The 72,089-nt window shown below is 45.1% G+C and overlaps 1 protein-coding gene across 1 annotated transcript; it reads left to right on the top strand.

Annotated features, from left to right (window-relative positions):
* The first annotated feature begins 34,097 nt into the window (after positions 1 to 34,097).
* Positions 34,098 to 62,397, top strand: IGF2 (insulin like growth factor 2). The gene is made up of 4 exons (XM_077820028.1): positions 34,098 to 34,196; positions 47,601 to 47,763; positions 59,972 to 60,138; positions 62,091 to 62,397. The coding sequence occupies exons 1-4, from the start codon at positions 34,098 to 34,100 to the stop codon at positions 62,328 to 62,330; spliced, it is 669 nt and encodes a 222-aa protein (XP_077676154.1). The 3' UTR covers positions 62,331 to 62,397.
* Positions 62,398 to 72,089: the final 9,692 nt, after the last annotated feature.

The raw sequence follows: 72,089 nt of genomic DNA, 5'->3' as shown, positions 1-72,089 counted from the left end.
TATTCCAAAATCCTGCTCAGGGTTGTGAAGGGAAAATTCCCAGCACTTTACATTCATTCAGGTCTGAAATGGGTTGCTGACATGGAAATGGTAGGTAAAATCAGAGGAAGAGCAAGATTATCTCATGTCACATACCCAAGCTTTTCCATGCTATCTTGGTCTCAGAAGGCAGGAAGGGGTGGGGGAAAACATGCAAAAGTAAGTTGTGTTCTTTAATATTTTATCATGTAGATAGGAGGAGAAGGAAACTTGAAATAATTGTTCAAGGGGAATGATTGTTTCCCTCCTGTGATAATAAAAAATGGACCCCTTTCCTTCTCTCTCCAGAAATAGTTTTTTCTAAGGTGACAAAGAAAATACAAAATGGTAAGCATAAAAAATCAGTATACAAGGAACCCAAAAGAAATGCAGCGATTACTCTTGGAGCAACCAGGGAGTGATGGTGAGTCTTGATTTTCAGAGCTGAGTGACTTATATTCAAATGAATTATCTGGGTTATTGTTCCTGGGAATACTCCCAATGGTCGGTCCAATATTTACTTTGCACAACTCAAGAATTAAGGTTAGTAGTTGCTGACATGAAAATCGAATTGAACTAGTTAAAACTGTTACAATTTGTAATTCAACTGTAGTAACAGTTGTGGGAATCCGTTTATTTTACAAGGCTTTCCAGTGTCAAGACTGAATGTCACTATGGCTCATGGCTAGTAGTCAACCAACAGTCCTTATTCCATTTTACCAGGAGCTAAATCAAACTGTTGTGTTCGGACATAGTGGATGGGTTTTCTGTTACATCCCAGGGAAATCACCTCCATGTGCTAGAACCCAGGAAGGACTAAAAGCCTCTGAATTTTAGAAACTCTGATTACTTTTGGATACTACAATTCAAAACTCCACAAACTTTCAAAGCAGGGTGTGACAGAGTGCTACACCTGCAGGGATTCTCCATCTTCCCCTGGAGGAGGGAGGACAGGGCCTGACATGCATGCGCACGCAGGTCCATGTCTTCCACCTCCAGGCCCTGCAGAGGCTCCTTTATAGTGCAGGTGGCTCGGCGTGGAGCATATTGGTGCATGCCTTCCTCCGCCGCCTGCGAGGGCTCCAATATGACCAGCAGCTCTTTTTTCTCCATCCGAGAGGTCTTCCGCGAGACCTCTCTGACCTGCCAGTCTTCTACCAGGACCTCCTCCAGACCCGGAGGCTAGTTTCAGCAACCAGGTCCGTGGCGGCCACCGAGGGGGAGATCTCCTCGTGGAGCCCCTGCTACACAATCCTCGGCTCCATGCGCAGGTGGCGGAGTCCCCCTTGGTGTTCTGGAGGTTGGTCCTGGAGGGACTCACCAAGATCGGAGACCTCCTGGATAACGACCTGGGGGGTTGGGTGGATCCCCTGGTGCTCAGTCAGCGCCTGGGGCTCTCCACTCTTAAACCCCCCCGGGGCGTACTTCAGGAGGTGGAGGCAGCCCTTCCCCCCGCGACTTGGGTTTTCCTCTAGTGGGTCCTGCAAGAGGGCGCGCCCCACCTGCCTCTCACTCCAGGCCCTCCGGATCTTTCCATCAGCCCTCTGCCCCGTGAGCCTTCCCGGTCTCCCCCTCCTCATACCCTGAGCAGGCTGTGTGTCTTGCAGCCTGTTCATTTTCAAACCTTGCCAAGAGACCATCTATATGCGCTCGTGCTGCACACGCTCCATTTCCCCACCCTCATGTGCCACCCAGATACCAAATGGCTGGAACTTTTACCAGCAATGGAGGGTGGGGAACCCCGGTGGGCCAGTTTATAGTCCATCTTAGTCCCACGGCCTGCCGGGGATATCAGCTGGCGGCTTCTTCATGGACCCGTGAGCACGGGCATGTACTTGGCGTGGTTCGCCTCTGCCCCCAAAACTTGTCCCTTTTGTGGCGTGAGGGAGACCCTGGCGCCAGGCTGCAGCCCCTCTTCTGGCTCCTCCAGAACCTCTTATTGAAGTTCTGGCTGCACTCTTCCCCACACTTATTTATTTACACACACCCAATTTGAGGCCCCACAACGTTGTGGGACCGCCTCGTCAACCTCCTCCTAGCTATAGCCAAGGTGGCCATCTGTAATATCAGGGAGAGGTGGTTGGCGCGGGGGGGGGGGGCATGTGACTGTGGGGCTGTCTTTTGTTCTTTTATCCACTCACATATCCTGGCAGAGTTCCTCTGGGCAGCGTCCACCGGCTCCCTCGATGCCTTCGAGGAGCAATGAGCACTGTCCGGGGTTCTCTGCTCGGTGTCCCCTTCTGGTTCCCTAGTTCTGGCCCTTTGACCCTCATGCCTGTTCCCCTTATAGCCTTTGTTGTCCCCCGAACTTGGTTGCGTTCTGGGTTCAGTAGCTCCTCCCTAGGCTGGGGGAGGAGCTTTTAGCAGTGGGCGAGCTACTGCTAGCCTGCATCCCAGTGCTCAAAAGGACAGAGTGCTAGGTGTGAAACGCTGAGTCGGCAACTCTGTTCACAGCAGCTCCAGTCAGGCGTAGTAGATGGGAGCTGATGAGGCAGACCTGTGCCTAATTTGTGGGTGGGGCAGGGCAGAAAGGCTAATGAAGCCATTAGCCAGAGCCCACAAATAGGCACAGGATGGAAGTGAAAAAGGGAAAAGTAGGCAATGAGAGGGAGATTGAGATTGCTCTCGCTCTCCCCTGCTTGTCAAGGTGCTAGGTAAGCTGTGAAGGTGGTGGGACTCAATTATAACCAAACTGAAGCAGGACGGAGGAGGTCCTGTTCCCCAGGGCTTTGGACAATGCTTCATTTCTGCTTCCTAAGGGAGGTGACAAAGTGGGACAAAGGTGGGGGTTTCTCTTTCAGTTGGTTTGATGGCTTGCTTGAAAAGGAAGCAACACACTAGAAATGAATCTTTGTAACTAACACATTTTAAGAAAGGGATCTACTTTAGATGCCTGAGACCGTATTATGAAAATGATTTGTCTGACTATAGCACCTAGTAGCCCTCGTCATGGACCAGGACCCCATTGTGCAGGGCGCTGGTTGCGCTGAATAGAAGTGTAAGCAAAGCAGCTAGCCAGCGACACCGTGCTCATTAGAACTTCCGTTCCTGTTTATACTCTGTGCAGCATCCAAATAAAATCGCTGCTGCATCAAACTCAAGGCCCCTTTCTAAAGAGCAGATGCTTTACTTCTGCTCTCCTTGCTGCCTGGATTATCTGCCATAGCTTGCTGTTTCAATGTCAGAGCATTACTGTCAAAGACAAAAACAACATGGAAATAGGCTAAGAATTGTGAGGAGGCGGGAGAAAAAGTTCCTTTTACTGAGCCAATCCTCAGATCTGAGGAATGTGGCTTCCCTTCGGCTAGGACGAATTCCGTTATGGACAGGGTTAACTTGAGAGAGACTATGGTCAAATGAATCAAGCAGAGAACTGGGAGCTAGGAATGCCTGAGTCCTTATCCCAGTCTGCTGTTGATTCCCCATGTGGCCTTGAGCAAATCAGTTCATTTCTACATGCCTCTGTTTCCTTTGTCTGTAATAAGGGGATAACGTTCTTCCTTACTTCACAAGGATTTTAGGAGCCATAATTAGTTACCCTATGTACAGTGCTATGAGTGCACATTGACAAGAGAGAACTGTGTGTCCAGATTCTAGACAAATACAGTTTTTAATAGAATTATTATAATAATTAATTGGATTGTGGGAGTGCTTAAAGGTCCCAGTCCCATTGTGCTAGCTGCTGTACAATTAATTTGCAGAAGTTATTTCAATGCAGTTCCATTTTCAGTGTCAGGCTGTTCATGGGAAAGCAGATAAGAATGTTTTCACCTCTGAGGGGCTCCTTCAGCCATTGTAATGTTGATTCACCCCTGAAGATGTTTTGGGGACACTTTTAGGACCAAATTTTCAAAACTTGGCACCTAAGTTGCACTTCTAAAATTTTTGCTGGCACCCATTTTGTGTGTATACTCCATATTTGTCTGCTCTGATTGGCATTTCCAAGTTCAGGATGAGTAATTGCAGGTGCGTGTGTGTCTATTTGTGCATGCGGTTACCAGTTTTGCTGGTGCGAATGCTTGTTTGCCTACAGTTCTGTGTGCACTAGGGATTCTGTCCATATGCACGTTTTTGTGAATGCTGTTTAGACAGCCACTAATAAGTCCTCAGCTGTTGTATGTTGGGGCAGCAGCACTGAAGTCAATGCCACGTCAGTATATGGTAGCTGAAGAGATGGCTCCTAGTTTGGAATATTTGAGCCTTGATGCTTTTCAAGCCCAGCTACAGTGTAGCATGCAGGACAGCCCTAGATACACATCAGGAAGGTGGACAAGTAGCAGCTCACACATGAACTCACACATGCGTAGGACAGACAGTGCCCAGTTTGTAGCTCAGGCAAGATTTACTTGTGGAATTCCCTTCAAAGTTTGGCAGGCTCACTGCACTCACATAGAAACAGGACAACTCCCCAGCTCTTATCATCCAATGAAGAGCTGCCAACACTTGTTGTGGATTCCTGAAGGGTAAGTGACTCAGGGTGACAAACCGTGATATCCAACTACCCCCATTATTGTGCGTTGCATTATGATAGTTGGGAGGGGAATATATCCAGAGCAATTTATTCTGACTCAGCAATCTCTTTGAAGTGAGTTGGTGGTGGTGGTGGTGAGGCCTCATGACCAACTAAAATATCTTGGCTCTGCTATTCTTGCAACAAACATACAAAGGGCTTATGCCAGCAGAGGAGGGCAATTGGAAGAGAATGCAAATAAAGACTTAAGTTCATTCAGATTGTCTGAATAGAGAACTGAAAACTAAGCTGCAGAGCGGATTGCGAAACAATTCTTTTGGGCCATGGTGTTGTTAACACTGCCTAGAAAGAGAGGGATAAAAGTTATCCTCTGTCTCTGTTTGTGAACGTTTACCAAAAAGGATTTGGTCTAGTTACCAGGAAACAGGGCTGAATCATTCTGAAATAAATGATGCACATATAATTGTGAATCAGAATTACCTCTTTGGAGCCCAAGTGAGTCGAACCAGCTGCCAGGTGGGTGGCTGAAGTTGTCAGTGCAGACAGGGAGTGACAAATGATGTCAACCATGTGACCAGACAGCTCAAGAATGGTATCTGGCTTTATCTAAAAAGGAAGCGAAGCTTCCCAATTTGCTGAAGCTAATCTGACTGTATTATTTCCCTTTCCTGGAAGGCACGGACAGAGGAATATTATCCATGGCCCGAAGGGCCACTGGATTCATTCTTTCATATGAAATAGCTAAATTGACCCAGGGTATTTTTAAAAAGATTAGGCCAGGTTTTAGAATGTAGACATGTGATACATTTTAAATCCACCTACAGTCTTTCTTCTGACCTGGGAATATATTTTGCTAAGGAATCCCAATCTACCATGTAAAGCCTGTCTGCTCTTTAGACTGGCCTCGAGAATGATGCACCAATTTTCAGCAAAAATATTTGCCTGGGTGTCCAGTCCTACCTCCTCCTGCTCCACCTGCTCCTTCCAGATTGGGTCCTTGCTGAAAATCGATCTGCATGAACATTTCTAAAGCATTATCTCTGGGTGATTTAATTTTGTTTTAAGCCCTGAACAAAAAAGTGCAATTGCTTGTTTGGTCAAAGCTGAATGCCACGTTCCAAAGGACCTTCAGCATTCACACTTTGATTCCTGCTGGTTAACACTGGCATTAAGAGGCCCAGGCCGCTAAAGGGAAGTCAACTGAATTGATAGAGCTTATAAGGAAATGGTTCTTAGTCTTAACACTTTCTCCCCCTGCCCCAGTTTTCTGTGAGAATGCCTGGCTCAGAGACCTGGAGCATTTCACCACTAAGTCATAGGTTTGCAGTTACCGTAGACTCGTAATGACCCAACGTTACTTGTTTGGGGGAAGGGGACCCCATTGCTCCTGTAGTAGCCGGCAGCACCAAACTGCCAACTCAGCTGACAACACCCTTGTTGGTGGAGCTGGTGGGAAAATATCTTGTTTGTTTGTTTGTTTTGTTTAAAGGAAACATTGGAAGATTTTTCAGGGGTTATTTTGTTTTCATTGGAATTTCACACGAGAAAGCAATTTTTCAAATGAAAAGCTAAAACTTCAAACAAAAGCAATTGAAGTGTTTGAAACCATTTTCTCTTAAAAATGTTAATTTGGGGGGGGATATCATTTTCAAACCTGAAATTTTCTATTGAAAACATAACATTTTTAAACAAATGCTGTTGTTTCCATTTTTTAAATGGAAAATTCAGTTGAAAATATTTTTTTTCATGGAAATGTTTTTTTTTAATGAAAAGCCATTTTTCATCAGTTACATTTCAGTTCAGCCATTTGTACTTGCTTGCAGTCTCATTAGAAGTGCCAACGATTTCATGGGTACAGAACATTCTTCTTGCCGCCCCCCCCTCCCCCATGTCAGGTTGAGGCACATTGCTGGGATAGGATATGAGAAACCTGTACTTCCAATGTGAGTGCTATACCTGCTTGGTAGACAGAGGACTTCAGCTTCTAGGCCTATCATTCAGGCATGTTTAATGAACACTAAAGGTGAGATTTTCATTGTTGGCCTAAAGTCTCTAAGGTGCCACAAGTATTCCTTTTCTTTTGGCCTAAACTTTGCTCCTAATGAAGTCTCTTTGACTTCAAAGGGAACAGAGTTAGGCCAAGAGTGAGTGCTTTTGAAAATCTCACTCACATCCACTTCAAGTATTCTCTCTAAATTAGACTCCGAAATGGCTGAGCCATTGACTAATCACACCTCACACCAAGAGTTGGTTTATAGTGATTTATTTAAAATTCTTAAGGCTGCAATTCTTTCACATTTCATGGCAGAAGTGCAGGAAAACCAGGATATGGAAAGGGGGAGAATGCGGGGCTCATGGGGGTGGGGTGGACAGCGAGCCCAGGCCAATGAGGAGGGGAGGTCCCAGGAGGTTGAGGTGAAAAGGGGCTGGAAACTGAGCCTATTTCGCTCTCATCCTGCAGTGGCTTCTCCTGTCCTAGGGCCCTGCTCCAGGTGTCGTGACCTGCCCCATATGGTTTCAGTGCCACTCAGCTTAGATGCAGCTGCCCTTCCGTATATGGAGATGAAGGGGATTGTGAGCTAGAGCAGTTGTTTTCAAACTTTTTTTCTGGTGACCCAGTTGAAGAAAATTGTTGATGCCCATGACCCAACAGAGCTGGGGATGAGGGGTTTGGGAGGGGGCTCTGGACTGGGGCAGGGAGTTGGGGTGTGAGACGGGGGTCAAGGCTCTGGGCTGGGGGTGCAAGCTCTGGGGTGGGGCCGGGTATGAGGGGTTTGGGGTGCAGGAAGGGGCTCTGGGTTGGGGGGCTCAGGGCTGGGATAGGGGATCGGGGCACAGGTTTACCTCGGGCGGCTCCTGGTCAGCAGCGCAGCGGGGGTGCTAAGGCAGGCTTCCTGCCTGTCCTGGCACCACGGACCAAGCTGCACCCAGAAAGCAGCCAGCAGAAGGTCCAGCTCCTAGGCGGAGGTACGCAAGTGGCTCTGCAGGCACCGCACCCCCAACTCCCATTGGCCTGGGAGCTGGTCCTTGGGGCAGGGGCAGTGAAGGGAGCCCCATGCCCCCCCTCCCCAACCGCCTAGGAGCTGGACCTGCTACTGGCTGCTTCCAGGGCGCAGCGCGGTGTCAGAACAGGTAGGGACTAGCCTGCCTTAGCTGGGCATCACCACCGATGGGACTTTTAACGGCCTACTTGGTGGTGCTGACCAGAGCTGCCGTGAGCCAGAGCCTCACATTCCGTGACCCAGTACGGGGTCGTGACCCGCAGTTTGAAAACCACTGACCTAGAACACAGGGTTGCAAAGCCACTCAGGTTTGGCATGTCTGCTCCTCCATCTCCATCTATGGAGGGGCGGACACACCAAACCCGAGTGGCATTGTGACCATGTGGGCCAGGTCGCAAGGTCAGGAGGGGAAAAGAGCCACCACTGTGGTGGTCATGGACTTTATTCAAATTCTCAGTTACCACAAACACCAGGACCTCTGTGCCAAAACAGTCGCCTTCATAATTATCAGCTACAGCTGGTCAAATGTTTTCAAATTTTGAAATTTCAGTACATTTTGTCATCAACATTTTGAATTTCAACCAAAAACAAACAAAAAAAGAATGAAGAAAACAAAGCGGATGAAAATTGTCATGACTTCTTTGACCACTTCTATGAAACGCAGTTATCCATACTCAGCATACATTAAAAACACAGAAATAAACGTATCAGCTTCCCCAGTACACGAGAGATGGGACACGGGTTGGGACAGGAACCATTATCTCCTCCTTCCTTAAAGCCTGGGATGAAAGAAGTGGCTTGGAGAAGGGATTGAAGGTCAGCAGACTTGGGCTACTTTAGACCAGGGTGTGGGATTGAATTCCAAAGTCTAAAGCCCCTCACAGAAAATGCCCTCCCAGTACCTACCTCTTTTTTAAATGATCATTGACCTCACATCAGAGACATTGAACATTCAGGTTAATGTCATTCTAATTTTCCCTTTACGGGTTACTTTCTAAACGGCTTTCCAAGGGAGGTCCTGCCACTTGTCATGAGAGACTATCCCCTAATGGATGGACTATCCCCTAATGGATGTCTCTGTTGTGATTTTTTTTCATTGATATTCATCCTAACCTTCCCATCTCACAGGTTTATCCAATTTCTCCTATTTATACTCAGTTACTAAACAATTTTGCTTCCTCTTTTTCATTTGCACCCTTCATCTGCTTAAAGACTATTAGCATCCTACTTCCCCCCCACCCCCCATAGTTCTCATTTAACCTGCCTGCCTCTTCAGTTCCTGGAATCTTTCCACATAAATTAATCATTTTTGTTGTACTTAAAATAGTTGGAATCTGTAAAATGTCATTAGATTTAAAATATCTATTTAAGAACAACAAATAAGCCACTGATCTGTTGCCAAAAAAGAATAGAACATCCCCAAACACCTACAAGCTGTTAACAGGTTTTTTCTTCTGCAGTCCCAGACACAACCAGCAGATGGAGCTCAGGTTAACTCAAGAAATCCTGTTCCCAGAGCTCCCCTGACACCATGGTTGAGATAAGGAATGAAGCTTATGACAAAGAAGCAGAACATGCCCTGGAATTCTGATCCATCACAACTGGCTCATTTGTGTGTCTGAAAGTGTTTTCCAAAGGGAAATAAAATCCAGGTAGGGATTTTCAAGCTTCAGAAAGTTAGGTGTTGCATTGGTTAGAGCGAGAGACTGAAATCTGGGGGTTGGGGCTAACTTCTGGTCTAATTTCTTCTTGTGTAAATCCAGAGTAACTCTGCTGAAACCTATGAAGTTCCACCAGGATAACAGACATCAAAGTCTGACTTGTGCTTTCTGTTCCTGAGTCTGTCCCCATTTTACTATGAGATCTTGGTTACATCAGCTACTGTGTCTCTTTCCACATAGAATCATAGAATATCAGGGTTGGAAGGGACCCCTGAAGGTCATCTAGTCCAACCCCCTGCTCGAAGCAGGACCAATTCCCAGTTAAATCATCCCAGCCAGGACTTTGTCAAGCCTGACCTTAAAAACCTCTAAGGAAGGAGATTCCACCACCTCCCTAGGTAGAATCAGTACATCTGTATAGATAGGAGTAATACTACTTGCCTTTGTAAGTACGGACACTAGGTGTTTATCCAGACTGAACCAGGGCACGTTATGTTAATGTCTGCCCATCGCTGCCTGTTACTATTATCAAATATTTATTAAGCACCAGTGGCGTGCTCACCACAGGGCAAAGAACAAGAGGCATGGTTACTTCCCCTGCCCCCAGGGATGAGGAGCATTAATCAAGGCTGCCACTCAGGCAAGGTGATCAAGCATTTCAAGGCTGTCGGTCACATTTCCATTCTATTCTTTGAAATGTGCATTAGTGTAGAAATGCAAACTGAGAGCACACCCTACAGCTGAAAACCTGGCCCCACTCAAGTCAATGCGTATTGTGCCAGTGTGTTTTCCCCTGGATCTACCATCTGAATTGGCCTTCAGGATTCCCAGTAAGCACTGGCAACAGGGCCAGTGTGGGGAGGGTAAGACTGATCCTGAGTCGGATGCAGGACTTCTCTACGTGCCCCATAGTACTCAAGTGTTCTTAATTCAATACAGGGAAATCATGCCAAAACATTAGGCTGCAGACAGTCTCCAGTTCCTTCCCCCCCCCCCCGCCGCCCCCCCCCCGTGCCTCCTTAAGGGCTTTGTGTTCATCCAATGAGCATGGCAGGGAGAATGCATATCAAAAAGGGAAGAGAGCACAGCATGTTTAACAGCAGGCTGAGCTAGTGGGTAGTTCCCTGGACTGTGAAACAGGACACTTGGCTTCTATTCCCAGCTCTGCCACGGACCTGCTGAGTAATCTTGGGCAAGTCATTTCAACTCTCTGGGCGTCTGCCTTGTCTGTTTAGACTCTTTGGGGCAGGGACCATCTCTCACTAGGACGCGCTGTTCTGATTAGGCTTCCCATATCCCATAATTGTCACGGGTCCTAATATTTTTTGTCCATGTGCTCCCCTTGTCCTGTAGTAGGAGCTTGTCTACATGGGTGGAGAAACAGCCTTGATAAACCAAGCTCTCGGATTTCTATCATACAGACTCATGAATATTTACAGTCACTTATTCATGTCTCTCACTACAGCAGTGTGGCCCTAAGCTCTAGTTCCCACTGTAATACAAACAGTTAATAACAACACTGGCCTCGCACTGCTTTGCTCATGAACCTCAGTCCTGCCCCACCACACACCCTGTTATCTCAGGCTTTGTGCGTCTCTTGAGCTGAGACCATTCAGTGTTCTAAAACTTTTCCCCTAATTCATAGACAGTGGAGAGCCGAGGCTGTTCTGGGTGAAATTCTATGGCTTGTGCTATGCAGAAGGTCAGACTAGATGACACGGGTGCCAACTTTCCAAAGTGCTGGGTGGTGCTCGACCCCCGGCTCTGCCCCAGGCCCTGCCCCCACTCCACCCCTTCCCCCAAGGCCACCCCCCACCCACCAGTCTGCCCCTGCCCCGCCCAGTTCCGCCTCCTCCCCCGAGCGCGCTGCGTCCTCGCTCCCCAGAGCCTCCCGCATACCGCAAAACAGCTGTTTGCGTCGGGCGGGAGGCGGGGCGGGGAATTGCTGGCGGGGGGGGGGGTGCCGGTGAGTGCTCAGCACTCACTATTTTTCCCCTGGGGGTGGTCCAGCCCCAGAGCACCCACGGAGTCGGCACCTATGCTAGATGATCATGACAATCCATTCTGGCCTTAAAATCCATAAATCTATTGTATATAAAATTGTTGGACATGATAGGCCGAATAAAACTCAGTCCACTCTTTTTGAACTGACCAGCACAAATGGTTACGCACATCCAGCCCTCTACAGTAACTGCTAGACCACAAGGCCTCACTTTTATCTATTATGAACAGTAAAACAAAAATGCTCTTTGTTTTCCCGAGAGAAAATAACCTTGTTACTGTACATTGCATATAAGTACCAGAAAAAAAAAGTACAGTCAAGGTGTCTGTAAACCAACAATATCTTAGCACATGACACTGGATCAAGTCCTAGCATCAAGGACACAGGACCAAAGAAAGCAGAACAGTAACTAGAAACAGCCTGAACAATGGAGGGAATGGTGCGTAAATGCATGGAGTGTTTCTGATAAAGATTCCAGCAGATTTGTGGTTTTGGTAAACAGAATGAGGGACAAGACGTGGTATCAGTTTGCAGAAGCACATTCTGTGACCTCGAAGCACCAGAGAGCTGGGGTTTTGAAGGCAGTATTTCTGTCAATAATAAAGATAATACTTTGCACCTAACAATCCACTCCCTGCCAGCCAGGCTTTATACTAATTTTCAGGCAGGTGTAAATTGAGGTATAGGTATGCTACAGGTCTTATTTTGAGAGTTCCTGAGCACCCTCTGCTCTAATTAAAGTCAATGGGAACTACGGATGTTCAGTACCTTTGAAAATCTGGCCTTAAGCTGCTTGCCAAAAGTCACACAGTAAGTCAGTGGCAGAGACATTATGGCAGAGCAGCAGGAGATAATCACATCTCCTGATTATTGCTCAGCTTCCCCAATCACTAGATAACACTCCCACAGCAAGTCTTTGGCTTGGGTCAAGTGGGGATACAGAGAGTGTGTGTCCTCACACTCTGTACTGTTGTCATAAATTCTTGTCGTAAATAGAACTGGGCTGCAAATTTTCCTGGCTTGCAAAAAATTTTGTGATTTTGGATATTTGCCAATTGGATGAATGCGAGACCCCTTTTTAAAAAAAATTGAGAGAGAGTGAGACCCATCCAAGCATAGCCAAGTAGTTGGGGCAGTCACGTGTTTGATTTTATATGTTGTTACCAGTTTGTAGCTGCTTTTACTAGCAATTGGGGTTCCCGTTTTCAGAACTGGGCCACAGATTTGGGGTGCCCGAGTTGAGTCTGATTGTCAAAAACTTGACTTCAATTACTCAGCTCTTCTGAAAATCAGGCTCCTTTAAGGAATCTCATGTTGGCCACCCAAAACCAGTGGCCATTTCTGAAAATGTTGGTTTGAATCTTTCTGCAGCAGTCGCCTCTTCTTCCACCTTCTCCACCTTAAAGGGAGTTGGGAATTCTGAGTTCATGACCTAAATGTAAAGTGGATTAGATGTAACCCCCTTCCAAAGTAAACTGTTTGTGTGTCCAGCCACCGTCTTACCTGAGATCTAAAGTTTGCTGATGACCATGTGACACTGGCTAATTCTAGCTGTGGCCACCTAGGAAAACATAAGGCTTCCAAACTGGCTTTTAAGGAACTGCTGCTACTGCAAGAGTAAAGGACTTGCCCCAGCTCCTGCTACTATGCCAATGTGCTGTTCCCAAAGATCCTTGACCTGGAAACAAAACCTCTTGCTTGCCCGTGCAATAATGAGGAGCTGCCAGAGCCCCCCTCCTTGTGTAGTATATAAACGTTGACACTCAAAACCAAATTGGAACTTATCATCACCTACCATTTATACTATGCCAATGCCCAAAGACCCCAGCCAGGATGGCAGCCCCTCTGGGGAAGTGCCTGAATTCTAGTGTCTTGTTCATGGTCCCGAATGCATGCCAGCACCTCCATCACTCGGGTCCGGAAGCAACACTTAACCATGCGTGTCAATTTAAACACATATGCAGTCTCATCATGGAAGTGGCTAACTGCTTTGGTGGATCGGGACTTTAGAATTTCATTTGTTTTCGTTGCTGCCGGCATTGCTATGTCTGTAAACTGATTAGCACCTACACAGCCTATTCTTTCATACCAGTGACCTTCATTTTGAAGTCCTAGGGGTCAGGTGGAATTGTGCTGCTTCTGTACAAGAGAGCTAGGGAACGTGGGGTGTGGGAAGCATGAGATGGAAATTTTTTTTTTCAATCTCATGATTTTGAGTGAATCTCATGATTTGTGTGAGTGTCTGACTCCTGAGGTCTGAATGTTTGGGATAGGCAACACTATGGGGGCTCTCCTTTTTCCTAACGCAACTGTTCTTATGCTCTTTAAATGAATGGCTGGACTCTCCCCCACCACCCTGCTCAGGTTGGCTTAACAAAATGGCCTTTGATAAAAGATGTTTTTGATTTGCTCTTGGGTAAGTGTTAAGAATTAGCCTATGTGGTTGGGTGAGGGAGGAGGGAAAGGGGCCTGTGGAGAAGGAAGGAGTTGGGGGATGGTGTGACAGAGATTAATAAGGGCTCATTCCACATAGGAAAGGGCAATGAACTGTCTCGTGCGTGTGTGGATATGGGTGTGGGGGAGTATGACCCTTGTCCTTTGCCACTGTGTCTTATATTTTGCTTGTTCAGCTTAAAGATTTTTCTAAATCCTTTGGTTAAATGCAGCAGATTCAGGGATGAGAGAGGATTTGGTGTTTACAAACACAGGTATAACATTTTAAATAAAAGTGAGCCTGAGATTAATTTTTTTTTAAGTTAACAAATCAGCTTCTCATAAGATTTGAACTCAGTACCTTTGAAACATAAGACTGATGCTATCTGGAGAAAACTCAAGTGTATAGATAAGAAGCTAGGAATGTGTTATGTTGGCCAGCAGAGGGCGCTCACATTGTTCCATCAACAGAACGGAACGTACTGGGAACTCAGGAGGAAAATGAATTTTTAAAAAATGATCTTAAGAGTTAGAGACTTGGTACAAAGGCCTCGAGCCTGCAACGACCTCTTTGCGGGTGGAGATTGCACCCGCGTGGCATACCACTGACATCCACGGGGGTCCATCCATGCAGAAGTCATTGCACGATTAGTGCCAAAGCGTATTCCTGGTTCAAACCAGGCTTGATGTGCATGGAATTCACAATTTAAGAATTCAGATTTAAAGTACTGTTAGGTTTTGTTCGGCTAGAAAGCAAAGGCCTTTTTAAAACTCCATGTGGTTATACATTCCTCCTGTAAATGAAGCTCCTCTTACAACGTCCCTCCATATATGAGGTTCAAGTGAATTAGGAGTCCAAGCCCCCTCCCAATAAAGCCAAGGCTCCTAATGATTTCAGTGGAGGAGCACTGGGCCCCTAGACAAAAGAATAAAGGTGCAAAACTTTGTATTGTGGCTGCAATCTAGCATAATTTCTTTGAAATTTGGCCTTGTTATAGGGCCTGATCGAAAATCCATTGAAGTCAATGGAAAGATTCCCATTAACTATAACTTCAGGATTAGGTCCTTATATTTGTTTTCTCAAGTGTCTTCAGGTCACTGTTGCAACTCAGCCATTCAGAGAAAATAACTCCCACATTACTGTTGTTATTTCTATTAAAGCACTTCCTCCTAGTTATGTCCCCCGTAGCACACAACACTACCCAGTGAAATGGCCTTTCAAGCAGTATTTTAGTTCTTTTGCTTCTACTCTCAGCAGCAACCAGGAAGAACGCTAAGATATTTTGGAACCTGCACCAAGTTTAGTTCCAGTTTAAGTCAATTCTTGTCACAAGCCTTACATTTTAACTAGAGCTGTGTTCACGTCTAGACCAAACAGAGAAAAATGAGCAACACAAACTTCTGATAGTTGTTCTTTGCCTGTTAAGGGCACAACATCCAACATTAGTAATTTGCTCTTAACTTGACTCAGTATATTCTCCACAAAGTCTCGCTAGGTGGGTTGGTGTCTGTTCTCAGACACAATGATATAAGTGTAGAGAATCTTAATGACTTAAATTCTCAATTACTTAATTATCTTAATCATTTGCGGAGACTCTTAATTACTTCCGTTCCCCAGGTTTTTAAATGAATGCTTTCCATGAACAAATGGGCAACTTTCAAATGTATTTCTATGCAGATCAGAAACTGGAAAGAGATTTAGGCCATGTCTACACTAGCACTTATGTCAGCAAAACTTTTGTCACTCAGGGGTGTGAAAAAACACACCCCTGCGTGACATAAGTTTTGCCATCATAGGCACTCATGTGCACAGCGCTAGGTTGGTGGGAGATTCTCTTTTGCATTCTCGTTGAGCTGGTTTTATTATGTTGACGGGAGAACTCTCTCCCATTGGCTTAATGTGACTACAGGAGCATTCTTACAGTGCCCCACCTGTATCGATACAGCTGTGCCACTATAAGCTTGGAAATGCAAACATGGCCTAATGTAACATGCATACATCTACATTGCAAATAAACACCTGAAGCAGCAAGTTTCAGAGCAATGAGTCTCAGAGCCCAAGTGGGAACATCTGTACTGCTATTTTCAGACCCATAGCGTGAGCCCAAGTCAGTTGATCCAGAGTCTGAAACTCCATGCCGTGGGGTTTGTTTTGCAGACAAAGGTATAACAAGATCCAGTGGCTGGAAACTGAAGTTAGATAACTTCAGCTTAGAAATAAGGTGCAAATTTTTAACAGTGAGGGTAACTAACCATTAGACTACCCACCCATCCCTAAATAAAATGTTCTATCACTTGCAGTCTTTAAATCAAGATTGGCTCTTTCAGAACATTATGCAGTAGCTCAGCCAGAAATGATGATTTTGAGTCAAGAACCCCTGAGTGAAATTCTCTGACCCCTAAGTTATGCAGGAGGGTCAGACTAGATGTTCATAATGGTCCCTTCTGGCCATAAGATCAATTTAGGTACCAAAATAAGGGGCCAGATTTGCAGAAGAGCTTAACATGCTGGGTCCTGAGATTTTCTGAAAATCTGGTTCCAATTCTGGGTGCTGAGCCCATGAAAATCTGGCCCTGAGCTCTTTGGAAATCTTCTTTTTCCACCCAGTTAGTAAATGTTTAACTCCTAAGATAGACTGTCCATTCAAATCATGCAGCCTGTTCTCATGCCAAAGCTGGGCTACTGGCCTTTTAAAAATGGGCAACAGTTAATTATAATCATTAGAATAGAAGCGGATGGAACAGTAAAAAAACCAAAACAAAAACCAAGGAACTATAAAGTTAAAATATGACAATGAGTCTAATGTTGGGGCTTTTAAAAGTGAGATGCAGATAGCTGTAGTTACAGGTAGCACAATGAAGCTGCCACTGTCTCCTTTCTAGGCCTGGAAGGACCTCCAGGCTCCTGCACAGCTCTGTAAAATTCACTTCACTCTTCACCTGCTGAATCTGAACTCCTTCTGGATGATCAGGCTTAGGAAGAGTTCGGTCTGCCTGGTCACGAGAGTCAGAGAGGGCAAAGGTAAGACTTCATATTCCAATAGAGTTCTATGGTTCTATAACGACATACAAGCAGATAATTGTTGTCACCTTTACAGCATCTGCCAGTCAAATATCTCAAAGCGCTTCACACGCATGAGTGAGTTTATCCTCTGTACAACTTGTGAAGTAGGTATCATTTATTATGCATATGGAGAAACCGAGGCACAGAGCAGTTAGGTGACTTGGCCAAGATCACAGCGGGACTATGCCGCGGCAACAGTATTAGCCAGGCTCCGGCTCTTGTAATGTAACTTTAAGACCATTTTTTTTCTCTCCGTATACAATGCTAACTTGCCTATTTTTGATTTTGCTGCTCTACAAAGTTCGGCAGACTACGGGGATGGGGGCTAGCAGAGCCGAGAAGCCGTCCTTGTGAGGAGGCGCTGTGTGGCGAGTTGGCTTGACTTTAAGGCAAGAAGCAGCACATACTTTTGGATGAGAAAGCTCATTCTGCAGAGCTTCCTCTAGTAATAAACCCAGACAACAGGCAGGTTAGGAAGCTGTTACCAAACCCAGGTACTCTGGGTAAATGTGTGACTATTGCTTGCATTTCAAAGAGAAATCTTGCATTCTAAACTCGGAGTCTAAAACCAGGGCCTATTGGGCTAAGACCTGGTGAAACAGAAAGAAGTGTTTGGACCTTGTGACCCATTGTGTGACATCTGACTATGCTTATAGTAGCAATGTGAGATCTTGAAAAGTAGGGCAGTCCTGAGGGAGGCATCTAAACTCTCCCGGGGCCTCAGTTACCCATCTATAAAATGGGAATAATAATCGTCCTTTTCTCCCACCTGTTGTCCATCTTGTCTATTTATCCTGTAAACTCACACACAGGAAGGGACTGTCTCTTACCATGTGTATGCACAGCACCTAATACAATGACTCAGATGGAGACCTCCAGGCATTACTGTAATACAAAGGATCAGTGTCATCCATGGTAGCAGGGACTACAAGAATAAATGACCCAGGGCCCTTGGCTTTGTGTTTTCCCTGTACCTGTGAGTGAACAATACCTTCTTGTGTAATTTAAACTACACGTGTCATTATCCACACTGATTCTCAGATACGAAGACCATCTTCTGAAAGCACAACTTACCAGTGTGATGCCATGGCAACAAAAATGGGTGGGTACCACTGAAGTTCATAACAGGTATTGTAAGAGGCATCCCTGTTTGGCTGACAGAGCGGGGTGGGTGTTAATGATGACAAGAAGGATGGTCCAATAACTAAGGTGCAAGCCTGGGTCTTGGGAGACCTGCATTCAATTCCACACTCTGCCACTGACTTCCTGTGTGACCTGGAGCAAGTCATATGGGGTGGGAATCATAAAGGTTTTTAGGAACCTAACTCCCATTGAAGTCAGTGTGCTCATCTCACCCTTAGCCTCTCTGTGTGTCAGTACCTTGTCCGTACAAGAGGGATAATACCCCTGTCCCACCTCCCAGAGGTGTTGTGAGGATAACCACATTAAAGTTTGTGAGGTGCTCAGATGCTACAGTGCCGGTGGCCATGTAATTACCTTAGATGAACTCAGGATCATAGAAGATCTAGTCTAACCCCCTGCTCAAAGCAGGACCAACACCAATTAAATCATCCCAGCCAGGGATTTGTCAAACCGGGCCTTAAAAACCTCTAAGGATGGAGATTCCATCACCTCCCTCAGTAACCCATTCCAGTGCTTCACCACCCTCCTCGTGAAATAGTGTTTCCGATTATCCAACCTAGACCTCCCCCACTGCAACTGTAGACCATTGCTCCTTGTTCCGTCATCTGCCACCACTGAGAACAGCCGAGCTCCATCCTCTTTGGAACCCCACTTCAGGTAGTTGAAGGCTGCTATCAAATCCCGCCTCACTCTTCTCTTCTGCAGACTAAACAAGCCCAGTTCCCTCAGGCTCTCCTCGTAAGTCATGTGCCCCAGCCCCCCTGATCATTTTCGTTGCCCTCTGCTGGACTCTCTCCAGTTTGTCCACATCCCTTCTGTACTGGGATGATCCACTCTCTCCCCATGCCTACTGCATTCACTGTGGGTCATTTCTCGCTTTCTCAGTCAGATCACCATGGACTAGCTGCTGCCACTCTTACTCATACTAACTAGCCCACCATACTCGGTTCCGTGTCATGCTGTGTCTGCACTGCAGGGATTAGACTGGCATAGCTACATCGATACAGCTATGTCAGCATAACCCCATAGTGCAGAGGCCACCTACAGCAAAGGCAGGGGTGTTTCTGGTGGCATAGCACCAACCCCTATTCTTCCATTGGGGTTGGGGGGGTTAGGCTGGCATAGCTGTACCACGCTGCGGCGTGGCTTTCTCACACAGCTGCGTCAGCCTTACGTTTTAAGTGTAGCTCAGGCCAAAGGCTGGCAGAATCAGGCCCAGCAATATGCATTAGATTTACCGTCTTCCCAACATCCCAGTCCATTTGTTTTCACTAAACCAAGGTTTTTAAAATCATTCTTCTTCTTATAATAAATTCCACCATCTTCCCCTTGTGTCCCCCCGCCCCAAACCCTCGAGGTCGCCTTGTAAACAGACAAAATCCAGGAAACTCAGAGTTAACCCTGGTGTTCCTCCCCGTCCTGGTGCTGTGACCAGAATAGCGTCCTGGAAGTGCTGCAATGAGTCAGCCTTTACCCTGCATTCCCTGACTGGGCTAGTACAGCTTCACTGCCAGTCCCCGTGGTACCAGAAGGGTGGAGGCGGGTGGGAGAAAGTAGGCTGTAAAACATGTATCATTCACCGAAGGGGCTGTGGGCCTCCTGATTATGTTTCTGTTGACAAGGGGAACCTTCCTGGCAAGCCCCTAGTGAGTAATACCCTGATCCTGCAAGCTGCTCCAAAGTCAGTGGGGCCCCATTTGGGGTCTACCAACTTGCTGAAGTGGAGCCTCAGTAGGAATTTAGGGTCCAATGAAAGAAGCTTGGGGGCTTTTAAAGCACTGGAGTGATTTAGGAGCATATCCAATGGGATTTGTGCTCCTAGATCATTTAGGCCAAAATCCTCAAAGGATCTGGGCCTTCGTGTCCCAGTGCATAGAGCACTGGACGGGGCTCAGGAGACCCAGATTGTATTCCCACTCTGCCACTCTCCTGCTGAGTGACTTTGAGCAAGTCATTTCCTCTGTCTGTCCCTCAGTTTCCCCATCTGTAAAATGGGAGTAATAAGACCGATCTCCTTTGAGCTCCACAGTGGGAAAGCCTTTGAAAATCCCACCATTTACGGCTAGAGCTGGTCAAAGTATGCGGGGAAATTGTGAACATTTTCACAAAAACTCTGGCCCTGTCTTTTGCTGGGAAATGTCAGACTTTAAAATTTTTCAACTCACTTTAGTGATGAGAGTTCTTTGAGAAGTGAGTGCTGAGTATGTCTACCAGGGGATTTGTAAAAATCCAGTCTCTCTGCCCATGTTTTACCATTTTTTTCCCTCTACATATAAACTAATCTAAGTCAGTGTAATAAGGGTTAATTTTTTAGAAATCATACCCCTCTTTTGAGTCAGACTTGCGGGAAAAAAATCTGAACTGGTTTGTCTTCAGTTTATTGCACTTGTATTGTTTCGAATGGGTCAGACCAGAAGGAATATATTTTATTTTATTTTAATTTTTTTTAATCATATCAAAACCAACCCTAAATGATTTACTCTCAGCCTAAGATCTTGTGAACCAAAGTTTCACCTGGTGGGTTTTTATGGCTGAGTAATAAACCAATTCGGAGGAAAAAAAGGAGTGGGGGGGCAGATTTGACAGACTGATACAATTTCCATTGCTATAATTACATGCCTGTTAATCATTAATCACATTCATGTATTTGCATAGCTACAGAGGCTCAGTGTGTTAACCTTTCATAGATGGAACTGTTCTACCCTGAAGACTTCACATCATTTAGGGCCTCATTCGGAGTCTACAGAAGTCAAGAGGATTCTTGCCATCTACTTCAATGGGCCTTGGATCAGGCTCTTAAAAGGGAGGAATCAGGCTCTTAAAGGGGAGGAAAATGGGGCAATTAACATCAGCGTAGATCCATGCAGCTTTGCAAAGCTTACAGGAGAATTTACCAGTCTAAGCACAAAAATTTGCCCTCCCCATGTTGACTGATAAGTAAATAATGATGTTTTATACTCCAAAAAGAAAAATTCCCATCCAAGAAGGCAAGCCGACATTTGCAAGGTGGGTTAATTTTGCAGCTGAGCGAATAATTTGCAGTGAATACTTTACCAGGTGAATTTAGCTTCTGTTTGAGGAATGTCTCTGAGCAGATTTCAGATTCCCTCTCTCAATCACAGGTGTAGGTTTTTGTGGTTTTAGAGTGATGTAGGGTTTACAAAGGCTGGGCTTCTCTGCTGCCCCTCCTGGGCCGTCTAAGGCCAGGAGAAGGAGAGTGCAAAGACATCGGTAAGCCACTGTTGCATGCTCAAGATTCTGGGCTACTCTGCCTATGGGCTGCTCTACAATTGGAAACAGCTCAGGATCCCTTCACTATTTTGCATTATGGCCCTGCACATTCCTGCCACTGGCTCCACCCGAGCGCTGCAAACCATGTAGCCGTGACTATGACATCCCAGGTCCTGCCTGCAGGCTGTTTACAACCCCTGCATACCAAAGTGGGGAGCACAAGCCCTCCCCTTGAGTGTTTGATATTCAAATTTCAATCGGCATTGGTTAGCTGTGATTGGTCACTTAAGCCACAAGGTATTGTTTCCTTTCCCTGATTGGATGAGTGCGGCTCTTGTAACAAGGAGCAGGGCATGGCAAAGACAGGGGCTTTGATTCTGTAAGGGAGTGAGAGCCGATAAGGGTATGTCTACATTGCAAGTAGATACTGTGGCCTGTCTGACTTGGGCTCAGGTTGTTGAGCTGTTCAGCTGCGGTGTAGGCATTCCGGCTTGGGCTGAAGCCCGAGTTCTGGGACCCTCCCACTTCACAGAGTCCTAGATTCCGGGCTCCGTCCTGAGCCGGAATGTCTACACCACAATTAAACAGCTGCTTAGCCCGCGTCTGAGTCAGCTGGCATGGGTTTTTAATTGCAGTGTAGACATACCCTCAGTGGGGTTACGGAATTAAAATCAATCAATCAATCAATCAAATCCATCTTTTCCTATGTGGGCCAGGCAGGCCTCACCTACGGCATCGTTCCTAGGGGGAACAAATAGGCTGCTATCAGATTGAAGGTTTCAAAGCACAGTCCAAGTTATGAAGGGGGTAGTCAGAGCCTTGCCTGGCTAATGAAGTGGCCTTTCCACCGGGGTTCTGGCAAACCTTGTCCCTTTGTGGTGTCATGCAGCATCTCATCCCTGACCTGCAGTCTGCCAGTTTTGTTCACTGGACCTTCATTTCCAGCACGTACCCTCTGACCTCGTCTTGGCCTTATGCTAAGATTTTGTTTCTGCATAAATTACATTTTAGAAGGAAATCAGTTCTTCTGATGGGATTGTATTAATTTACACAGGTAAATGAACAAATTTACTACTACTATGACATTGTTACATTAAGTTCACAGGACAACTCAGACCATAGTCTTGTGAGAGGAAGAATGGTCCTGTTCAAATCACTGTTCTGGCACAGGCTTCCTGTGTGAACCTGAACAAGTCAGTTAGTTTCCTTGTCTCAGATCCCCATCTGTAAAATGGGGCTAGCACTTCCTTACCTCACCAGGGTATTGTGAGAACAAATACAATAAGGATTGTGAGGTGCTCAGGTAGTAGGTCAATGGGTACCACAGATAGATTCCAAATCTAGAGGAAACTCACTTTCTGATGATATGTGGCATGACCTTCAGCTCTGAATTGTTTCAGTTGGAGATGTTAGACTGTGCATTTTTTTAAATTGCTTGAATTGTAATTCTCCATCCATGATTAGCAATGGCCCAACTCATTCAACCAAGGATGGTTACCTCGGTTATTATTTTCCTACATAGAGCACAACAATGCTGTCCAGATTGTTCCCCAAACTATCACCCTCTTGCAATACACTATACTTCCACCAGAGGTGGCATGTTAAAAAGAGGACATAGTGTCTTGGGAAATGTTGATTAGTTGACAGTGTGAGGTCAGCTTCAGAGTAATGTCTGAGAAGTACATTAAAGTTATGCAGAGGGGATGGCTTAATTACCTAAGCCTAAGGTATGAAATACTCAGACACTCTGGAGCCAGTTCCAGAGTCAACTCATTTCTTCATCCTTCTCAGTTAGATAAATTGAGTTCCTTGCACTTTACGGTGTGTATTTTTCTGATGAGACAATAAAACCTAGGTCCTGGCTTCTCTACATGGACAGCTAAGATTCCATGGAACATTTTGTAAAAAAAAGAGTAGGGCAAGGGGCACTGGCCCAGTTTCCTTGGACAAACTTTCCCTTCATCCACATGTGTGCTCTGGGGTTGCTGCTCTCCACTTCAGAGGTGACTGCATTTCAGTGGTGTACATGATGCATTCAGTTCTTTGGGATCCTTCTGGATGGAAGGTACTGTCATCATTACGGCAACTGAAATGGTATTTTGAGGATGCCTGGTAGCACCCACCTTCATATCCAAAGCGTCCTCATCTTGTGCATTGGATATCTAAAATTGCACTGTGGATGCATTTGTTTCTTTTAAAGCAGTGGTTTTCAACCTATGGTCCGTGGCCCCTGGGGATCCGCAGACAATGTCTAAGATTTCCAAAGGGGTTGGCACCTCCATTTGAAATTTTTTTAGGGGTCCTCAAGTGAAAAAAAGTTGAAAACCACTGTTTTAAAAAGCCCCCTTGCATAACGCCAGCCACTCAGTGCAGGGTCTGCCTGTTTTCTTCCATTGTTGTTCTTGTACGGCTCTCAATACACTGAGCCACCTTCTCTGTTGAGAGGCTACGCACTTGAATGCCCTAGTAATGGCAACACCTTGCACACCTTTTCCACGAACTCCTCAAGCCATCTGGAAATCTTTCATAGGTTGGAGTGTGTGTGTGGGGGGGGGAGGGGAAGGGGGTGACTCTTCTATGAACTGGATGAATGCCCCGGCCCCAGGAAGATAAATTCCTCAGTAATTCACAGCATTTTGAGACAAGTGTGGCCCAGACTGGGCGGAACAATATCTCTCCTGCTGGTCTGTTTCAACGAGTCTTTATTTCTATTATTATTTGTATTGTGGCAGTGCTTTGGACCCATTCACAGGTCAGGATCTCACTGTACCAGGCAGGCCCTGCCCCAAAGAGATTACAATAAGTAGTTGTTGTTAGCGCCTCTCCATTGTTCCTTCTTTTGTTTTGATTTAACGTTGGGGCTAAACCTCAGCCTTGAGATCCTTGCAGTTTATTTTTCTAGAACCCCTCTTCCCCCTCCATGATGCATTGATGCTGTGTCCAATGGAACTCCCCATTCTCTCCTGACTCCTAGGATTCTCCAGTATCACAACAATGCAACTTTTGTTTGCTTGTACCACGCTGTTACTACTGGGAGTGTTAGTGGATTGCTTCCTAGGACCTGGTCTAAAGCCCATTGGAGTCCACAGGCTTTGGATCACAACCCCAGTGATCGACTGTTCACATCAACAACCACCACTTCCCCTCTGCATGCAACACTACATTGGGCATGTTTGCAGCCTCACTGTAAGATCGAAGGAGTGAGTGGCCAACCCAGACCCACAGAGGCAGCCACCCAGTCCATGTCAGGGTTGAGGCACAGGGATGGGTAAAGCTGATCAAGGAAAGTAACGAAATGTTGTAAAACATTTCCACCGACTGAAGTGGTTTCCATTTCATGGGTTTCTAAACACTTCCCAGGGTTCTTTTTAAAAATAATTTTCCCCATTATTTTTTTTTATCAAAAACATGATTGAAATCTTTTGTTTGCCAAAACCTAGCTTTGCTCTAAACACAACTTTTTGATATCCATTGCAATGTTGATAGAAAATGTTGTGGGAAACAAAACATTTCTTTAAGAGTTGACAACTGTTACCAGTATTTTGAGGGGGTTCTTTTAGAGGGCAGCTTTTCAATCCAAAAACGGTTTTCATGCCCCTCTCAAAAATTTTCTGGACTGGATCTTCGATGGTGTAAAGGGGAAAGGTGAAGCAGCTGCCACCTGTGCTGTACCTGTCCTGTGGCTAGTGAGGATTCCCCATTCCCCACAGGTGTTGATGCAGCAAATTTTACCAACAGAAAAGACACGAAAAATTAGAAAATGAGCATTATGGGAGGCAGATCGTAGTGCATGCAGGTTACATATGGAGAGGTTTGTGGGATTTCTTAATTCAGTCTTCTTCGTACTTTGATTTAGTGGTATATTTTATATTGCATTTCACTTTTATTTAAACTGTTGGGATATTGGATTAGGTGAGGAATCCCAAAATTCTTAGCTTTTCAAATAACATGTTGATGATGTTACCTCGTCGGCCCCACCACTGCCCCACCTGCCTTGGGAATCCATTTAACCCTCTTACTATCAATGCAACCAATCACTGAGCTTGGAGAGAACTTTATAAAAGCACACGTGGGCGTCGCCTGGAATGTTTTAGCCACATATGTGCTTTGTTTGCCATGGCACTTAAAAATGTCTCACCAGTGGCATGTGGGATGGAAGCAACACTTTAAATCCAGGCACAGAAATCTCCCTGTCACTAACATTTAGAGTCGGTGCCTATAAATCAAGGGGCAGGAACTGGGTCTGTGGAAACAGGCCATCTGTTTGTAATCCTGGGTCAATGCAGTTATGTTATAAAGGATAAAAACATATAAGGGATAGAAATTCTCAGCCTTTGGGGCATAAGCTTCTCACTAACTGTTGATTTAGGAAGGAACTTCTATGGACAGGTTATTCCATAACAAAATTTTGCTGCTGATGTAGGAGCACGTGATGGGCATTTGGCCAGACCTCCATGTTGCTTGGAAATAGTGCCTTCTCCAGGAGCTTTATGGGATACATCGCCAGTGAATCAGGAGATTTTCCCACGGAGTTATGGGTGCTTGATCCCGCCTCTCAAACATTCCTCTGGGAACACACAAAATATTCCACAAAGCCTTGCAGTATCTCCCAGAATACACAGCTGGTTGGAGCTGATGGGAACTCTGGGATATTTACCCAGAAGGCACTGCAGCTGAACTGAGTGGAGCCCTAGTGTGGATGGTGGGCAGAACTTCAAGCAGATTAAGCACCATTAGTCACATCTGGAATCTTCACCCTGATCTACTTGTGCAATAAGCAGGGCAAAACGATGTATAGAATTACAAAGAAGGTGGCACTCTAGCCTAGGCCAGGCCTTTAGGGTCAGCTGGTATGACACAGCATGGCAATTCCTAAATGCAAAAGATCAGGTCTTCACCTGATGTATAAGAATGACTTTAATGAAGCCACGATGATATACATCAGTGGCTTCTAATCTGTTAAACTGCTGAGGCAGAAATTAATGAAAAGAAAGTCAAGGCGGTGGAGATATGTGGGGCGGGGAGGGGACAGAAGAGAAGAGATGGGAGGTTGAGCTGCTAAATGAAGTTGAGGGATTAACCACATTAGCAGCCTCTTAAAGGGTGGGCCCCAGTCCTCCCTGCTCCCTCCCCTCTTCCTCCCTTGCTGTGCTCCCTCGTCACCATAGGGGAGGGAGTTGGTCCTCTAACAGGCTTGTTAATGATATTGTTGTACGTTTTCAAAAGGCTGTTAAATGATGTCATTAAAAAGTGGTTCCTCCCTCCACAGCTCTCCAGTATTTTCCTCTGACTGGCAGTCGGAGGCTGGGTGGGGGAAGCTATTCTTCATAAGTCTATCAATAGGATGTTTGCTGTCCACTGAAATATAGGTAACAGCTTTCTTCACAAGTCTTTCAACCAAGTGGCACCAGCTCCACCCACCCAACCACCAGCCATTGGCCGGTCCTAGCATGACCTGACATTGGTTATTTTTTGACGATGCTCCTTAGGGTCAAAGTGTAACGGTTAAACTTTTACCCCCAATCGGGGAGATTGCAGATTATGTATTCCTTACGCCACCCGTTCCTAAACCGAATTTCGCACCCCTTGATAATCTGTACCTTATTCCCTGATAACCAGAACCTTCTGTGCTTAAACTCTGTACCATTTTCTTTTTACTTCAACATTATCTTAATAAAATTATTAAATCTGTTCTGTAGTTCCTAGATTGGGCAGATTCTGCCCTGGCTGGCAGGGGAAAGGACTAGATGACATAACCCGTCTCCTGTGTGTAGCACGGAGATTGCTCATCTGCCATACCCCAAGCATCATGATAGCATTAGTACTCACCACCTCTATATTATCTTTCCTCTTCAGATCACCAGTGCATTAGCATTATAACATACAACAACCACCCAGTGTAGGTCTGACTGATATGGAAACTGAGGAGGCAGAGAGATTACTTGAGAGGCCTAAAGTTTCAGAGCTAATTGATGGAAGAATCGGACATAGCATCTAGATCACCTGTCCCCTTGCTCTGACCACTAAACAATGCTCGCCCCCACCCAAGCACAAAAACACAAGCTCGCGTGACAATATTCCAAATGTGCGCTCATGGTTTTAAAGGGCTACTTGCATTTTTTGAGGATCCAGAAAAGTGATTTTGGTTTGTTTTCTAGCATGTTAGCAGTTCAGAGGGTCCCAGCCCTCCTGGCATCTCTGCCAGGTGGCCTTCAATTGCAGAGATGCCAGGGAACGTAAGAGATCCATTGCCTCAGCTTCCCCATTTCATTCCTCAGTGTAGGGGCAGTACGAGGACCTTAACATAAAAGTTGTCAGTATCACAATTAAAGAAACCTGATTATTTGCATTATGAGAGTGCTTTGAGATCCCTGCTGAGATTCGGGGCCACATTGTGCCAGGGGCTGAACATACTCCTAGTAAAAGACAGTCCCTGCCCTTAAGAGTTTATAGTCTATGCAGACAAGACAGACAAAGAGAGTGTTATTATTTCCATTGTACAGATGGGAAACTGAGGCACAGAGCTACTAAAGGCCAGGCTTTCAGGTATGCACAGTCTCCAGCGCCTCCCCATGAAAGCTGCTAGATAGTGGTTCTCAAAATTTTTGTATTGGCAACTCCTTTCACACAGCAAGCCTCTGAGTGCAACCATCCAGCCCCCACTCCCAGGTGGCTGGGGCTGGGGCTGTCAGCCATATGCGGGATTGACAGCCCCAGCCCTGCTGCCCGGGGGCTGACAGCTTGTGACTCTCACAAAACCACCTTGCAACCCTCCGAGGGGGCGCAACCTCCAGTTTGAGAACCCCTGTGCTAGATGCTAAGCTCTTCTGGAAACCTGGCCAAGGTCGCACAGGAAGTCTGTGGCAGAACTGGGAACTGAGCCCAGATCTCCTGAATCCCAGGCTAGCGCATTAATCACACAGTCGTCCTTTCTCTTTCTTATGTACACAGCAGTCCTGCAAGTAATAACCCCTGGCGGTGGTGTGCTGTCAGGGGCTCCCCTCGGCAGAGTCGTCTCACACCCAACTAAAGAGAGGCATGTTCACCCCCTCCTCCTTGATGCTGCCAAGCCATCCCTGCTGCTGCTGCCTCACATAAAGGCTGCTGCAGAGCGCATTTTGGGCCTTGGGAATGGACCAGAGTGCAGCAAGTGGCAGGTATTATAGAAATCGTGCTCCTGTGGGGGAGGAGAATGTCCTCAGGGCCCCCTGCAAGGTCCTCACCTCACCCCATTACAAATTACACAAGCGGAGCACCATGCTGTCCTGTCAATGTGCTCAGCGGATTTCTCAGCAGCAGAGTATAAACATTTCCAGAGAAGTGCACTTAGTGTACATTCGTTTGCCAAGTGCTGGTGCCTCCCTTCCTTGGTTATGCTTATGAGAATGTGTTTTGTTTAAATGATAAAACAAATCATTCATCTCTCCCCCTCCGTTCTGTGAGCGCACACCTCCCTGGTACAGCGGGCCTATCCCAGGCAGAAGGGGAACGTTTTTGTAAGGACCTCCTCATTTATAACATTGGCAGTTCACCACCAATTTCGTAGCAGAGCTTCCTGATCGAACCCATCCCAGTGTGCACTGACTCCAAGAGCAACATCATCGTTGATAGTACAGTAGCACCTAGAGACCTCAGTGCAGTTCGGTGCTGTATGTACAGACCACAAGGGGCAGTCTCTGACCTGAAGAGCTTACCATTTAAACGGACAAGATGGAGAGAGAGAGAGAAGGTAGGAGAGGTAATATCCTTTATTGGTGGAAGGTACAAGCTTTCCATGAACAGTAGTTGGTCCAGTAAAAGGTATTACTTTACCTACCTTGTCTCTCTCCTATCCTGGGACCAGCCCAATTACAATAATCCAGCAGCCAAAGATGGAGAAAGGAAGCATTATCACCTCCATTTTATGGATGGGGTACTGAGGCACAGAGAGATTAGATAACTTGACCCAGGTTGCACAGGAAAACCAGAAGCTGACCCCAGCTCTTTTGAGTTCTAGCCCAGTACCTTCACCCAGCACCATTGTCTTTCTCTTGAAAGAGCCTAACCAAAGAACTACTCTGTTGTGGAAAGCCAAAGGACTAGCAGTCCAAAAATTGAGTCAGAAGAGGAGGTAGAAACAGACAATAAAATGCCCTGTTTCTTCTCTCCTCAGGTTTTTGTTGCGCTGAGGCTGCAAAATTCAGGTCAGAATTCCCAACGCCGTTTGTTGGATCTAAGAGTCCAGCTCATTTTAAATGCTCCTGGAGCTTCAGAGAGGGCGTGGCGGGGCTGAGTAATGAAAGACAGCAAAGGTGAGGGTCTCTGATAAGGTGGGAAGTGGCTTCTGGAGAACACTTAAGAATCACATCCAAAGATCATCCTGAAAACAATGAGGACTAGACACAAGGACCCACTGACTGAAGTGCAGCAGCAAGAGAAAAAACAGTCAAAAGACATGCCTGAAAGATACATAGCTGGGATTCCAGAATTCCTCAGAGGTATTTTGTCTTAGCCAACATACGGTGCTGTTTTAAAGCAATTAATTACTCAACAGACGTATCTCCGCCATTCCACCCTGCTTAGAATCTCTATGGCAAATCAAGATCTAGTATATAGTTCATAAAATGTGTCATGTGTACATTAATTGTAACAAGATGTATCAGACCCATTTAAACTATTACCCAATTTGTGATATTTCCTGCCTAAGGCAGGACCAAGTATGCCTATTATATTTGAAGATCTTGTGGATTTTCTATGAAGAGAGAGAGACCCATAGACAGAAGTAGAGTCAACCTGAAGGCAGCTGTAGAATACATCAGGAGCAGGGGGGATCTTGGACCATGTCCACACATATAAGTTGCACCAAACCAAAATTTAACCAAAATTTATTTGAACCCCTATATGGACCCACTTATATGTCTTTAAAACGGAATATTTTTGTTTAGCATGTGCCTGTAAATTTATTGCAGCAAATGAAACCAATATAAAACAGATTAAAATAGATTTAAGCATGTCCATACGGGTTTGCATCAGTTTATCTACAACAGCTTAAAACATACCTGTTGTCAAACTGTGCAATGTTGTGTTTCAACCAGGCTTTAGATTGTAGGGATTTGCTACTGACAGAAGGCAGGTGTTGTAGCATGAAACACTGCCTTTGTGTTGCTGCTGTTCCACAAAGCCATCCAGCGGGTGACAGAACAATATTGCTGTTTATTACTGGGTAAAGCCTACGGGCCCCAGCTGATATCAGAGCCCTAGCCTGTTAGGTGCTGCACAGACGTACAGTGAGACACAGTCCCTTCCCCAACAGGATTCCAATCTATAAAGTTTCTCATCTGCCCTCCTGCACCATATTTCTCAGGCATCACTGGCAAGCTCTTTTAACGTAAAGATTATCCCATAGCCCTACACAGAAAGTCATAATTCTATGTATTTGCACAATGCTATAAAGGCCAACTTTGTCCCTTGTTATTTGGAAGGGCTGATTGTGCCTGTCAGAGTTTCACATTTGTGCTTAAAGGAGTTTGGACTTTCCTCCCCATGACATTCCAGTAAGTATTTCCATAGAAATGCTAGAAAGAAAGAAAGAAAGAAAGAAAGAAAGAAAATGGTGATATGGTTAGCTGTCAATACAGCCTCAGAGCTATTTATCTTCCTTCTGCTGCTACATCATACCTTCTTTGGATCAATTCACCTCTCAGGGAATAAACTCAAACGAGGTTAATCCTGGGTTTTGCCCTCTCCCCCATTTCTTCCTACTGACGTAAGGATGATATTTGCCTGAGGCTTAATGTGTTTTTCTTTATTTTGCTTTGATTTCCAACCCCCCCCCCCCCCCCCAGTTTCCCCCTCAAATACAGACACACTCCTTTAAAGAAGGGAAAATAACCTGCCTTTTTTTTCTTTCGGTCAACAGCTCTTTCTTTTGTGTCTTTCTTTCTTTCTTATCCTCCCCTCTCTCTCTTTCTTGACACAATGCACTATTTATTTGCACTGAAGGATAACTAAGAAGCAATTAAAAGATCAAAGGCACAAACACAAGTGGATCCAATGGCAACTTGTGGGGTTTATTTTGTTGTCTGTGGTGATGTTGTTGATGATGAAGGCTCACCCAAAATGCTGGCTGTTTTCACTGAGCTGGTGAGACACCTCGCATGATGGGGTCATCTTGTCCTTACAATATAGTTTTTGATTATCATTATTGTTCACCCTCTTTGTTTGCTGTTGCAGTTGTTTACTGGAAAATCACTTGTTTTTTTCTCAGAGAGATTAGCCCTCTCACCCTCTCTAGGTTTCTTTTGTCTACTCAAAGGAGGTGCTGGTGGCAAGTTGGGGGAAGGGAAGTCAATTCTTCTCTCTGGGCTGCTAACAGCCCCATTTGACCACCTTGGATATGGTTTTGTTTTTAAACAAATGGGGAAGGATCGTTGTGAAAAAGAATACAACTTTCTTTCTCATCTATTGAAAGTTTTACATTGGATGAGGTGTAAAGGTATATGGCCAAGATTTCCAAACCAGGGTGTCTAAAGTTAGCCTCATAAATCCATAATTAGGCACCTAAAGAAGTGGCCAGGTTTTCAAGAGTGCTGAGCACTTAGCAGCTAATTTTCATTGAGGTATGGAAAACCAAACCACTTATTTAAGTGCCTATATATGGATTTAGGTGACTAACTTTAGGTTTCAGAGTAACAGCTGTGTTAGTCTGTATTCGCAAAAAGAAAAGGAGGACTTGTGGCACCTTAGAGACTAACCAATTTATTTGAGCATAAGCTTTCGTGAGCTACAGCTCACTTCTCCGATGAAGTGAGCTGTAGCTCACGAAAGCTTATGCTCAAATAAATTGGTTAGTCTCTAAGGTGCCACAAGTACTCCTTTTCTTTTAACTTTAGGTTGAAAATCTTTCCTGTATGTATGTATGTTTTATCAGCACCATGCCCTCCTCCCTGTTCTGATGACATCTTTAGTTTAAGGACATTGCACTGGCATTGGGTTGTTTGGTGGGTCTGAAATGCAATGATACAATCCAGACATGGAAAGAAAATTAGGGTCGAATGATGTGATCCAAAGAACAACCTGATGAATGAACAGATTCTTGAGAGGGTGACGTGTCCTTTATGAGGTCAAAAGCCTATAGAGAAAGTACCAGCCCTTCTCCCTCTTTGGTTTGTCTTTGGGAGAAATCTTCTAAATTCCACTTGTTTGGAGAAATCCTTCAGTCAATTCCCAACCTCAGAGAGAAAAAAATCAATTATAAAAATAAAGCATTATTTTCTATTGTTTAAGTGTGCATTGGCATGTTGTAATCATGTAATCACTGAATTTCATTAACTATTTGGGCATTGACTGGGACTTGGCAGTTCAGGAGACCTGGGTTCTATTCCCATCTCTGACACTGACCTGCTGCATGACCTTGGACAAGTCAGTTCACCTCTTTTTTTCCCTCCTACTCTTTGTCTTGTCCATTTAGATTGTAAGCTCTTTGGGACAGGGCACTGTTATCTTACTTATACATATCTGCAGCGCCTAGCACAGTGGGGTCCCTATCGTAGTGCAGGTCTCTTGGCACTACAGTAATCAATAGCAATAATAATTCATTTTACATTTTACTCTGCACAGCTTTATATGCACAATTAACTGTAAGTATGGGAGAATTCCCATTATCTTAAATGGGATTATTCATATGCATAAATCTTTGCAGAATGGGGCTTTAATTAGGTTGGTGGACAACTAAAAGTGAGCATGAGAGCCAGAATACAGCAATAGGTGCAGAACACACTGTATCTGTCTGCCCTAGATAGGCAACGTCTCCATGTTTACTTTGGGATAGCAAGGATGTTAATGAAGTTATGAATGATTAACTGCTTACCAGTCACAGTGAACAACCCCCTCCCGTGCCTACCTCTTTGCTTCTGAAATCCTGCATGTGTCAAAGTCACTTCAGTCGGTAGGTGACTGTAAATTAAGGCCTGCCTCCCATACCAACTTCTTCACTGACTGAAAATCACCTTCGCTAATCACTGAAACATGTCGTTACCCCAGGAGTTATTTTGAAGGTAACGTGCAGGACCAATGGTGAAAAAGCAACTGTTGAAAATAAAGATCAAATATTAGAGTAACCATCTAAATTTTATTTCTTGGAAAGTGAGGAATTTTGACTCAGTTAAGGAGCTCAGAGGATGTTGTGTGAAAGGAGGAAAGATCAGATTCAAGATGAAACAGGCACCTTTTAAGAAAAGTACACTGACTTGGATGAAGAGGTTTCAGTGTGGAAAATGGGTAGTTCTCCCCATGGAAAAGAACTTTGTAGACTCACTGCTTGGTACCCATTGGCTTATGAATCACGACTCAGCTGATATTGGATTGTTTTCCCCATAGGGATCCTGGTGAAATTAAATGAAACACCGATGAACTCAAAGGCAACCATTCCTAAACATTTGGTTGCGTTAGTCTGGAACATGGTAGCCCTAGTAGGGCATTTGGCCACCCCAGAATGAGCTGCTCTTTTTTGAAAAATAAAAACTGCATTCATCTGTTCACATGCTTATTGCTCACTTTACCTGCATGTGAAAAGCAGCATGCAATGAAAGCAGACACCCTCCTTCTGCCCTCACCCAAAGGACAGGGATTTTTTTCTGCATGGAGCAGTAGCTGCATTCAACCCCCTGAGAGGAACATTCTATGAAACCATGTTATTGAAACTTTTTCCTAGTGTGAGACTCCGAGGGTTACACGAGAGAGAGAGGGAGGGAGGGAGGGAGGGGGAAAGAGGGGTTAGATAACTTCTGCAAGGTTATTGGCTGAGTTGCCTTGATCGTTGTTACAGTAGAAGTTGGAGCATGCCCATTGGATGGTGTATAAAAGAAGGGGCAGTGAGTGCTCTCAGCCTGTCTCCTCAGTTGTGGAGCAGCTAATTGAGACTATAGCTGCAGCTGGGAGAACCAAGCCCCACCAGCTCAGACTCTTGGAAAAGCAAGAACAAGCCAAGAGACAGCAAAGCAAAACCAGCAACATCCTCGTAAAACAGGGACTTGACACACCAAAAACCTCCCCCCCAAATTAAACTAAACAACAAACCAAGCAGGACAGAAGCATGTCAGGAGCAGAGAGATACATGGATGAATGCTCCAGCCACCCAGCCTTACTCCAGGTCTGCACACAAGAAGTTGAAAGTAGCAGTGGAAGTTTAAAGGTAAGGGCAACATTAAACAACCCATGCTGGACTTGTCTCTAGTGCCGCAGCAGGCAGAGGGGGCAGCCAGGGGGCTCGCTGAGCTAAGATCAGCCCCATCAGACTTTTTGATGGTCAGCCCAGCAGATCCAGAGACTCCTCTCCGACTCTTCCTTCTGCTTAGCGCGCGCGCGTGTCCCCAGTTCACAGAAGGACGCGGGGTTGGAAATGAGCTGAAAAAGCTGCCCAGCTCGCTGCGAGAGATCTCTCGCCTGCAGGAGCGGGGGGCCGGGCTTGGCGCTTTCTTTTTTTAAGCAAGGCAGGAGGGTTTGGGTTGTGTCGCTTTGGACTCATGCAAACAACGTGATTACAACCAGGAGCCGCATTTGGCTGGCACGTTGTATTTCTTGTTGCTGCATCCCGGTATTTCCTGTGTAAGTGAGTGATGGTGAAGTCCTTGCAAGAGGGTGCAATGGGATATTTGCAAAAGTGACCGGTGTAGGAGGGCGAGAGTATTTATGAGCTGCTTCCCCCTCACCCCCCCCCCCCCCTTCTCCCTTGGTTGCGTGTGGAGCTTGGGCTTTGGAAACAGAAAAGCAAGAGTTCCCGCCTGGCTGCAGTTCCCCTTTAGGGTCGCTAGAGGGACCTCAAATGACGGCTGAGCCGCTTCACTTTAAATTAGAGGACTTCTCCCAGTGAGAGCCTAACAGGTTAAAAAAGGGAAGGGTGACACAAGTTGCTGGCTAGGCTGTAACAGCATTGCGCTGTAGGGACTCATCTGGGGGCTGGGTGTATATGCACAGCTACAGAGGACTGAGAGGAGAGCTGTGCCCCTGCAAGGGGGTGGCTCACCCTTAGAAAACTGGTGTATGTCTGCACACTGCACCCGGTGGGACACTGCCCTTGACTAAGGGGAGGGGAGTTGAGATCTGTCACTGGGGGACTGCAGGGAACTCGTATGCTCGCTCTGGACTCCTGAGTCCTTGTATGAATGGAGATACTGGCATCATGCCGGGATTCCCAGACTGGAGTTGGAGTGGAGCAGGTTTTTTTTTTTTTAATGGATTTTCTGCTCCTTGTGCATGTGTGCATACGTTCATTTAAAGCTCAAAAGTAAATTAGAAGCATTGCCCTTGTATACCAGCACCACAGCCAGTATCGGAAACTGAATAGCAGGTGATCATGGGAGAATGATATATGGAACTCACTAGGAATGTTTATTTCATAGGCAAATACTAAGATCACCTTAAGTGTGTGTGTGTGTTTATATTAGAGGGCTCAAGTCACAACATTCTGATCTGCACTCAAATTATGGTGTTTAGATCTCATTTCTAGTATACGAGGTCATGCAAGGTCACCTATGGGCTATTGGACAGAACTTGAAATAGACCTCTTCTAACAAAATATTGCATGCTTTTCTTAAGACGTTTGGCAGGGGGGAATATTAAGATTGTGCATTGTGTGGAAGGGACAGACAGTTCTTTAGCTTCAGAGCCTTAAGAGAGTATTAAACGCTATTCTGAGAAACACTGCAGCATGTTCGGTCTCAGAGGAATGAAAATTCGGAGAGGAAAAACAAGAAAATGAAGCCAAAATGGAGTGAGAGTTAATGGTTGGCATGGAGCCTTCTACTTTGTGTGGAGTCTTTTTTTTTTTTTTTTTTTCCCTTCCTTCCTTCCCAATTGCTTTTCCCTACAGTAATTGTTTTAAGAGAGCAACTTGGAAAGGTTTTAGCACTCTGTTCAGCGGTAGGGAATTGGGGCACATGAGGAAACTTTGATTTAACATAACTGTACCAGCAGATGTGGCTGCCTTGCTTTCAACCAGTGGTACGTTAACAGGGTTTCTGATACACTAGGTCTTGCTCAGGCAACACTGAGCAATCAAGTGTAAAAATAAGACTTGTGTGGGTGGTTTTAAATAGACACTTTGGGAGAGCCTCTGTTTTAAACCCTTAGATTGGAACTTCCCTATACAGAGTATATAGTTTTCTTCCTAACACCAGGACAGGCTGTAGAGCCCAAGGTTTGCAGAAGTAGGTTTTGTTTTTTTGACATAACAGGTTGTTAGGCTTTTATTTTTTCCCCTGGGTTTGTTTGACTCTGGTTGCATATTAAGGAAACAATGAAACCCCATAATCTGGGGCAGTAAAACCAGATGACATTTCTGGTTTGGGCTTCTCTGGACCAAAACTGACAAGTTTGGTGGTGGGGAGAATGGGTCACAGATGCAAAACCTGCTCTGATTTGTTGACAGGCACATGTTCACTTAACCTGTCAAAGGGGCTTTCTGTGCAAATTCATAAAGGGATAAACAAATCCACTTCCCCCCCCCCCCAAAAAAAAAAAAAAAAAAACTTGTTGGGCTTTTTCCCCTTCCCAGCAAAATCTCAAAGCCAAAATCTGTGTGTGTGTGCGCTTTCTACTGACTATCCTTTACTATAACCTGTGTGGGAGGATCACTGGCTGGACCAAATTACTACACAGAGTCTTCCTCCAAAGCCCAGTGAAGTCACTGCGAGTCTTTCCATCAATGACCATGGGTTTTGGATCAGGCCCCAGCTGCATAACAGAGCATTGTAAGAAGGAATTGCTCTAGTTTCTAAAATAAAGCAAACACAGGTCTTCTTTTTAGAGAGACAGAGAATCTGGTGCTTTTCCAGGATATCACATAGGAGCCGTGCAGGTGGTGCACCCTCTCCTGTCCACTCCCAGTCCATATCCTGGGACTGAGCTCACAAATCCTACTTTCGTTTGTCTTTGCTTTAAAAGCTTCTATATCTAGAGACAGGCTGGGGCGGGGTGGGTGTGGGTGTGGTTTACTAGCTTCAGTGGGAGTGGGATAAAATACACACATTGATCACTTGTATGAAATAGAACGGAAAGGGTTAACCGTGCTCTGCCAAGACCTAAAGCCAGTTCAATGTGTTGTGGGAATATCACTTGCCAGAAAACTCCAATCACCACAATTTCTGATTAAACGGCTTAACTCTTCTCTCTTTATCGTTCCACTTGCTTTGCTGTATTTGCTTCCAAAACCTGGAGTAAATCAGAAAAAAGTTAAATGAGGCTACTAACACTGACTTTGAAATCCCTTCTCCAGATTCTGCCAGCTGTCTTTAGAAGAGTTAAGCAAGATTGCATTTCCCTTTTTAATGCAATAAATCAAATATTTCTGGGCTGCATACCAAAGTTTGTGCAATACACTCCCGAGTAAATAATACTGAGTACCCGTTTCACCTTTTTCTAGTTTGATTCCCCCCCGGTCCCCCACATAGTTTCCCCAGCAAAGACTATTGTAGCTAACACCTACTGTACAGAGAGAGATCCCCTCAATCTCCCAGTGTGGGACAGAGGGAGCTGAGGGTATGGAGGGAACCCCCCTCCCAGAGTGGGGCACGGAGGGAGCACATTTCCCATTTAAGACACAAGAAAGTAAGAGCTAACATAGTGTTGCCAGCCTCAGGCATATAACAATCAAGAGTCAGGTGCCAACAAATCATGAGATTTGCTTAAATCATGTGATTTTTAAAACTAGCAAACTTGGGGTTCATGTTATCTGCCTTCCAGGGTTTGAGAGCTGACCTTTCATCTCAACCATGAGGGCTAGAAACTTCATTTTTTTACAATAAAAGCTAAGAGTTTCATACAATCAGATGATTCCAGTACCTAGAGCTTTAAGGAAACACCGAATATCATGAGAACTGGCAGCTCTGGGGCTCACTAAGCATGTTCCTAGGAGACACACTGGCACGTTGTACAAAGATTAGTCCTCAGAAAACTACTGATGTTACCCTGAAGCCACTCCCTAGCAACTCACTTCCAGAGTAATGCATAGCATAGGCCTCCTTCATAATACCACTGTGCCATCCGACATGGCACTGGGCTCTGAGTTCCTCCCCCTTCCTATACAGGGAAGGCTTTTTGTGTGTTAGAATGGCAAAGAAGTCACAGTAACATCGGATGCAGGTCTTGCGCAACAGACCCACACTTGTGACATTCTAAATATTAAGATGAAACACCTTCCCCTGCACTCTTATAACTTCCAGACACTCCCAGGTCTCTGGAGTGGTAACAGCACCTCTGTCCTGGATGTGCATTAAGTCAAGGCCTGACTTTCAACGGTGCTGAGTGTCTGCATTCTCCCATTGACTTCAGCTGGAGTTCTGGATACTCAGCATTTCTGAAAATCAGGGTCCGCATTCTTGTTTATGCTGCCAGAGTGGTATCAAGGGGCCCTTAGAGAGGACGCGTTTCCCAATGGTTTGGGCATCAGCCTGGGATCTGGGAGACTGGCTTTGCCACAGACATCCTGTGCGACTTTGGGCAGATCACTCACTCTCACTGAGCTTTGGTTCCCCATGTTTAACTGCCCTATCTCTGAGGGGTGCATTGGGGATAAAGTCATTAAAGACTGTGAGGCACCCCAGCAGGATGGTAATAGGGAAGGCACATAAGTACCTGAGATAGTGTAATTGAGATTCAGGAAGTCCCTGTGTAACTGCCAGGCAATCTCCTGCCTAATATCGTTGAATACATCACTCATTATGTCTGTTAACCTAGGCTTAATTCTCCCTTGCCCTGTTACATGCGTAATTACTTACACCAGTGCAAAGTGGGTGTGAAATGCTATCAAATGGGAATTGCAGCTTTACAAACCCATTCTGTAGTGTAAGCGATTTCCTCAGGGGAAGAATTGGACCCACTATCTCTGACTCCAATCTTGTAGATCAGGTCATCTCTCTAATTTGATCCTTCTGGTAGAATGAAACTCTAAAGTGGGCCAAACCAAAGGAGGAACTGGATCAGTCAGGAAGTTTGGTGGTTTGCCTGGCCGGGAGCTCATACAGGAGAGAGGCATCACAGGGGTCTAGCAGCCTAAGCACAGAGCCGCACACAAGGCACTTCTGCATTCTCAGCTCAGCTCTGGTGCAGCGCCTTTGGTTGGCCTCTTATTCTCCAGCACTTGAATGGAGCTGACATACCCAGCTGACTGTGCTGTACGTAGCTAAAAAAAATCTATAACAGCAATAAGGGAGGCTCTGCCACAAGCTTCAGCTCACGACACAGCAGAGTGCAGGTATCCTGCATAACCTCACGTGGACACTCACCTATTGCTGGCATACCACAGCACAGGTGTGACTGCTATTTCAGCATATCTGAGTACAGCTCAGGGCTTGTCTAATTATTATTAGGGTTGTCAAATGATTAAAACAATTGCGATTAATCATAGGTTTAAACAATAATAGAATACCATTTATTTAAATAGTTTTGGATGTTTTCTATATTTTCAAATACGTTGGTTTCAATTACTACACAACACAAAGGACACTGCTTACTTTGTTATTATTTCTGATTACAGATATTTGCACTGTAAAAAAGATAAACCAAAGAAATAGTATTTTTCAGTTTGCCTCATGCAAGTACTGTAGTGCGATCTCTTTATCATGAAAGTGCATTACAGGGTGGGGAATTACAGGTAGGACCCTGTAGATATAAACAAACTTGTCTTAGCAATTGACTGAACAAGAAGTAGGACTGAGTGGACTTGTAGGCACTAAAGTTTTACCTTGTTTTATTTTTGAATGCAGTTATGTAACAAATATACATTTGTTTATTGCACTTTCACGATAAGGAGATCGCACTACAGTACTTGTACGAGGTGAATTGAAAAATACTATTTATCTTTATTACAGTGAAAATATTCGCAATCAAAATAATAACAGTAAGCACTATGCACTTCACATTGTGTAGTAATTGAAATCAATATATTTAAAAATGTAGAAAAACATTCAAAAATATTTATAATAAATTGAAATTGGAATTGTTTAACAGTGAAATTAAAACTGCGATTAATCACAAATAACTTTTTTAATCAAGGTAATTTGTTTTGAGTTAATCACTTGAGTTAACTGCGATTAATTGACAGCCCTAATTATTATTATTTTTTTGTACTGGTATAGCTGTACCAATGTAGCTATAATAGAGATGAAAACCCTGTATGGACGAGCTTCACCAGGACAACTTTAGTGGCACTTAGAGGCCCCAAATTAGGGATCAGGGCCCCACTGTGCAAGCCATTGTGAAAACAGCCTCTTTCTCTGAAGAGATTACTATATAAACTTGCCCCAGTTTCAGCCCCACTTTGCCCCAGTGCAAATGCATCTGTGCTGGGGCTTTGCAAGAGTATAGCTTATATCAGTGCAAAAATCCGTGAAACAGACAAGCCTTTTTAGATAGCCACTCTGAAATGTGGTGGAGGGTAAATAGACACACCTGAGTAGGGTAACCAGATGTCCTGATTTTATAGGGACAGTCCCTATATTTGGGGCTTTTTCTTATATAGGTGTCTATTACCCCCCACCACTGTGCTGATTTTTCACACTTGCTATTTGGTCACCCTGTACCTGAGTCAGTGTGGGGCAGATGGTATGCTGCAGGTGAATAGGATTCATGCTCTTGTCTTGTTTCAGCTCCTCACTTGTTCGCTAACAGTGCTGGGGAAGCAGATGGTAGAAGCCTTTTATCATCTAAGGGAATCCTAAGTTTGATTTACTTGACCGGTGAGGGACCAATCAGCCTGGGCAACTGAGAGAAATAACTTGCATCCTCCCACTTGCAGTGGGCCTGGACGAGGCAGCTTTTGTGTTATTTTTTTTTTTTTCAGTACAGGGGCTTCTCCCCAGGCTGCTTCTCCGGTAGACCCTGACTTAGAGGGACGACTTTCTCTGGAGGGGAGAGGGATATTCAGTCTCTCTCTCTCTCTCTCTCTCTCTCTCTCTTCCCCTCACCGGCAATTTCATTTGGGGCACTGATTCACACAACTAGACGAACAGCTCCTCTGCTGAACAGTGTGGAAACATTGTGCAGGAGCCGGTGTCGCTGAATGAGCAGAGAAATTACAATGAGCTGAGGAGAGAACGAGGAGCCAAAGACAAATGTTACAGTAAAACTAGCCACTCTAGGGACACTACGCTACAAAAAAATAACCATATTTAAACTCATATAAAACATGCTTGTGGCCCAACAAGCTTTCTAAACCTGGTGGAGTTTTACTTGTCTGTGTGTAAAGAAAATCATATTATAATGACGTTATTGGATAATTTAACCCTACTAAGGACTGTTTGACTTCATGTCCGTGCAGGCAAGAAGAAACAGCATTATACACACAGCTGAGCCAACCTGATTTCACAAGAGTGCAACGGGTTGATTTTTTTTTCCTAGTGAAGACTTCCCCCCCACCCCCACCCCCCCCCCCCCCCGCCATGGTGCTGTGCACCTTACATCTTAGCCAGAAAAACTTCCTGAGTAAGTTGAATATTGCCAGCCATTTTCAGCCCTAATCTATTTGTATTATATTAGTGCCTAAGACCTCATTGTGCTAGATCCTATACACACAGTAAGAGACTGTCCCAGCCCTGAAAAGCGTACTGTCAAAATAGATAAGACAGCCAAAGGGTGGAAGAAAGGCAGTATCATCCCTATTTCCCCAGTGGGGAACTAAGGCAAGGGCAGATTAAGAGACTCGCCCAAGGTCACGCAGCAAGGTTGTGGCAGAGCTAGGAACTGAACCTAGATCTCTCTGACAACAACAGGCAGCGTATCCCAACTGGAATTTAGGAGGCTTCCTCCTGCAAAGTGATTTTGTAACCAGAAAAAAATAGGCTTTGTACACTTGTGGAAGTGACCTCGAAACACCTCTCCCCTTCCAGATTGGGGTGGGATGTAACTGGAGAGGAAAGAGAGCAGATTGAATGTCCTCCAGGCACTCTCTGCAAGTGACAATGTCACAGAGGTCAGAAGGCCCATACAGAACTTGTCATGCAGTCAAGCCTGCTGGGTATTCCAGAGAATAAACATGGCAAATGGATAAATAAAGGTCTATGGGACTGTGTGGGATTGCAGCTACTTTAACCAGGAGAAAGTGCAGCACTAGGTAGTAAATATGCTTTTTGCTTGCTTGCTTGCCTCTCTGGTTTCTCATTACATTGTTCTGTGGAAGGGAGGGGAAAAAAATACACGCAAGGTAAAAATCACCCTGAGACCTGTCTGTCTGGAAAGAGCCAGCATTCAGAGTAAGAGGAGGGGTTATAGACTAGGCAGTTCATTGGATCACACATGACCATATCGGTATTGGGTTAGATTACAGCATCAGTACCATCTCTGTCCTCAGAGCCTTTAATACAGGGCATTTAAAAGGGGCTCTGTACCTGAGTCAGTGGGTCATTTTTTAGGGTGGAGAGTAAACTGATGGCACGCGTTTACTCTGTATGGGGAGAAGGGCTGGGGGCCCAGCTTAAATGGTAATTTAAGCCTGGAGGTGCTGGCATTTTCCAAAGGAACTGAAGTTTTTTCCACAGAACTGGAGTGTATCAGGTTACACTGCTGACAAAAACTCTCCCTCCCGGTATGTGTTTATTCTCTCATGGTACATGGTAGGGATGGGGAGACTAAGGGTAGCTCTGCTTGGGACTAGGCCACAGCTGCTTCTTTGGTTAAGGTGAAGGCTCTGGGAAGGAGGGGAAGAGCCGAATACAGGTCACTTGGGGCCTAATGCATCACTGGCGTAACTCCATGGAAGCATTTGGCCTAAGGTGTTTAGTCCACTGGGGTCTGTGGCTACTTGCTGCTCTATTTTCTCTGCTAGTGCACACAGGTGGGTAGAAAAGGAGCTCTCTTCCCTGTTCTCTGTCAAGACACCTGTCTGGGGTGGAGGGTGTCACTGCCAGGGCAGGGGACTTGTAATGAGTTTAGACTAGAGGTACCAGAGAGGAACCGATGGGTCTAGCAGTACTCCCTTCAGATATCCCATCAGTTCCCTTGTGTGGTTAGGATGGGGATGGAAATATGTAGCTGGATACTAGCTTGCTTGGAGAGGGATGGATCAGAGGAAGTGACCTTTGTTCCAGAGCAGCTACCCCTTGTGTTTTGGACATGACTTATTTCTGGGTTGTGAAACAGGCAGCTCTCTGTGCATGGCAGCTTTCAGAGCAGACCACAGTGCTGACTCGCAGCAGGGAGGTCACTTGCTTGCCTGATAGATGTTCTTAAAGTGTGACCCTAGCTAATGTTGCAGATAAAAGTATACAGGCTTGTGGTCTGGGAGAGGATTTTATCAGGGTTCTTTCAAGATTCAGAGACAGACAAAGCCCCATATCTTAGTCCTTCTGCGGAGGGTTGTTTTTTTGCAGAGATTGGTCAAACATAAAATTAAGCAATCCCCTTCTGAGGAACTGACTGTGGTGGGATAGGGATGGGGGTGGGAAGGGGGAACTGATGACAAGTTTCTTGGTTAACCATGGTGCTTATGTGAGCAGGAGGTTAATTGGAAGTGGGGGACGATTTGGTTGTCCTTAAGCCCTATATCAGCTGCTTGTGCAATGACACTGCCTATATGCCACCTGCTACCCTAGTGATGAGCTGCAAGCTTAGCTTAAGCCCCAGGGGACATTAAGCAATCAGAAGCCTCATAAAAATGGGATAATTGTGCTAATTAGAGATCACAACCATGAAGTTGCTACATCTGGAATATGACTGAAGTGCACAGGAAGTACCGAGGTAATGCCAGGGAGCATTGGTCACGACTCCCAGCCCAGGCCATTAAATCAGGTTAAAGCCTTTTCATAGGAAACACTCTAGCTTGGAAGGGTGTATGAAAATGAAATCATGGCTCAGTGATATTCCTCGTGTTTCTCAATGGAGGTGCAGTGCAAGCCAAAACCTCAGTAAGTGACTAAGAGCTTGATCCCATTGAAGTCCCCACTGACCTCAGTAGTGCAGGATCAGACTCTAAATGTCATCAGAACATAAGAACAGCCATACTAGGTTAGACCAATGGTCCATCTAGCTCAGTATCCTGTCTCTGACAATGACCAGCCCCAGATGCTTCAGAGGAAATGAACAGAACAGGGCAATTATTGAGTGATCTATCCTCTGTTGTCCAATCCTAGCTTCTGGCAGGCAGAGGTTTAGGGACACCCAGAGCAGGGGGTTGCATCCCTGACCCTCACTATTAGCCATTGATGGACCTATCCTCCCTGAACTTATCTAATTCTTTACTGAACCCAGTCATACTTTTGGCCTTCACAAAACCCCCTGGCAATGAGTTCCACAGGTTGACTGTGTGTTGTATGAAGAAGGACTTCCTTATATTTGTTTTAAACCTGCTGCCTATTAATTACATTGGGTGGCCCCTGGTACTTGTGTTATGTGAAGGCTTGCTAGAGCTTATGCACTTTTCTGTTTTTCTCAGTAAGATTTGACTTCTAATTTTTAAAAGCCTCTTTTACTCTGTTTAGCCATGATGGAAATTTTTTGGTCCGCTTACTTTTTAAAATATATTTGTGGCATACATATAGTTGGAGCCTCTATTATGGAGGTGTGGGTGGGTGGGGGTTTAAATCCATGCAGCTTGCAACTATTTCATTCTTGTGATTGTTCCTTTTAATTTCTGTTTAACTGGCCTTCTCATTTCTGTGTAGTTCCCCTATTTTGAAGTTAAATGCTACTGTGGCGGGTTTCTTTGGTATTTCCCCTTTACAAGGAAGTTAACTTTAATTAAATGATGTGCTATTACCAAGCAATTCAATTGTATTCACCTCTTAGACCAGATCCTATGTACTATTTAGGATTAAACCAAGAATTGCCTTGCCTTGTAAGGTCCAGGAATAGCTGCTCCAAGAAGCAGTCATTAATAGTGTCTAGAAATTTTATCTCTGGATCGCACCTGAGGTGACATGTTCCCAGTCAATATGGGGATAGTAGAAATCCCCCCGTTATTATTGGGTTTTCTGTTTTTGTAGCCTCTCTAATCTCCCTGACCACTCACAATTACTGTCACCATCATGGTCAGGTGGTTGGCAGTATATTCCTATTGCTATACACTTATTACTCAAGCATGGAATTTCTATCCAGAGAGATTCTGTGGTACAGTTTGATTCATTTAAGATTTTTACTATATTCAACTCCATGCTTACTTACATATAGTGCCACTCCCCCAACAGTGCAATATACTGGGTCAGTCCTATATATTTTGTACCCTGGTATTACTCTGTTGTATTGATTATCGTTGTTCCACCACGTTTCTGTGATGCCTGTTATCAATATCCTCATTTAATACCAGGCACTCAAGCTCACCCTGTCTTAGTATTTAGACTTCTTGCATTTGTATACAAGTACTTATAAAATTTGTCAATATTTAGTTGTCTGCCTTCCTATGATGTAACTGAATAGAACTCTTTTGATTGACTGTTTCTCTTCAGTTCCTACCTGTACTTTATCAACTTCTGTCCTCTCCTCCTTACTAGGATATAGAGTATCCCCTTTAATAAAACCTCCCTTAAGAGATGTGTCTGTCCGAATGTTGTGCTGCTCCGCACCTGTCAGTTGTCCCCCAGCCCTTAGTTTAAAAACTCCTCTACAACCTTTTTAATTTTACATGCCAGCCTGTATATCTGGCCTGAACTGCAGCATCTTCCAATAGGAGGATTTTAGGAGTGTTGCCAGGTTAGGAAGACTAACAAGTACCCAATGTACTGGCTTGTGGGAACACAAACCAGGACTACAAGGGACAGTGGCAGATCGTATCAGTTTATGCCCCCTGTTTGGACCTGCAAGTGAGGATATGATGTGCATCTTTCTCTTTGCTACTTCTTCAGAACATGTCTTCATACAAGCTAGTGAAATCATGTGTTGGGCATGGATATGAGGCCTGAATTACAGAACTAGGTCAGGGGTGTTCTGAGCGGAGGCTCTGGTTCAGGTCCATCTCTAAAAAGAAATCAAACATTAAAATTGTAACAGAAAAAAGATGACACTTACTGGAGGAGTCCTTGGCTCCCCTTCATATTTCCCCACCATGCTAGGCCCATGTGGCCTTTTATTTTTCATGATCTAAAGGGACTAGTAACCATGGTAAAGTCAGATTATTTCTGTCACTGGTGGGTTGAGCTGTACTCTACTATGAAAGTTGGTAGGAAGGATGGCTTTGTGGATAGGCTATTGGGTTGGAAAGGAGACTTGAATTCAATTCTTGGCTCAGTCACAGACTTCCTCTGTGACCCTAGGCAAGTCTCCTTTATCTACCCTATGCCTCTCTTCCCCATCTGTAAAACAGGGATCAAACCATGAAGTTGGATAAAATCCATTAATAATTAAGAGTTGTTCAGATGTTGTGGTGATGAGAGCCACATAAGTACATAGATAATACAGCATTTTTTCTCTCACTAACTGTGGACCTCAAAATTGCCTTATTCTATTTGCCATCTTGCCATTCTCTCCCCCTGCAGTTCTGACTGGATTTCAGCAGCCACATTCACTATGCTGCTTTATTTCAGGGTTTTCTCTGGAGGGGCTCATCACTGAGGTATCCCTGTCTCCAGTCATGCATGATTTTAGCCTCTTCGCTCCTGAGAGGTGGTATTAGCTCCATTTTAAAGAGGCTGAAAGTGGGACACTGAGGTAAAGGGGCTCGCCTGAGGCCACCCAAGGGTGTGTGATAGCACTTCATGGAGTTACATACACACCCAAGAGGAATCAAAATCAGGCCCTAGCATGCTAGGGAGGGGAACCGGGGGTACAGATTTTGTGATGGAGGGCATTAGGCATTGGCCTTTAAACCTTCTGGAGATCTGGGTTCAAATCTTGATTTAGGCCACAAATAAAGTAAGATAAATTGGTGGTTTAATCCTAGACTATTGGCCTGCATGACTACCACCACAACCAACTTCCCCACTCCCCCTTCCCAGACACACATTTGGCAGTCAGTGCTCAGAGGCCTGGGACTGGAATAGAAGGGGATGAAGCACGTCAGTACTGAGGTTCATGGCTGGAGTTGAATAGAGAAATGATAGTACATAACAGTCCCACAGAATCACAGTTTAAATTATTGCTATAGAAAACAGCCCTACCTATGATGCCTTAGCCCTAAGTTTTGGTGTCTGAAAGAATAATGTAGTGTTTCCATAAGGAAGAGAATGACAGTTCTAAGGGATCTCTTTGTAACCCCACCTTTAGTCTCCCAAAGATTGTATTCAAAGCTCGGCCCCTGAGATTGACTGACTGAGCAAAAAGGAGAAGATACATCTGATGGCAGCAACTAAGGCAACCGTGCGTCCTTGGCCGTGACAAAACTGGGAACTTCTCTCAGAGGCAGAATCTTCTCTGGGTGACTGAGAGGAGATGTTACTTTGTGGGAGCCAGCTGTATGCAAGTGGCAAGATGAATGTTGTCTGGCAATTGCATGTTTTTAACCACTGTCAGAAGAGTCCGAATGCTTCACAAATAAGCTAAAGAGCACGTGCTTCTCCTTACACAAACAGTCACAAGCCCTCCTATGCATACACACATGCATGTTGTGCTTGGTGCCTAGAGAACACTCAAGTGGGGTTCTGTACCATAGTTAACATTTTGAATTTGTGTCTCTCAGGTGCAGAGGATGTGTGCTTCTAGGCGGATACTGCTGCTTGCGCTCACCTTCCTGGCATACACGGTGGACTCCACGTCGGCATATGGCACTGCTGAAACGCTCTGTGGTGGGGAACTAGTAGACACACTGCAGTTTGTCTGTGGGGACAGGGGCTTCTACTTCAGTAAGTAGCTCTGGCATTTTTTTTTGTGTTGAATTGACAGGCTACTTGGGCATCAGGGAAGCCAGAGGGGCATGCAGCAGGAAATGTTCTCCTCCAAAGACACATTAGCGGAGACGCAATCACACATGCTTCTTCATCCCTATGGATGAACAGGTGACTTCTAAGAGCACTGGTCCCACGTCCCTGATGGGCAGCTCACACTACTAGGATTCAGTTCATTTCCAGGGAGACAGAGCTCGTTCTAAAGATCTCTCTGACCGAAGGTGCCATAGTCTGGTATCAACACCCCCATGTGCCCAGCATTAGATCTAACATAACTTACCCTGGCTCAATGCACTACCCACAAAGTGAAGGCTGTCGGAAATACACTAGCAGTTGTGATAAGACACGTGCAAGAGAGTAGAGAATCTATGCCCTCTTTTATGTCACCTTACTCCCATTTTGCACTGATATAAGCAACTACCCAAGGAGCGAGACAGGGGAATCGGGCCCCAAGTGTGATGAAGATTCTACCATACCGGCGGAAGCCCTTATTTTTCATGCATGTGGCTGTGCCAGAAGTGTCAAAAGGAAGCTGCCCGTTATGCTAGGAGTATTCGCTGGGCGGAAAACTCCCATATCCGAGGTGGAGCAGGGAGATTGCTGGGAAGTTGATCACACCGGTGCAAGAATGCAATTGCCATAACGATTTTCCCAAGCCATTTTCTTATTACTGCATGCTCAGTCTGTGCCCTGCACATGTGAAAGCTTGTACATACACCCAGACACACACATCCAATTAGGCATTCTGCTTACAGTTTTACCTGCGGCTGACGGACAAAAGCTGCCAATAACAATATAAATTGATTTCAGAGGAAATGCTCATTTTTCCTTTTTTATCTGTGCAGCTCTGGTTGTCTGCATTTGTCTGTTTCAAGCCACTCCCAGTGAATTTCAAAGGCCCCAAGCATGGATAATGACCCACTGCTGAAAATAGTAGTTAACAGTCCTTTCCCAACCTGTTGCTCTATCACTGATGTCAAAAAAAAATTGGTTAGCTGCCGGCATACAGGGCAAAAATGTCTTCGGCGGCGTTCCTGGAAATATGGTAGAGACCCAATCACATCACGCTTTCCGTCACAATATCACATTGTTTTGTCCCGTTTATACTAGCAGCTAAAAGATTCAACAACTGTGAGGTATAGGAGGGAAAGGAGAGGAAGGATGAACATACTGTGGTTAGCACCAGGCCATTTTCCTCATGTAGACAGGGTCACACTTCATCCCTTACGTTGGGCAAATTCATTTCTGCAGTGAGGATGCAGCTCCACTGGTTTCAGTAGAGCTGCACCCTGAATTTGTCGCAAGAGTCTTGTTGAGGCATTTCAATCAAAGGACACTATTTCTCCCTCCCCCAGTTAAAGAATAATTCCATCTTGCTATTCGCTTGCTGACTGAACTGCTTTAATCTAATTACAGGAGTAACACTGAAAGACAAGTATAATTTGTAGGAAGATGGCCAGGAGAGGTAAAGGTAGATAGCAAATGCAGTCCCTGTTATAAATTCTCCCCTCCCTTACCACCCATCTGACTTAGGCTAATTAGTGGCAATTCTCAATCTCAATTGGTAACCAACTGTATAGGATTTATTGATATCTAGATCTCAGTTTTCAGGGGGAAGGGGAATGGCTACATTTAGAAAAGAACCCAAATCTCAGCTTTGAATTTCCACCCCCAAAGTGTTTTGGTCTGAACTTTGAGGTTTGGTTCAGCACAACTGATGTCGCATCAGTTCTGTTGTTTTGCCTCATCTCACAGGAGCAGAAGGAGGTTCCAAAACTTTCATAGTGCAAACCACATTGAGATTGTCTCCTGGACCCATCACCTACAATTCATGGTGGTATAGAATCCTAGTGTCATAGAACTGGAAGGGACCTCGAGAGGCCGTCTACTCCAGTCCCCTGCACTCAAGGCAGGGCTAAGTATTCTCTAGAGACCATCCCTGAAAGGTGTTTGTTCTAACCTGCTCTTAAAAATCTCCACTGATTGAGATTCCACAACCTCCCTAGGCAATTTATTCCAGTGTTTAACCACCCTGACAGGTAGTTTTTCCTAATGTCCAACCTAAACCTCTCTTTTTGCAATTTAAGCCCATTGCTTCTTGTCCTATCCTCAAGACGTTAAGAAGAACAATTCTTCTCCCTCCTCCTTGTAACCACCTTTTATGTACTTGAAAATTATCATGTCCCCTCTTAGTCTTTTCTTTTCCAGACTAAACAAACCCAATTTTTTCAATCTTCCCTCCTAGGTCATGTTTTCTAGACCTTTAATCATTTTTGTTGCTGTTCTCTGGACTTTCTCCAATTTGTCCACATCTTTCCTGAAATGTGGTGCCCAGAACTGGACACAATACCCAGAACTGGACACAGTGTGGTGCACTGTCCCTCGATTGGCCATCCCAGTGGCACAGCAGTGTAATATTAAGAATGCTACTAAGAATTTTTAGCTGTACTGGTGTGATTGAGCAGCTGATCATAAACTGTCACCATGTCACCAGCTACTTTTCTGCTGACCACTAGCAAGTGCTCCAGGGGCTACAGTTCTGGAAGCTGGTTTGGAGCACTTCCTTTCTGATGGTTAGCTTAGCTGCAAGAGTTTGCAGTTCTAGCTACTCTTTCTGTTCTCATCTTCTGCCTTCCACGTTTCCTTCTGTCAACAGACCACATGCCTAAATTCTGCTGAGACTATAGGACCAGAGACTTGCTTTACTAGCCAATTGTGAAGAGGATAGCTCTGTCTGGGTCTAACACCTCTTCCTCTCTGTCTATATATAGCTGAGTGTCTGTCTCTCTCCTTTTGGGCGTCTTTCTCCCCTCCCCCTCTCTGGGGAGGAAAGGGAATGGGGCTTTTGTTTTGCTGACATACGGACCTCCTTTCACCTCAAGTAACCCTTTCTTCCAGTCCAAAATAAAAACACTTTTGAAGGCAGATAAGCAGCTTCATGCCAAGTGGCAAATACTCTTTTCTTCTCTCGATCTTTCTGAAGGGTCCCTGTGCCCAGGGAGAGGAAATAAAACCAGCCCAAGCCCATGTTAATCCTTTACCACCTAACAAGGGGTGCTTCATAGGACCTGCAATGTAAATCAAATTACACCTTGCAAGTCATGGGAACATGTAACTATATTGAGACACTGGGCACAGAGGAGCATAGCATAGAAACATGCTTATTAGCTCTGAAAAAGCCCTCAGTGGTATCTGAATTAGAATGTACCCTAATGATCTAAGGAACTTTCTCTTTAGTTTATCTCCTGCTCATTGTGCTGAACTGAGTATTCGGAAAATTCTGGCTTTACTTTTCAAAACTGGGGCCAGATTTTTCATAACTGCTTAGCACCGGGCAGCTCTCATTGAGAACGCTGGCTGCTCAGCATGCCATTTAAACAGTGCTTAATCTGTAGTGAAAGAGGTGCCGGGGCTCAAGCAATTAGGTGCCGGGGTTCAAGCAATTTTTTTTTACTTCCATAACTGATGCGGCAAGCCCAGTAGCGCCGGGGCTACAAACTGCCAAGCCTAGAGGTGCTGGGGCTGAGCTCTGGCAAGCCCTGGCACACATTAAGCACAGCATTTGCATGCATACAGGGGAGGTGAACCTGTTGGATAATCTGGCCCCACACACACTGCTGAACTCCTCCTGCATCCATCAGAGAAAGGTCTAAACATTAAAATGTTTTGACTTATTTCATGCATCGCTTCTCTTCCAGCACTGGGATTTTCATAGGAACCCACTGCTATACATCAGTATGAAAGGAAATAATTTAAAAAAAGTCAATTAAAACTAAAGCACTAGGCAGGCATCGCTGGGAGGCATAGCACTGTTGCATTTAGGTGTTTCCATTAGCCCTGGTTGCTGTAGTGTCTGAGCACCTCTCGAACATCCTGGGCTTGATTCTCCATTGCTCTGCACTGTGGTGTTGCCATTTGCACCAGTGCCTGGTGGATGCAAGATCCCATCAGATCAGAATGGCAACACTTTATACCCACTTTAGACCGGTGTCATTGACAATACAAGGTGCAAAGCAATGGAGAGCTGGGTCAATGTATTTATCTGGTGAAGCAGGGAAGTACACCGGAAGTACACAGTGTAGGGGACTAAAAATTAAATTCACTTGGGAGAATCAGAATTGCCAGCCTCAGGTGTTCATAAATAATGAGATTATCTTAAAAATATGCATTGGGTTCTTTTTTATATGCCCTCTGGATTCGGAGTCTTTAGGACTCACATTTTCAAGCTCTTCTGCACAAGATCAAGAAATTTATGAATGACATGAAAGGGGAGATTACTTAGATTGCAAGGTCTTTGGGGCAGGGTCCATCTCTTTGTTGTGTATTTGCACAGCGCCTAGCACAATGGGTCTTGGTCCATGCCTGGGGGCTCCTAGCTACCATCGCATTACAAATAATAAATATTAATCATGACTCCCAAGAACCGCAGCTCTAAAAGAAATACAAACGATCATGGAGATTGTCGGTGTTGAAACTAACTTTAATGGCGGTGCCTAGTTAATTACCAGAGGACCATTTCTGCTGGGTTGTTAGTACACAAGGATGACACTCTGAGTCTGTGCTGGTGCTGGCAACTGAGGGGACGGGATAGATGAGAGAAATCATCTCTTTTTATAGAAACCATAAAAAAGTTTTGAACTTTTGAAAATACTTTTTTGCTTTGTCTGGTATGGTTTCTCTTGTAAGCTCGGTGGGACAGGGATTGGCATTGTCTGTGTAGCAACCCAGTACGACGGGGCCCGGATGCTACCATCGCCCAACAGCGATAAACGGAAATGGAGAGTGTATACTTGCTGCTCCCCAGGGTCCCAATCCTGTAGCCCTTACTCCTGAAGAAAACTCTGTGAGAGAGCCCACTGATGTTTAAATGGAATTCACACATGAATGAGACCTGCAGGAATAGTCCAAAGGCAACAGTTCTTCTGGGCGCACGCCTAATTCCAGGCCTTATATCTAAAGGGTGTGGGGGGTTTTCTTTGGTTTAAGCCAGTGGTTTTCAACCTGTGGTCTGAGGACTCTGCCAACTATGTCTAAAATTTCCAAGGGGCCTGCACCTCCATTTAAAATTTTCTAGGGGTCCGCAAATGAAAAAAGGTTGAAAACCACTGGATTAAGGGGGTGGGCCAGTGGAGATGTTGTTTCTCTCTATTCTGCATGGAAATGAGCTAAAACCGTAATATTTAAATCTAGATCTTGTGCACCCCCCAGGCGATAAGGGTTGAAGGAATATTTTGATCTGGGATTCTGCTTCAGCTCCTCTCCATTTCTGTATTTAGTGAAAGAGGATGCAAAGGTGTTTTGCGGTAGCGGAGAAAAGTGGGGAAACAACAGTTCTGAGACGTGCGAAGAATGCACATCCTCCTTCAGCTGGTACCAAATATGTGATTTTTTTTTTCCCCTCCATCAAATCATTTCAGGAGGAAATTTGGGGAGAGACACGCTGAAAACATTTTGCAATGAAAACTCCTATGACCCTCTCACAACGTAGTATAAACCTCTCCCTTTGTAGCCAGGTCCTCCACTGGTGTAGATCAGTGGAACTTTTGCCAATTTATACCAGCTGAGGATCTGGCCCTAGAGGTTAAGTGATCTTGCAGGACTTTTGGACTGTTTTTGTATTTGAGCAAGGCACTTGTGAAGATTTTCCTCTGATGCTGATGAGAGGAGAGAGTGGCAGAAAACCAGCTCTCTAAAATGAGTTGGATGTCAAAACACCAAACTCTGTGTGAATGTTTCTGAGAAAGGCTCCGACTTGCTGCTACCCAGACTCTTCTACAGTCCAACGCAGTGATGCAAAGGCAGCATTGAAGGCTATCGTTCTGACCAGGAAGCTTTTTGCACCAGTGTGAGTGACTGCACTATGAGCAGGATGATGGTGATTTAGGCTCAGAGGCATTAGAATGAGGGGTGCAGGGCCAAGAGTCTGACACCAGGGTTAGGGCCTCAGCAGGAGCAAGGGACTCCTGCTATGAGCAAAAAAAAAAAAAAACAGAACCAGGGAGAGGGGTGGATAGAAAGGAAGACCTGGATCTGGAGTTGTTGGAATAGGGGCAGTGGAGGAGGGGGGGAAACGGGGGGGTGTCTGACTTCTCTGTAAACAACAGCTCCTGTTTCCTCCTTTCCAACAGCTGATAAGAATTTAGCTCTTTCCAACAGCCACTTATGCTGACAGGGCACATTCTTTCTCTCTGCCATTCCTCACAATAACACTCGGAAAAAGAAGGGGCGGGGGGAGGGAGTTGCTGCTGGGTGGGGGGGAGGGGCAGGCGAGCGGGGGGGGGGGGGCGGGGGGGGGGGCGGGGGGCAGACTGAGACAATGGCTGTGGCTGCCCAGCCATCTGACAAAGGCTTTCTTGTTAGTCTCTACATTCCTCTGACAGGGGAGAGGGGATTGTTTACACCCAAAGCCTCATTCCATTTGGCTTGGTGCTTGACTGATTGGAGAAACCGGGGAGACCGGAGAATCCTAAAATTTCTCCTGTGTGTGGCACACAGACACGCAGCGCGTACACGCTGCTTCCTCCCCACGCAGCCATGAACAAGTACATGCGTTTCCCCCACCCCGTTCACAGACATGCATGTGGTGCGTCCCACCCCACCCCACACACATACCGCTACGCACATAGAATCGTAGAACTGGGAGGGACCTCGAGAGTCATCTGGTCCAGTCCCCTGCACTCACGGCAGGACTAAGTATTCTCTAGAGCATCCCTGACAGGCGTCTGTCTCACACGCAGTCTCCCTCAGGCATACATCCCCGTACGTGCGCTCAAATGTCACTGCTAGTAGCAGTTTTGATTGAGAAGCTGATGGCGGGAGAGGGAGGGGGGGGGAGCCAGAGAAATTCAGGGATGACCAGTCTAGCAAACCTGTCCACACTTTGTGGCTGGCGTCCTGGGGCTGTTTGAATTAAAGGAACAGATCAGCCAGCACCTCTCCTCCTCTGTGAGCTCTAAAAACAAGCTCCGAACATTAGGTAATATTCTGGTCAGTCTGCTTTCTCCAGATACCGGCTCTCCAGCAGTGGGCTCCCAGACCGGCAGCATGACCCAGTGTCACTTGTTGCTATGTCGCACTCCTATGAAAAGCAGAAAGGTGGCCACCTGACGTCCGCCCAGCCACGCCTGCCACACTCACTTTGATTTGGAAGATCTGAATGTAGGTGACGTGAGCAGGACTGAATCTTCTTCCTCCAGCTCCTTGCTAGGTCACCTAGGATATGCGTGTGCATACACCCATGGGCCTCCCGCAGTAGCACTTGTTTCACATCATACTAAGGGAGAGGGAAGAAGTGCTATCAAAAATCCTGTTTGCTACTTACATGCATGACCAAGCTGAGGCCTGCAGTTACGCTGCAGATATTTGCTCTGCGGTGTAAGTATTAGTGATAGTAGAACCTACATAACTATAATAATATTACCTAGCTCGCTTTTCATCAGTAGCTCTCAAGGTGCTTTACAAAGGAGGGCAATTTTAGCTTCATTTTACAGGTGGGGAAACTGAGGCATGGCAAGGGGATGTGATTTGCCTGCGGTCACCCGGCAGCCCAGTCGCTAGGTGACTGAGCGCAATCGCTTCTTCTTGCTGCAGTCACAAGGGCCAAAAGTATTCAAAAACATGGGTGCAGAAAATTAGGTATCTAAGTAGCACTGGCCTGATTTTCCCACAGATGCTCCATAGCTCACACTGAAGTCACAGGGAGATGCAGGTGCTCATCACCTCTGAAAACACTGGCCAGAGACGATGCATAATACTTTGCTATGAAATGCACTTGCACTGCCCCAGCAGCATTCACGTGCGCTAATGTTACTGCTAACTCTGCTCTTTCTGTAAGCTACTTCAAACCAACCCCCTTCCCCGAGGGGCTTCCCAACTTGGGTGTGGGCTGATCGAGGAAGGGTCCTGTTTTTAAGTGATAATACAAGTTCTAGGGATTCTGGGTAACCTCGTACATATCAGCAGTACGGGGGGTTGATTTCAGAGGAGCATGCCCAGTAAGCATAGGGCTTTAACAGAATGATTGATTTATGGAGCAGGAAAGGAAGCAGGTCTCCTTGTGAAAATACAGTCATTAGTTAAATAGAGAACACCAGGGGAAAGGTAAACATTTAACTCTTGCACTAATCTGGGAGTGAATGGCTGCTGATCCCTCTTCCATCACCTCTGCCAAAGAATAGATTCCCTATAGTAGTGTGGTAATACAGCAACCTAACCTCCTTCCATGTTTCAGTGACATTAAGGCAAGAGGCCACAAATGGGCCAAAAGCCAGGAAATTCACCCTTCAGTCCATGAATAAATCACATTAGGGAACTAACACTCACCCCAACCTAGGCCAGCAGTGTTATCACCCTTTACTAGACATTTCCTGGCTTCTGTTGCCTTTGGGTCATTATCTAGAAGTAGTTTCTGGTACTGAATATCCTTGTTTGTTTGTTTTTAAAAGCACTAAATCTTTCATGAAAGGTTGTATTGGCTTCTGGTGAGATTCAAATCCCCGGCCATCATACAATTATGTAATTGGAAATGTGTCCTATCATAGGAAAATAGTTGGCAGCAAAGTGAGCAAGGAAAACAGCAGGCAGACGGTTACACAGCAACTTCTCAGGGTTTTCAAGTGTTTTTGTTTGTTTCCTTTTTGGTGGGAAAGGAATGTTGAGTTTGGGGAAAAGGATTGAAGAATGGAAGGTGGAAATAGCAAAAGCAAAAACACAAGGCCATATTGGACTACTCACCTGCCAAACTAAAGGTGGGAATTTCAAGAGTGTTTGGTACTGCATTGACTTCAATGGGAGCAGAGTTAGGCCAATGAGGTGTATTTCTGAGAATCCCACACATAACTGTGTGCAGTAGATATTGGTTAAAATTGTCAAAAGTGCCTAAGTCCCATTTTCAAAAGTGACTTAGGCTGGAATCTGCCAAGAGATTTAGGCACCAAGTCCTCATTGAAATCAGTAGGAGTTAGGTGCCCAAATACCTTTTTGAATCCCACCCATAGGCTTCTAAGTTACAGTGAAAGTTAATGGAATTTAGGCTCCTAGTCACTTAGGTAAAGCACCTAACGGATAGCTAACTTCTCTCTTTGAAAGAAATGTTAAGTCTTTAAAACATAATCCCTTCCCCAGACCTATGCACTTCAGCACCTTAGGACAGAAATGCTGACACAACCTTCCACTAGTGTGAATGTGAATGGAGTACTATCAAAAAGGGTCACTTTGCTTTTTCTTGAATTTCACTTTACACTCCCTCTCCTTTTCCTGGAATCATAAATATGCTAAATATTCGAGCTGTTCCTAGTTTTTCAGACAGCAGGGACAGTGCAATACTTAGATTCTACTAGATTTCAGTTGCTTATAGGAACGGGTCCCGTGTCTGTAATAGAAAAGGGGACATTTGTCTTGTTAGCTCTCCTGCATCTGAGTATGATCAGTGTCAAGGTTCCTTCCCCACTCTGAACTCTAGGGACCTGCATGAAAACCCCCTAAGCTTATTTTTACCAGCTTAGGTTAAAACTTCCCCAAGGTACAAACTATTTTACCTTTTGCCCTTGGACTTTATTGCTGCCACCACCAAGCGTCTAACAAATATATAACCGGGAAAGAGACTGCTTGGAAACGTCTTTCCCCCCCAAAATCCTCCCCAACCCTACACCCCCTTTCCTGGGGAAGGCTTGATAAAAATCCTCACCAATTTGCATAGGTGAACACAGACCCAAACCCTTGGATATTAAGAACAATGAAAAAGCAATCAGGTTCTTAAAAGAAGATTTTTAATTGAAGAAAAAAAGTAAAAGAATCACCTCTGTAAAATCAGGATGGTAAATGCCTTACAGGGTAATCAGATTCAAAACATAGAGAATCCCTCTAGGCAAAACCTTAAGTTACAAAAAGACACAAAACCAGGAATATACATTCCATTCAGCACAGCTTATTTTATCAGCCATTTAAACAAAACAGAATCTAACGCATATCTAGCTAGATTACTTACTAAGTTCTAAGACTCCATTCCTTTTGTGTTCCCGGCAAAAGCATCACACAGACAGAGAGAACCCTTTGTTTCTCTCCCCAGCCCCGCTCCAACTTTCAAAGTACCTTATCTCCTCATTGGTCATTTTGGTCAGGTGCCAGCGAGGTTATCCTAGCTTCTTAACCCTTTACAGGTGAAAGGGTTTTTCCTCTGGCCAGGAGGGATCTTAAAGGTGTTTACCCTTCCCTTTATATTTATGACAATCAGTTATGCATATAAATGATTGGACAGCTGTGGATCCCTTCTTAGTGTGAACTCAGACAGGTATTCCCTCCCTCTCTGCATAGGCCTGCATTTCCCATCGACCAGGGGTGGCCAAACTTACTGATCTTCTGAGCCACATACGATAATCGAGGGCCGGACGTGCTTGCTGGGGCTTTGGGGCTTCAGCCCTGCGATGGGGTGGTGGGGCTAGGGTCTTCTGTGCTGTGGGGAAGGGGGTCTCAGCAATGGCGTAGCCAGGTGGGGAAGACAGGGGGAGCGGAGATAAAAAAGGCGCCACCCGGCTGACCCGCTGCCGAAGACCCAGAGCACCACTGGGCGAGTAAAACTTAAAAAGGCACCAAAAAATGTAAAAGGTGCCACTTGTGCTCGGTGGGGGAGTGGCCGTTGCCCCGCTCCCCCCCCCCAGCTACGCTACTGGGTCTCGGGGCTTCAGCCTCACAGGAAGCACCTGTCGGGGCTTGGGGCTCTAGCTCCACTCCTGCTGAAGCCCCCAGCCCCAGCAGGTATGCCCTGTGGGGCGGAAGCCCTGCCTGAGAGACCCCCTCCCCGCTAGCCCCACCACAGAGTAGAAGCCCTGAGCTTCTCCTGTGCCCGCCCCCGAGTCTGGTAGATGAAGAATGGGAGGGGGGGATGAGTTCCTCCACGAGCCGCATTGTAACTGTAAACGAGCTGCATGTGGCTCACGAGCCGTGGTTTGGCCACTCCCGCCATAGACATTGATGGGAGTTAAACACACACAGAGAAGAGTACATCCACTGTATCTGTAAGTGAGGCATCTGCCTCTCTCCCTCCCAGCTGTCTTTACTGTTTACCTGCTGATTAGTGGGTATTACAAACTGGAATACATGCACAGACTCACCAATGGGCCAGGCAGCTCATATGGACACACCCACAGCAGTCATGGGGTCTTTCCCTAGAGATAACAAGGCACTAAAATGCACCCTTTTATTTCCAGCAACTTGCAGCCAGTCACAGGGAACTGGCCACTGCTGCTGACCCCAATCAGGGTAGGGCTGGGGTTGGAAATTAGAATTAAATGGGGAGCCACAGTCCGAAGCATGGGGCCGGGGGAGAAGGCTGTGCCTTTAAATACAATCCAAATGCGGGGAGTTCACATGCCACCAACATTTTAATGAGAGAAATAAACTCCCAACAATGCTTGTCTTTTTCCCTTCACTGAACTTTTCTAGGAAGAAAACCATCCTTCTAACCTTCACGGCTCGCTGATTAAAGGTCGTGCCTGAGATGTTTTCAGAAAAGAAAAAAAAGAAAATAGATCTAGCCCAGCTTCTGGAATCATTTAAAAAGATGTTATGAGTCAGCAAAGTCCCCTATAGCAGCTCAGATTCACTCTGGTGCCTTACTTGTTCTGGTGACCTTAAAATGTGACTGTGTGGAGAAGGCAGAAAATGGGGATGTCCGATGAAATAGGACAGCGGTTGTGTTTTTTTGGTTTTGTTTTAAAAGCAATTAAACTACTGGTAGGTCTCCGGGGACTTCCTTTCATAGTTCATATTTACTGTACTTCAGCAACATGAGAGAGTGTACGTCTCTGCAGAGTTGGTAGGTTAGTCTGAAGAATGTTCTGTGTAACCCTGATGAAAAATGTACTAATGTTATATGGGTCTAAAGGGGCTTTATCCCTCAATTGCTGTTCCAATACGGAAGGGGAATGAGATCTACTGTTATAAGGCACTTTCATACCAGTCTAACTGTGTCCACGCTAGGAGTTGTACGTATAACTACATCAGTAAAAAATGACACCCCTAACTGAAATATCTACACTGGTACAAAAATTGTGCGCTGTTTACATTGCAGTAGTACCTAAAATGTGCAGGTTCCGTGCAGACCTAGGAAGAAGAGAGGACAATCTAATTCAAAACCACTGGTACCTAACTGGTAGGTCTGCCATTTCAGGTAGACCAGTGGGACGAAATAACAGAAGATTCAACCGTGGTATAGTGGAGGAGTGCTGTTTTCGGAGCTGCGACCTTGCTCTTTTGGAAACATACTGCGCAAAGTCTGTTAAGTCTGAGCGGGACCTCTCGTCCTCTTCTCTTGTGGTCCTGCCAGCACTAAGCAAGGTAAGTGAAGATTGTATCTAGAAATCAGCCACTCTTTAAAAAAAAAAAAAAAAAATCCCACTGGGAGAGGAAAGTTCTTATCTCTAAGATCTGCTGCTTCTGCAGTAACAACAGTACCTAGAGACCTTCATGGAACATAGAGTGAATATCTTCAGTGGGGAAATAATGTAAAATAACCTGTCCAAAACAAACATATAATAAAGTGAGAGATCAGATGACTAGATGAAGTAAATAAAGAGAGTAGGGTAAATAAAGATTAAAACTGAAAGGCAAGGGAGGACTCAAATGAGTTTAATAAGAACAGAAAGGACCACCAGATCATCCAGACAACTTGTGCTGGCCGCTACAAAGTGGAAGTAGCTCAGTCACGAAAAGTAGTACTGGCTACTGGAGCAACAGGAAAGCATTGTAATCTGGTGGAGAAAGCGGGGGACTGGGCATATGACTCCAGAGTTCTCTTGCTGGCTCGTGTGTTCTAAGGCCTTGGCTACACTGTGGGTGTGGTTCGAACTAAGATATGCAACTTCAGCTACGCTATTTGCGTAGCTGAAGTCGAAGTATCTTAGTTCGACTTACCTGGCTGTCCTCACGGCAGGAAGTCAACCGCAGCGGCTCCCCCGTCGACTCCGTTTACTCCTCCTGCCGAGGTGGACTACAGCCGTCGATTTGGGGGTCGATTTATCGCATCTAGACAAGACGCGATAAATCGATCCCCGATAGATGGATCACTACCCACCGGTCCGGCGGCTAGTGAAGACATAGCCTTATTGAACTAACTCACCTCTAGCACTGATCTGCTGATGCAAGGCACCAAGGGCCTGATTTTGCCCGAGGGACTGAGCACCCTCAGCTCCAAATAACTCCATTTGAAATTGTGGATGTTCATTAAAATTCCAAATTGGACCCTGTAAATGCAAATTGCAAGATTAGGGAGATGATTGATTCTCCTTTATGGTTCAGTAAAACCATCACACCAAGAAACAAATTGAGGCCACTTGCTTCCTCCTGTCTCATTTAGTCTTTCCTATCCTCATTTAGCTAAAGAAAAAATCTTGCTGTTAATAATAGTAATACTTAAAGTTTATATAGATCTCAAATCACTTTATAAAAGAGGACAAGTGTCATCCTCATTGGGGAAACTGAGGCCCAGAGCACTGAAGTGACTAGTCTGAGGTTACAGAAAAGTCAGCAATAGAACCAAACCAGTATCCCATCCACTGTGCTATGCTTTCTCTCAACAGCAGCAATAACTGGCAATGTCTGAGGGAGATGGAACCAAGGGCTAAATTCTTCATTTTAGAGACACCTGCCTATTTTTTGTAGGGAAAAAATTAACATTTAAAAAACCCTCATCCTGCTTGATATTTGCAGAAGGACCATCTGGGCTGTGGGAACAAAGTTGCTAGCATTTCCTAGTGGACAAATACATCGGCCCCACATACAGTCAGGAAGATGAATACATTTGGGCTAAATTGGATTGCAGAGATATCTAAATATCTAACTAAAAACTAGGTTTTGCATCTGAGCAGAGCTCTCGAGTGAAAGCAAATCTAGAAGAAAATGAATTGCCATCCATAATTGCCTTTAGTGGCTTCATAAATACTTCTGCTAGTACAGCAAATCCTTTAAATGAATCCCCCTTTCTCCAAAAGCAGTAACACACTGTCAGGGAAGAGAAGAAAAGCAATGAGAGAGTGCCCATCACAGGTAACTTCATACCCACCAATGCACAAGAGCTGTTAAATATCTCAAAGCCAGGAGTGAGATGTCACCTTTTCCCTCCTAATGCAGACTTTTTGCTTTCAGAGCCTCAGATTGGGCAGGTCTGCCTAGCTGGGTTTCACTGGGGCAACAACAGCCCACAGTGTCATGGGGTTTTCAGCCAATGGTCTATTCAGAGTGACCCTCATTTTGTTTTTCCTTTACCACCCCACCCCTTTCACTTCTTTCAGGATAGCTTTCAAAAACCCTCGCATGCCAAGTACTCCAAATATGATGTGTGGCAGAAAAAGAGCTCACAGCGCCTACAACAGGGAGTTCCCAGCATCCTCCGCGCTCGCAGGTACCGGTGGCAAGCCGAAGGGTTGCAAGCATCTGATGAAACCAAGGTGCATCGTCCCCTCATCTCCCTGCCCAGCCAGAAGCCCCTGGTAGTGCAAGTTTCCTCAGAAACATCAGGGAACCGGAAATGAACTGTGAAATGGATTCTATATATTTTTTTTTTTTTAAAATCTCCTGGGGGGGACTTTTGAGGCCTAACTTCCCTAGCCCTTAGCCCTCTTGGCTGCGAAGCAAGAGGGATATTGCCTTTCCACCCAGAAGCAATAAAAAGGGGGCACTGTAACACCATTTTAAAGAGAACCAAACAACTGACATAGTGAGAATGGGATTACAGCATTGTCAGCAACAACATAATTTCTGTGGCATTGTCCTTTAAGCATTAAAGTGTTTTTTTTTAAACTTCTGTTTTGTTTTGTTCCCCTATCTACCCAGTATTTTCAAGCCCATACTTAAAAGGGACCGTTTGGCACTTGAACTGTTTTAATATTGGGCAGGGCATGATATCCCACGTGCCAGCAGCAGAATGCAAAAGAAAGAGCAAGAAAAAAGAATACGAAATTGAAAAACAGAAGAGTCCATTCCATGTCTTTCTTGACAAGAAAGTGAAAAAAAATGGGGCAACATTTATTTGGAGGGGTTAAATTTTTTCTCATTCCCACCCCACTTTTTTGTTTGGTGTTTTTCTTGTTTTTGTAAAGAGCAATTTTTTTTTGTTGTTTGCACCTTTACTTAAAAACAAACAAAAAAAGTAACTGAGAAGAAATTCCAAGAAGACCCATCTGAATTTATTTGTGTGTGTATGTGCTTAATTACAAGATTCCAAATCGACTTGCACCTTTTTAAAATCACGGATGAAGTGTGAGAAAAAGGTAAAGGAAAGGGGGGAAAATAAAAAAGAGGAAGTGAACTGATGTTCACTTTAAATAGAGGAGGCGTCTGCATTGCACATTTGCCACGGATTTAGTTGATTTATATATATAATATATATAACTTTTTTTGGCAAAAAGCACTATTTTTATGGGACAATTTTTGTGTAGTATCTGAAGAGGGATTGTAATGTTTAAAATGTGTTATGGTGCTAAAGTAAGTTGGAAGGGGGGAAAACCCAGAAATAGCAGGGGGTGGGGTGGGGTGGGGTGGGGAGGGAAGGACAAGATATTCAATACTGAACTTGAAATTGTAGCTTTTCGTTTTAGGAAAAGTGTGATAAATGTGTTTCTTTTCTCTTCTGAAATATAGCTTGGTCATGACCATATGAGCTAGTTGGCTGTCACTCACACATACACAGATGCACGCACATGCAGAAATACGTCTGTACGCATTTGTTTAGATCAAAAGGGAATTTTTTGAAAAAGATAAACTATTCTGATGTTGTTAAGGTATCTGAGTTACAACTCTAGGCCCCTATTCTGCAAGAACTTAGGCATGTGCTTAACTTTTCACCCTGAGTGTAGTTCCATCAACTTCAGTGGGATTACTAATAGCGTGGAAAGGTAGGCATACGCTTTTGCAAGATTGGGGCCCTAGCATTCACATCAAGGTTTGTGTGTCATTCATGGAGTCTTTTTTGGTCTCCCTCTACCACTTTCTCTCTGAAGGCTCACTGAGGCCCCAGAGGCATCCAGTGGGACTATTCCCACGTTTGAAGTTGGGCACAGTATCTTGCTGAATCAAGGCCTGCATGAGTTTCCTCAGAAGCAATAGCTCCATGACTGATCATCTCCTTATCCCACTCCTTCCCTTGTCTCCTCCCTTTTCAAAAGGGTAGGCGCAGACTCTACTCCACTGTGATCCTCTTACACCATTCCAGGACAGGTGGGCAGAATGGTCCCTCAGGGAATATCTCCAGCCTAAGGGGTAGAGCTGGCAAAATGATTCTGTACCATCCTTCCTAACAAGCCTGGTCTAGGGAGGATGGCATAGAGAGGCTGCAGTCAAAGCTCGCTACATTCTGGTTATTTTCACTTTAGGGGACCATGGAAAGTCTGAGTGTAACTTAGAGCACTAGGCTGCTCTGATTAACACTGGAGATGGGGCAGACCCCTGAGACAGCCACATAATTCCAGAGGTGCAAAGGTGGTTTTTGCGCCTACTGCAGAATCAAAGCTGATGCCTAGGAGGGAGAGGAAAGCCAATTAGCTTGCCGAGGCTCAACACCGGGGTGAGCAAACAGGTGTGTGAGGTGGGTAGAGGGCTGTAAAATAGGTTGGTTTAATATATATAAAATCTCTCTAGGAACCATAAAAAGGGGGAAATCAACTAAATTTCCCTCTGATATACTCTCATTTGCTAATAAGATGGGGACGCTCTGTTAACCAGTCCTGTACTTGCTTTGCCTTATATAGCCAGACATTTAAAACATTTTTTTTTAAAAAAGAGACTACTTGAATTGTATTCTATTTTGTGGTTTTGGGGAGTGAGTGGGAGGGGCTGAGAAGGGGGAGGATATTAATGTATAATCCTTTTGTTTATTAATATTACCTTGCAACGTTGAGCCATGAAGCCTTTGTTTTTAAAAAAATGGCACTGCAATATACAACAAAAAGCAAATCCTTTATTTATTTTATTATTAAATATATATGAAAGAAAACTAAAATTGGTCCAAATTTAAATGGTGGTCTGGGAGTGGGTGGGGAAGGCACAGAGCAAAGAACTGATTTTTCTCTTTGTGTGTCTTTTTAAAAACATAGTTTTTATTTTTAAAAAGGGGGGAAATGGAAAAAAAAAAAAAAAAAAAGCTTTCCTGGATGCTTTGTACCAAAAATAAATATTTTTTTTAAAAGTGGAAAATACCTATTAAGCAAATAAATATCCATCTGGAATATGAAGCATGCCTTTTTTCTTTTCACTTTTATTTATTTTTGCTCTTGGGGAAGGGGTGGGGAGAAAGTTGTGCCAAGGGACAATATTCATAAAGGCACAGAGGAAAATTCTTTAAATATCCTCTCTTTTGGCTCAATCCTGCAAGATACTACATATACTCTGGCCCTGATGTAGCAAAGCACTTATAAGCAGATGAGGAATCCAACTGAAGTCAATTGAACTCACGCATATTGTTATCATATGCTTATGTGATTTGCTAGATCCCTTTGATAGGTTTTGCTAGGGCTCAGCGCTTCACAAGTTTTGGCCCTTTCTAAGGACCCAGTAATAGCTGGAGTTCTGGCTTACAAGAAAAGATAGGCCTAAGGCACCAAAGTTCAGACTAAGATTTGAACTTCCACGTGATTTGGGATCTTGAATATTGTGGGCCTCTCTGCAGTTGTGTGGGCCGAGTTCACAGGTTGCCGCTTTGCACCTTGTGTAGGCATTTGCACCAGTGCAAAGTGGAGGTAAAATCCTACCACTCTCATTTGGTTGCAGTTTCTACCCATGCATAAAGTGTATGCAGATGATGATAAGAGCCAATGGTGCACCAGGTCCTTGGGTCCCAGTTCAGCAAGATACTCACACACATGCCTAAGTGAGTGTGTGCACAGTCCCTTTGACTTCCGTGGCACTACTTGCATGCTTAACACTAAGCCACTTGCTTAGGAGTCTTGGTGAATCCGGCCCTCAGTCTCCAAGTGGAAAGGCTCATGAACTTCAAAACTGAAGCCAGCAGTTGAAGCACCAGAAAAGGCTTTTATTTGATTTTTTTTTTTTAAATATGCTTTAAGAGTGGATTTTCTGGGAGGTAGTATTCCTCTTGTGCTTTATGAATATTCAACTGGGTTTTCATTGACATTCACCCAAGAGTATTCTGAATAGTTGCCTCCCTCTGAACACTTATTTTGCTGTCTGCACAGGGAAAGGGGGTAGTTTCAAGACATTTGGTTTAACTGTACCAAAAGATATTTCTAAAGACTACAGCGACTCCTTACTTGGTTGCTGTTCCTTGTGTGAGCTGCCACAGGCTCAGTCCCTCCATGTTAGAGGGACTTTTTTAAGGCTTCAGTGCTGAAACTCAGTAGCACTATAGAATTAGCGTAGCGCACAGACCTCCTCTCCTGCACGGTATGGGCTGTTTACTCCGTGGTAGCTCTAGGGAATAAGGGAAAGTTTTAACGCTTTCCTTGCTTCAGAAAGAAGGCTAAGGCATCTAGAGATGACACAGATAGAACCTAAAACGTCAACCAAACCTTTTCCTATCTGCGGTCCCTGGTTCCCACGGGGAGCATAAGCAGAAGTGCTGGAAATACCAAAAGAAACCCCTCTCATGATGTTTCCAGCTCTGTATTGAAGATGCGAGAGGTTTGGTTCAGGTTTTGAGTAAGCATTCAAACTCAACCTTTGAAGTTTGGCCCATCGCTAATTGCATGTAGCAGGTGGAGCTGTGCCGTAACACAGGAACTAAAAGGGAGTCCTGCAGCCGTAATTTGATCAAAGTCATCGAGTTAAACAAAGTATCAGTAGGTGTTTCTCCTTTTGGCTGGTTCACTTCACTTGGCCAGAAAGACTGAACGGGTTAAGCTCCATATGGAACTGGGCAATGCCTGGTATCTTTAAGGAGTGAATGACTTACCCTTTTCTGACACATTATGTTGCTGGGGGCTTCTGTTTAGGGCATTGGACCAAATGGGCTAAGCTACAGAAATATTTTCTCATCGATAGTGTGGATGGGGTTGGAGTCAAGATCCTGCAAGTGAGAACGAGAGGGATTTCAAACCCTATTTAGAAGTTCTCTTGTTAGTCCCACTATCTGATTCACCTTATCCCTATGCCTTGCAGAGCACTGCGGTCTGCTCCAGGTTACATTGGTGTAAATGAACTCAATGGATTTATACAAGTAGAACAGATCAGAATTTGTCCTTGTGCTCCTCTGTTAACTAACTACAACAGCTATAGATCTGGTAAGGGGCCACATTTGCTTGTGTGGAAAGAACCAACCTAGTTAGATGACTAAGAGACTTGAACACCCAATTCCCATTAATCGTTTGAAAATCTCTGACCAGAAACTTAACCCAGTTGGTCCAAGTCTGTCGCACTGATAACATGTCTCACACAGACTTTCCGTGTGGAACTGTGCTCGTTCAGACAGTGCTTCAGAGAGCAGAGGGCAGGGGAAGGACAATTTTACAGCTTTTTATTTCAGCACAGCATCTGAAACTGCCAGCACCCTATGGGCTTCATGGAATTCCTCTGGTGCCACAGAAATAACCACAAAAATCATTTCTCTCCTCCTATCCCATTGTCATTCTGGGTGATGATTTTAGGTGTTGCTTCTCTGTAGGTTTGCAGGGGGAAGCAGGGCCAGCTGTTTTCACACTAAACACCTTTGTTGGCATTCATTTTCAGCATCATACACTGGGATTTTGGGGGTGCAACTCATTTATGGAAGTGGCACAACTAATTCTTTGGCTGCAGTGTTTAAAGCGTATAAGTTAGTGTCTCTGCATTTGGGGAAAATCACTTTTTCTTCGTATACATTATTTTATGGCTTGTTTGCTGGTAAACACCAGAGCTGTTCTTCCAACCTTCTGTGCATAGCAATAGCACTTTAGGGATGGAGCAGGGCCCCCAACTGGTTCCATTGTCTTAGTATCGCACAATAGCTTCATCCACTTCATCCTGCCTGATCTCAAAGGCTCAGTCTTTTGGTGATGGACCTAGCTGCCTCTGCACTAAATGAAGGGAAGAATTGTATTTGTTGTTTAAAAAACTGGTTTTGTCATTGTATGTATTACTGTCCGCTCATGTTTTATATGGTGGGGGGGGGGTGGGGTGGGCTGGGAAGGGAAGGGTATTAATGTATCTTGAATCATTTCACTTGTGTGCACTCAGCCTAATATGCAAGACTCAAACTGCCCGGATTCTGCACCTATTGTACTTTTCATTTGTATCAATAAAGCAATCAGTTATAAGGTCCCCTATGGCCTCTGGGGTCTGTTTCATTTTTAATGAAGAGGTACAAAATATCACTCCCAATTCTGCAATGACATTCGTTCCGAGAGATCTCTGCACTAGTGTAGAGATCCCAGTGACTTCAAGAGTGCTCAATGCCAGCGCGGGGCGAGCCCGCAGTGGCGTCAGCATAATGCAGCCTGCCATTAGGTACGATGCAATCAGCCAACACTTATTATGCTTACATAAGAGACACTAGTGCATCAGCTTAGTTCCAGGACCACTCTATATAATGACTTCCTCACTTTACCCTGGTCCCCAGTGAAGAAAGGGTTCAACCTGGCTCAGTTTCTCTCTGCCTTTTGCAGAGGATGAGCAGGAAAAGGGTTGTAAGCATGGCTTCTGGTGGTAGCAGAAGGACCGTAATGCCTTTGGGTGGCAAGGCTCTTCCCCCAGGTCTGGGTTGAACCTCCAAGCTGGGGCACCCCATCTCGCAACTTCACATTCTGCTGGCTCACTTATTTTTATTTGTTTGAAGCATCCCTCAAAACAAGACCTTGTGGACTGCAGCTGTAATTTTCTGCTGAGTCCATTTCACGTGCTTTACAAACCCCTGTTGCCCCATGCTTGTGTGTGTGCGTCTGATTCCCAGCCCATGAGAGTCCTCTCAGCTGGCAGATTCAGAGCTTTGGCCCTTTAGCTCAAGCTGTACCAGCTCATGTGTTTACCTATGGAGGCCCCCGGTTCATTCTCTGGTGTTTTGGCCAAGATGGTGGCTGTCACTGAAGTCAGAGATCCTGCAGAGAAGGAGGGAAAATGGGAGCCCTCAGAGCCAGTGGAGGTGTTGAAGAAATCTGCTGGGGTGCAGTGACTATTATATGATGGATGTGCAGCAGTGTCAGCTTGGGAGACCCCCGGGACAGGGCACATTCCTGGTAGGGTTAGTGGTGGTGGGGAGGCTGGCTAAAGGGAGGGATAGAGGGAGGGAGAAGATTGGGAGGACCATTCAGGGTGGATCTGTGTCCTGGCACTTCTGTGCCCTTGCCATGGCCCATACAGGCAATATGAAGTGAGGGCTACTCTAGCCTGAATAGGGGAGGTACGACCTACCTCCGCTCTGTCCCCGCACCAGCAACAGGAATGCATCTGGCCCCCTCCACCTGCATTTTTTTTTTTCTGCTGTGAAATCGGGATCGTTAGAATAATTTCCACTTTACAGGAATTTAATGTGGAGGTGCTTGTGAAAAGTCTTCTGATGGAAAGCTTTAGAGAATTGCTAATATTGTTTATGCAGGAAATACAGCAGCACCTCAGAGTTACGGACACCTCGAGAATGGAGGTTGTCTGGAACTCCGAAGAAGACTTCTGCCACACAGGGGATTGGGTCTGCAGCTGCACGGAGGGGGTCAAGACTCTGGGTGTGGGGGAGGGGGAGTTGGGGCGTCTGACCCTCAGGGCCCCAGGTGTGGGGCTCGGGGCTTCTGCAGGAGCACTGGGGCTCAGCACTTTAGACCTGAAAGGAGCGCTGGGGCTCGGAGCTTCAGTCCCACAGCTCCATTCCCCTGGCTTCAGCCCTGCGGGGGGTGCTAGGGTTCGGCTTCCCCCGTCTCCTGTCCCAGCTTCAGTGGGGGAGGGGGCACACCAGGGCTCAGGGCTTTAGCTATAGGGGGAGTGCTGGGGCTGAAATCAGTGCTCTCCTCGTGCCTAAAGCCCCAAGGCCCAGTACCCCCTGTGAGGCTGAAGCCAGGAGCAGAACTGCGGGGCTGAAGCCCTGAGTTCCCCTCCTACACCAAGAGCCCTGGTGCACACCCCCTGACAGCTGCATCCCCAACCTCCCGTGGCTAAAGCCCCGAGGCAGTACAGTATTTGTTTGTTCTGGGGGCTTTTTGGTCTTTGCTGCTGCCTGATTTAGGCCTTCTGGTTCCACAGGGTGTCCGGTTGAGCAGTAAGTCCGTAACTCTGGTGTTCATATCTTTCAGGTTCTGCTGTATACACTACTATTTCCAAGTGCTCCACTATTTAACAGAGGAGACTCCAAACATATTTGTTGCATGCGCAATTCAAAAAATGACTCCCAAGTAGTTCCAAGAGAGAAACAACAGGATCCTGTGTCCTAGGATAAAGGCTTTCTTGGCGTTTTGAGGATTCAGGCTGGCTGCTGCTCTTTTTGCTTTCCCAAGGATTCTCTGGCTCTGGGTGTCAGTGGGGAGTACTCTGCAGCAGACATGACTTCAACCTGCCGGAAACGCATTGGCCATTTAGGAATCTTGGCCTGGTTCTCTGTTGTGCTACCCGCTGTGCATATACTTAGAAATGTACTTGCTCATTAAATTCATGCCAGCATTTGCAGGGAGCCCCTCGAGAGCTTCCTCTATCCCACTGCCCCTCCCTTCTGTTTCTTCTTGTTTTGGCCAACAGCGAATGGCAGGCTGAAAGTTCCAACTTGCTATGCTCTTTCTCGACCACATGATGTAGGCTTGATACAGGAGTTCAGACCAGATGACCATAATGGTCCCCTTCTGGCCTTAAAATCTATGAAGTTTGCTCTCACTGCATCTTTCCAGAGCATTCATTCCACAGTTTAGTGCTCTAGGATGAATAGTGTGAGATACGGGTCAGATGTGTCTAATGAAGAATGTTGCATGGCAAGTTGAGCTGGTTGGACAATGTTGAATGTATCTCAATTTTGACAAAGTCCAGGAGGAAAGAATCATGAAAAATACCCTGGGTTTTGGCCAGCTCTAATGGCAGGGTAATTGACACATACCAGTACAGAAGAAGGAGCGAGATCAAGTTCTATCCGTCACGCCAATAACAGAGTCCCAGCACTGTCTGGGATTTTTTAGTGATACTAAATAGATGTGGTCAACATTAACAAAGTGTCCGTGACAATTTCATGCACATTTTCTAACACATTTCAACTCATGTTAATAAAATGTCTATTCACAAAATTGTACATAAGAATTGCGGGCATGCATCACACACCCACTTTCCCCAGGCAGAAGTAATGGACTGTTACCTCTCCTCAGTACCTCCCTAGCATCATGTCCATCATCGTTTTCTTCACATAGTACGTGACATCCTTGCCCTGCAGTTCTTCACATCTTACACAGCATCCTTCAGTTTTCTCATAGATATTCCTAGGAGCAGAGGTCTCGCATGTCAACATACCAGACCTTCTGAGTTGGGGGCCTGGCATTTTTCCACCTGTTGGATCAATCTCTTTGCACAAGCAAGTGCTCTTGCAGGCCATTTGCTCAAGTATGGATGAAAAAAAGAGTCTTATGTCAACAAAGTCCTGACTTGGCAATGATTGTCTCAGACAAGAAGTCCTGATATGATCATTCTTTGGGGGAAGAGATTTCATGCTGATGCAATAAATGCCCTCCACAGTCACTCAGCAGGAATATTCCTTTGTATTATGTTGTTTTACCCCCCCTTCTCCGCATAGAAGAAGGCTGAAATTTTTATAAACAGACTAAGGGAGCTGTCTAGGTATTTGACTTCCTTAGGTTCATGTGAAACTCCCAGCCCAAACTCTGTAAAACCACTCTCCATAAAGAACTCCATGTTGGTAACTGATATTATTGTTAATTATCCCTCCCCAGTATAGTTTTTTTGCAAATAGGAAGGCAACTTCTCCAAGATGGCACCTCCAAAACCATGAGCAACATTTCACAAAGCACCTGTGAAATGTGGATAATGTAGAACTGATCAAAATTTGTCAAACAGAAATTGTTAATCAAAAATAGCCTTTTATAAAAAGGAAACTCATGAAAAATTAAGAGGGTATTTTTTTAAAGTTTCACTGGGGGGAAAAAAAGCCCTAGGAAACTAGAAAGTGAAACATTTGCAGTTTTTTTCCTTCCTCCTCCTTTTACAGGGGCAAAAAAAGAAAAAGTGGGTCAAAACCAAACAACAAATATTTTTTTCCAAAAAATTTTCAAATAAACCAAAATTCATTCCTGATAGCCCACTGAACAAAAAAAAAATCTTTAAAATTTTCCACACAAAATATCGGCCATTTTTGGACCAGCTCCAGGATAACAATACTCTCTCACCTTTTT

This window comes from Eretmochelys imbricata, chromosome 6 (genome assembly GCF_965152235.1).
Source record: "Eretmochelys imbricata isolate rEreImb1 chromosome 6, rEreImb1.hap1, whole genome shotgun sequence".
In the NCBI taxonomy this organism is placed as follows: domain Eukaryota; kingdom Metazoa; phylum Chordata; order Testudines; family Cheloniidae; genus Eretmochelys; species Eretmochelys imbricata.
The sequence above is the reverse complement of the archived record's forward strand: the minus strand, read 5'-3'. Positions and strand labels throughout refer to the sequence as shown.

Bases quoted from the DNA above. Each gene is read 5' to 3' on its own strand.
- IGF2 (XM_077820028.1), top strand. From the start codon at position 34,098: ATGTCAGGAGCAGAGAGATACATGGATGAATGCTCCAGCCACCCAGCC. The intron at 34,197-47,600 runs GTAAGGGCAACA...TGTGTCTCTCAG, and splicing joins GTAGCAGTGGAAGTTTAAAG to GTGCAGAGGATGTGTGCTTC. The intron at 47,764-59,971 runs GTAAGTAGCTCT...CTGCCATTTCAG, and splicing joins GGACAGGGGCTTCTACTTCA to GTAGACCAGTGGGACGAAAT.